General features: G+C 37.3%; 1 protein-coding gene across 1 annotated transcript; it reads right to left on the bottom strand.

Moving 5' to 3' along the window:
* Positions 1-17,459: 17,459 nt before the first annotated feature.
* LOC128056905 (phospholipid scramblase 1-like) lies at positions 17,460-58,425 on the bottom strand. The gene is made up of 7 exons (XM_052649734.1): positions 58,333-58,425; positions 56,766-56,808; positions 38,766-38,986; positions 29,869-30,030; positions 26,929-27,090; positions 26,626-26,627; positions 17,460-17,556 (listed from the first exon to the last, which is right to left on the bottom strand). Exons 1-7 carry the CDS (start codon positions 58,423-58,425, stop codon positions 17,460-17,462), a joined length of 780 nt encoding a protein of 259 aa, XP_052505694.1.
* Positions 58,426-72,089: the final 13,664 nt, after the last annotated feature.

Raw genomic sequence — 72,089 nt, 5'->3', positions numbered from 1 at the left:
TTCAGTACCATTTGACAAATCCACTGGTAATATTTTAGCTAACTACAGATGTACTTGTCAGCAGAATCATAAGGTTCTTTTTGCTCTTTGCTTCATTTGCTTTTCTTTTTCCTGGAATATGGCACTCACATTTTAAATACTAGGTTTTCTTGAAAGGTACAGTGCAATGGAAGACTTACTCTTTGTAGAGGAAGAAAATAAAATGTCTTGCATTAAGAAAAAGTTATACCTATTTCAGGAGTGATAGGATCAATGTTCAGATTCACTAATTAATGCCACATGAATGTCAACAAAAATTTAAAGAGGAAGTAAAAATAGTAGACCAATTCTTTCAGAATGTAAGAACAAATTCCAGCCCTCCCCCTTTTTTTTTTTTTCCTTTTTTACTTCAGAGTAGTGTTATACTGCAGCCAGCTAACAAGAACCTATTGTGAGCATCTACTTCTGAATCTGTGTTCAATGACATCACTTTGGTAGACTGAAATCAGCTGTAATGGGAGTATGTTCACCAACGTAAGCATCAATCACTATAAATCAAGGCCTTTTATTTCCCCTGGAAAACCAATGACAACATTTATCAGCATAGCATTGGGTCACATTAACCCTAGTTCCCAAACATAAGAAGAATATTGTAAGGGGAGAGAATTACAGACTAAAGTCACTCATGAACATAGATATAAATATCTTAACAGACTATCAATTAGTACTCACCAGCAAAAACAGATGAACTAAACATTATGATCAAGTGGGGTATGGAAATATGGTTGATATTTTAGGACTAGCTAAAGTTTAGCTAAATAGTTCAAAATCAATCAATTTTATTCACCAGCTTGTCAGAATAAGAAGAAAAACCATGTGACCTTATGACTAGATGCATAAAAATTAATTAAATGTAAGTTGGAAAAGCTATCGTTTTTCCAGTAGTCATGTACAGATGTGGGAGTTGAACCATAAAGAGGGTTGAGTGCTGAAGGATTGATGCTTTCGAACTGTGGTGCTGGAGAAAACTCTTGAGAGTCCCTTGGACTGCAAGGAGATCAAATAAGTCAATCCTAAAGGAAATCAACCCTGAATATTCATTGGAAGGTGTGATGCTGAAGCTGAAGCTCCAGTATTTTGGCCACTTGATGCATAGAGCCGACTCATTGAAAAACACCCTGATACTGAGAAGGAGTGAGGGCAGGAGGAGAAGGGAACAACAGAGGATGAGACGGTTGGATGGCATAACTGACTCGATGGACATGAGTTTGAGCAGACTCTGGGAGATAGTGAAGAACAGGAAAGCCTGGCATGCTGCAGTCCGTGGGGTCACAAAGAGTCGGATGTGACTGAGCAGCTGAACAACAATAACAAAGTTGGTAAAAATCTCAGCAATTTAGTCATATAATTAAGCTTACTTAGATTAAGAGTATCTATCAAAAACCTAGAGCTAAGGACATATATAAAAGTGAACTATCAAAAGATTTTCCCTTAAAAAGAGTTGGGAAAAAAGAAATCTCCTGCTAATATGTTTATTCACCATTATACTAGAGGTTTTATCAAGTTCAAAGAAAGCAAGAAAGAGAGAACAATCCATAAAATTGGAAAGTGTAAAATTGCACTTATTTTTATTTGCATATGATGATTGTGTGCACAAAAAAATCCAAAAGACTGCAAAGAAACTATGAGAACTAATAAGTGAATTAAGCAAAGTCATAGTATGCAAGTCAGTATAAACAAAATCAATTTATTCCCATAGACTAGAAACAAAAATTTAGAAATATAATAGATGCCATGTACATCAGCATAAAAACATCAAATATCAAGTTAAAAGTAATGAAAAATATGTCAGACCTCTACTCTGCTAACTACAAAACTTTGATGATAGAAATTAAAAACCTACATAAAAGAGAATGGTGCTATGTTCTCAGAGTGGATGTTTAATATTGTGAAAATGTCAGTTTTCAAAGATTGATCTGTGGATTCAATGGAATTCTGAATAAAAATCCCAGCAAGTGTGTTTGTTTGTTTTTATGAGAAAATGGATCAAGAGGAGTAGCCAGAGACTTCTAATATTTTTTTTTAGTGGTGTTTGGCTTTTTAAACTATTCACATGCTATTCATTAATAGAACAAGTTAAAAAATTCTCCGTGTACCTCTGACTTTCTTGCTGTTAGAAAGATCAGAAGAAAGCCTTGGATGCAAACTTCAAGAACATCAACACTTAAGGGGTGAGCACAGGGAAGCTCTAATAGAGACTGAGAATGAGTGGGAAGAACTGAAATCAATCCCAGAGAACAGCTTCTGTGGAAACCAGTGAACTAGAAATCAACCCCAGAGAACAGCTTCTGTGGAAACCAGTGAACTAGAAAAGTTCAAGAAGGAATTGTCAGCAACACCAAATGCCCTAGAAAAGTCAAATAAGATAAGGTTTGAAAGAGTCCCTTGGTCAAATAAGGAGGGTATGGTGGATATGGGAGAAAAATCACAGTGATCTGGGTGGTAAATAGGAAGTAGAGAAGTAAGGTAGAAAATAATCAAGCTTAGAACTCACGTGGTGGTCCAGTAGCTAAGAAGCTATGCTTCCAATGCAGGAGCCCTAGGTTTGATCCCTGATCAGGGAACTAGATCCCACATGCTGCAAATTAGAGTTTGCATGCCACAGCTAAAGATCCCACATGCTGCAACTAAGGCTTGGCACAATCAAATAAATAAAAAATATATTTTAAAAAGAAGAATCAAGCTTAGATACGAAAGAACAACAATAAAAATGTTAAAGCTAGAGGAAGCTGTGTGACTGAAGGAAATGTGGGGAAAAATAAGAGAATCATAAGCATGTTTAATACTAATAAAGATATTCTTGGGAGTGGTTCCCAAATGTCACTACACATGAGGATCACCTGGAGAGCTTTCAAAAATTACAGGGCCTCTGTGTATGTGGGGGCAAAAGGTATATGGAAAGATCTCTGTGCTGTGAACCTAAAACTGTTCTTAAAAATTCTACTAAAAGAAATCCAGTGCACAGGCTCTACCTTAGATGAATGAAATCAGTCTCTGGGGATGGGACAAAGCAGCAATAGTTTTTTTAAAGCTCCCAGGTGATTCTAATGTATAGAAAAATCTAGTACTTCTCACACTCTTGTGACGATTTAATTACCTTCATTTTGTTGAAACACAAATTGATGGGCCCCAACTCCAGAGTTTGTGATTAGGTAGGTCTAGGGTGGGGCTCATGAATTTGTCCTTTTAAAAAATTCTCAGATTATGTTTAATTCTGCTAACTCAAAAGAGCAACACTCCGCTGTAGGGAGAGAGGTTGGAGATGAAGAGAAAGGAGCTAATTGATTGGGGAAGGTGCTTTGGGAGGATGAAGGCATATAGAAACCAATGGTTTGGTTGCCTTTTTTTTTTTTTAATTAGTGAAGGATAGTTGCTTTACAGAATTTTGTTGTTCTCTGTCAAACCTCAGTATGAATCAGCCATAGGTATACATATATCCCCTTCCTTTTGAACCTCCCATCCATCTCCCTCACCTTCCCACCCCTCTAGCTTGATACAGAGCCCCTGAGTTTGAGTTTCCTGAGCCATATGGCAAATTCCCATTGGTGATCTATTTTACATATGGTAATGTAAGTTTCCATGTTACTCTTTCCATACATCTTACCCTTTCCTCCCCTCTTCCCATGTACATAAGTCTGTTCTCTATGTCTGTTTCTCCATTGCTGCTGCTGCTGCTGCTAAGTCACTTCAGTCCTGTCCGACTCTTTGTGACCCCACAGACGGCAGCCTACCAGGCTCCACCATCCCTGGGATTCTCCAGGCAAGAACACTGGAGTGCGTTGCCATTTCCTTCTCCAATGCATGAAAGTAAAAGGTGAAAGTGAAGTCGCTCAGTCGTGTCCGACTCTTAGCAACCCCATGGACTGCAGCCTACCAGGCTCCTCCATCCATAGGATTTTCCAGGCAAGAGTACTGGAGTGGGGTGCTATTGCCTTCTTCAGTTTCTCCATTGCTGTCCTGTAAATAGATTCTTCAGTACCATTTTTCTAGATTCCATATATGTGTGTTAGAATATATTCAACTTTCTCTTTCTGACTTACTTCACTCTGTATGATAGGTTCTAGGTTCATCCACCTCATTAGAACTTACTCAAAGGCGTTCCTTTTTATGGCTGAGTAATATTCCATTGTATATATGTACCACAGCTTCTTTATCCATTCATCTGTTGATGGACATCTGGTTGCCTTTTTGACAGGAAGGTATTTCCCCTTCTTTTGTGATAAGGAGGGGAAAAAAAAGAAAGTATGAATGTGAATTCAGATAAGTTGTTGGTAGATTAGTAAGAAGCTAAGGAAGCTCTGCTTTGATGACTTCAAGCATTTTAAGCTAGTATTGATGGTGTGGGGTGGTCACATGTATCTGACACATACATAGTCATGAAGAAATAATCTACAACAATTACTCATGTGGTGGCAAAATTAATTCCAGACAGCTGCATCTCCAGGCTGCATCAATGTCCCAAGACTTGTGTGCAGTTGTAACCATATTGATTCTAACATTTTTTTCCTCACATAAAAAACAAGAAAGCAGTACTGTTCTACCAGTGTTCATAATACGTACACAACAGCAAAGGTAACTCTTTTGCTTAGAGGTAGAAATTACCTTTAGACAGTCATTCAGTAGACATTTGGCTTATAAACTGTGGAATTCAAACTAAAACTAATCTAAACCAAAAATTTCTCTAGTCACCTAGTAGTTTGAGTACTGATAATTGCCCTGCAGACTTTGCATGTGGGATTGTTTCTGTAAAGCAATTGAAAATTTCATTTGCACCATATCAGATGTATTCACTTGCTGATAAATTGGGGAGCATATGTGAATCCGACATGTTCACATATTAAGTGACAAAAAAAATGAGGCACCCAAGGTTAATGGTACTTCTTGGAGTTTCACATTCAGAAAATAAAACACACATACCAACAAGAACACCCCTCAATTAGTGTAGCTAAGTTATTTTCAAGTGGCTCAGATGGTAAAGAATCTGCCTGCAGTGCAGGAGACCTGGGTTCAATTGCTGGCTTGGGTAGATCCCCTGGAGGAGGGCATGGCAACCTGCTGTAGTATTCTTGCCTGGAGAATCCTCATGGACAGAGGAGCCTGGAGGGGTACAGTCCACGGGGTCACAAAGAGTCGGACACGACTGAGCAACTAAGCACAGCACACAGCACCTGATAAAACTCAAATACTCTTCAGAGTATTAATTACAAAAATAACAACTTAACCCAAGTACCTGCTGGCTCACTAGCTCCCTATGAGGTTATTAGAAAGACTCTTCATGTGACCAAGTCATATTAGAGTCTAGAAGTACTTAATGTATTTTTAAAATTTGGTCTATCCCTATTATCTTGACATTGCATGCTGCTTGCTGTTTCTTGGGTCCTTGCTTCCACTTATCCATCTCCAATGTCATCTAAAGAAACCTCACCTGTACTATGACCTGTTGTAGGAATATCACTTTTCATAACAAGGACAGTGGGTCTAGGTGCTGTCAAAGCTTCTAATTTCAGAGAGCTAGGAGAGCCTCAAATCATCTAAAACAGTAGGGATAAACTTTGTCTCTAAAACAACTTCACTTGTGTCAAAATGCCTACATGGTCTCTTCTTTATCAGTTTTACTGGCTTCCAACACCAATGCCCAAATCACAGAGGATGAGACTGGAAAGAGATACATAGCTCATCCTTCATCTTCCTCTCCTGTTTTATTGCATTAAATATATTTGATAAGTTGTGAGCTGGAGACAAGTTTATTTATCCCATATAAATAGTTTAGAACTTTGTTCTGGAATGTAAGCTTCGAAATATTAGTGTTTTGTGCTTATCCTTTGGAGGCCTGATCAAAGCAAAAGCAGAAAATACTCAAATTTAGCAACTTCAAACTCCTTTGCCCTCTAAAAAGTGAGTTTATATCTGTATAAATGGAGACAAACAAACAAGATACTGGTGTGTGAATGAGGTCCAGTTTTCTTCGTATATTAATATTCCACTGTGGGTATGAGACTATCTGAATTATCAACATTCAATTGAATATGGCTATGGTAATATTAATATACACAAATCATTCAGTGTGTACCATACACTGTGCTAAAAATAATCAAATTTTAATGTTGCAAACAATGCTTTAAGTAGGTACTGTTACCACAGACACAGTTTAGAGGGGCTGAGTACCTGGCCCCAGTGGTGCCATACCCTGATTTTGTCAGAACTGGATGGAGAGTAAAAAAGTAGATGTAACTTTCAGGGCTTTTAGGCAGATAATTTTCATAGTAGGAACTGGGAATGAGACAGATAATTTGGACATTAAATTGCTCCACAAAATTTGGGCATGAAATATTTGTATTATTTTTTCTTGAAATCAGTTTGGTTCCAAGTCTCATCGCCAGTGTGGTAAGAGAGAGTGAGTCTTGTGTGTGTGTTGCTTTGTAATTAAAAGGTCATAAAAGACTGCTAAAAAATGTTATACACTATAGAAAATTGGGGAGAAGTTAACAGGCCAATGTCCTGTGGAAGGAAGGAGCAAGCCCTCACTCCCTCTGAATGTGCCAAAGAATGGGATTTTTTAAGTAAGTCTCCCAGGCCAGTGAAGTGAAGTGAAACTTGCTCAGTCATGTCTGACTCTTTGTGCCCCACGGAACTATACAGTCCATGGAATTCTCCAGGCCAGAATACTGGATTGGGTAGCCTTTCCCTTCTCTGATGGATTTTCCAAACCCAGGGATTGAACCCAGGTTTCTTGCATTGCAAGTGGATTCTTTACCAAATGAGCCACCAGGGAAGCTCCCAGGCCAAACACCCGGTAAACATTTTTGGGCATACATGTGGGTCCATTTACCTCTTACTGAAAAGGAGTAGGTGACTCAAGTCGAGCCCTCTCTCTGTAGCTGAGCCATTTTTGACTCCTTCAAATTTTCCATTTCATCTTTCTAGAATGATCCAAGTCATACCCATTTCAAGCATGAGCTTGTACAATCAAAACCTACTACTTCCTTCTGCAGACAGAAATCCTTAACTACAGGCATAGGATTTATTCAGAATCTGAAATGGCAATCTTTGTATAACAAGGGCTGCTCTATCCAAACCCTTTAAAAAGAAGAGTAAGAGTAGCCTTTGTGTGTAAATATTCAGTCCTTGTTTTATTATATTTCACTGAGTCTTTATCTCTTTTGTTCCCCTTAAGACAGTTGTCTGTGTAGTTCTCATGTAGAGAACATGTAGACATGTTCTTTGGATCTTATCTTTCATTGAAACCAACCATATCCAGAAATAATCATGAATGATTATCAGTCAGTTACACAGTAGAGAGAACTGAAGATAATCATTTATTAAGAACTATTTTGTAGCTGTGGAAAAACAGAGATAGAGAAAACACTTATGGACATGGTGGGGAGAAGAGAAGATGAGAGGTATGGACAGAGATGCATGGAAATTTACAATACCTTATAAAAAATAGATCAGTTCAGTTCAGTTCAGTTGCTCAGTTGTGTGCAACTCTTTGCGAGGCCATGGACTGCAGGACACCAAGCCTTGTTGTCCATCACCAACTCCTGGAGTTTACTCAAACTCAATGTCCATTGAGTTGGTGATACCATCCAACCATCTCATTCTCTGTCATCCCCTTCTCCTCCCGCCCTCAAATTTCCCAGCATCAGGGCCTTTACAAATGAGTCAGCTCTTCCCATCAGGTGGCTGAAGTATTGGAGTTTCAGCTTCAACATCAGTCCTTCCGATGAATATTCAGGGCTCATTTCCTTTAGGATGGACTGGTTGGATCTCCTTGCAGTCCAAGGGACTCTCAAGAGTCTTCTCCAACACCACAGCTCAAAACCATCAATTCGTTGGTGCACATCTTTCTTTATAGTCCAACTCTCACATCCATATATGTCTGTTGGAAAAACCATAGCCTTGACTAGACGAAACTTTGTTGACAAAGTAATGTCTCTGATTTTTAATATGCTATCTAGATTGGTCATAACTTTTCTTTCAAAGAGCAAGCATCTTTTAATTTCATGGCTGCAGTCACCATCTGCAATGATTTTGGAGCTCCTCAAAATAAAGTCTGTCACTGTTTCCATTGTTTCCCCACCTATTTGCCATGAAGTGATGGGACCAGATGCCATAATCTTCATTTTCTGAATGTTGAGCTTTAAGCCAACTTTTTCACTCTCCTCTTTCACTTTCATCAAGAGGCTCCTTAGTTGTTCTTCGTTTTCTGCCATAAGGGTGGTGTCATCTGCATATCTGAGGTTATTGATATTTCTCCTGGCAGTTTTAATTCCAGCTTGTGCTTCATCCAGCCCAGCGTTTCTCATGATGTACTCTGCATGTAAGTTAAATAAGCAGGGTGACAATATACAGCCTTGACGTACTCCTTTTCCTATTTGGAACCAGAAACTAACTGTTTCTTCCTGAACTGCCTACAGATTTCTCAAGAAGCAGGTCAGGTGGTTTGGTGTTCCCATCTCTTTCAGAATTTTCCTGAGTTTGTTGTGATCCACACAGTTAAAGGCTTTGGCATAGTCAATAAAGCAGAAATAGATGTTTTTCTGGAACTCTCTTGCTTTTTTGATGATCCAGAGGATGTTGGCAATATGATCTGTGGTTCCTCTGCCTTTTCTAAAACCAGCTTGAACATCTGGAAGTTCACGATTCACATACTCTTGAAGCCTGGCTTGGAGAATTTTGAGCATTATTTTACTAGTACATGAGATGAGTGCTATTGTGTGGTTAGTTTGAGCATTCTTTGGCATCATCTCTCTTTGGAACTGGAATGAAAGCTGACCTTTTCCAGTCCTGTGGCCACTGCTGAGTTTCCCAAATTTGCTGGCCTATTGAGTGCAGCACTTTCACAGCATCATCTTTTAGGATTTGAAATAGCTCAGCTGGAATTCCATCACCTCCACTAGCTTTGTTCGTAGTGATGCTTTCTAAGGCCCACTTGACTTCACATTCCAGGATGTCTAGTTCTAGGTGAGTGATCACACCATTGTGATTATCTGGGTCATGAAGATCTTTTTTGTACAGTTCTTCTGTGTATTCTTGCCAGGTTTTCATCTTATATTCTGCTTTTTATTAGGTCCATACCATTTCTGTCCTTTATTGAGCCGATCTTTGCATGAAATGTTCCCTTGGTATCTCTAATTTTCTTGAAGAGATCTCTAGTCTTTCCTATTCTATTGTTTTCCTCTATTTCTTTGCACTGATCACTGAGGAAGGCTTGCTTATATCTCCTTGCTATTATTTGGAACTCTGCATTCATATCTTTCCTTTTTTCCTTTGCTTTTCACTTCTCTTCTTTTCACAGCTATTTGTAAGGCCTTTTCAGACAGCAGTTTTGCTTTTTTGCATTTCTTTTGCTTGGGGGAAGGTCTTGATCCCTGCCTCCTGTACAATGTCATGAACCTCCATCCATAGTTCATTAGGCACTCATCAGATCTAGGCCCTTAAATCTATTTCTCACTTCCACTGTATAATCATAAGGGATTTGATTTAGGTCATACCTGAATGCTCTGGTGGTTTTCTCCACTTTCTTCAGTTTAAGTCTGAATTTGGCAATAAGGAGTTCATGATCTGAGCCACAGTCAGCTCCAGGTCTTGTTTTTGCTGACTGTATAGAGCTTCTCCATCTTTGGCTGCAAAGAATGTAATCAGTTGTATTTCAGTGTTGACCATCTGGTGATGTCCATGTGTAGAGCCTTCTCTTGTGTTGTTGGAAGAGGGTGTTTTCTGTGACCAGTGAGTTCTCTTCGCAAAACTGTATTAACCTTTGTCCTGCTTCATTCTGTACTCCAAGGCCAAATTTGCCTGTTACTCCAGGTGTTTCTTCCTACGTTTACATTCCAGTCCCCTATAACGAAAAGGACATCTTTTTTGGGTGTTAGTTCTAAGAGGTCTTGTAAGTCTTCATAGAACCATTAAACTTCATCTTCTTCAGCATTACTGGTTGGGGCATAGACTTGGATTACCATGATATTGAATGGTTTGCCTTTGAGACGAACAGTGATCATTCTGTCATTTTTGAGATTGCATCCAAGTACTGCATTTTTGGACTCTTTTGTTGACTATGATGGCTACTGCATTTCTTCGAAGGGATTCTTACCCACAGTAGTAGATATAATGGTCATCTGAGTTAAATTCACCCATTCCAGTCCATTTTAGTTTGCTGATTCCTAAAATGTCGATGTTCACTCTTGCCATCTCCTGTTTGACCACTTCCAATTTGCCTTGATCCATGGACCTAACATTCCAGGTTCCTATGCAATACTGCTCTTTACAGCATCAGACCTTGCTTCCATCACCAGTCACATCCACAGCTGGGTATTGTTTTTGCTGTGGCTCCATCTCTTCATTCTTTCTGGAGTTATTTCTCCACTGACCTCCAGTAGCATATTGGGCACCTACTGACCTGGGGCGTTCCTCTTTCAGTATCCTATCATTTTGCCTTTTCATACTGTTTATAGTTTTTCCAGTAGTCATGTATGGATGTGAGAGTTGGACTGTGAAGAAGGCTGAGCGCTGAAGAATTGATGCTTTTGAACTGTGGTGTTGGAGAAGACTCTTGAGAGTCCCTTGGACTGCAAGGAGATCCAACCAGTCCATTCTGAAGGAGATCAGCCCTGGGATTTCTTTGAAAGCTGAAACTCCAGTACTTTGGCCACCTCATGCGAAGAGTTGACTCATTGGAAAAGACTCTGATGCTGGGAGGGATTGGGGGCAGGAGGAGAAGGGGACGACAGAGGATGAGATGGCTGGATGGCATCACTGACTCGATGGACGTAAGTCTGAGTGAACTCCGGGAGTTGGTAATGGACAGGGAGGCCTGGCGTGCTGTGATTCATGGGGTCACAAAGAGTCGGACACAACTGTGTGACTGAACTGAACTGAACTGAACTGAACTGTTCATGGGGTTCTCAAGGCAAAAATACTGAAGTGGTTTGCCATTCCCTTCTCCAGTGGACCACATTCTGTCAGACCTCTCCACCATGACCCATCCGTCTTGGGAGGCCCTACATGGCATGGCTCATAGTTTCATTGATTTAGACAAGGCTGTGGTCCATGTGATTAGATTGGTTAGTTTTTTGTGATTGTGGTTTTCATTCTGTCTGCCCTGTGATGGAGAAGGATAAGAGGCTTATGGAAGCTTCCTGTTGGGAGAGACTGACTGAGAGGGCAACTGGGTCTTGTTCTGATGAATGGTGCCATGCTCAGTAAATCTTTAATCCAATTTTCTGTTGATGGGTGGAGCTGTGTTCCCTCCCTGTTTTTTACCTGGAGCCAAACTGTGGTGGAGGTAATGAGGATAATGGTGACCTACTTCAAAAGATCCCATGCATGTACTGGTACACTCAGTGCCTCAACCCTTCAACAGGCCAGCACCAACCCACACCTCCCTCCTAGACACTCACAGGCAAGTCTGGATCAGTCTCTTGAGGAATCATTGCTCCTTTCTTCTCAGTCCTTTAAAATAGAGAGCCAATGGTAATCTGCTGTGTGATTCAGGGAACTCAGACAGGGGCTCTGCATCAACCTAGAAGGGTGGGATGGGGAGGGAGATGAGAAGGAGGTTCAAGCGGGAGGGGATATATGTATACCTATTGCTGATTCATGTTGATGAATGGCAGAAAACAACAAAATTCTGTAAAACAATTATCCTTCATTAAAAAAATAATAAATTTTAAAAAGATCTGCAGGAGGATCAATGCTGGTACTGCAGGAGGCCCAGGTTCAGCCTCTGGGTCTGGAAGATACCCTGGAGGAGGGCAACCCACTCCAGTGTTCTTGCATGGAGAATCCCATGGACAGAGGAGACTAGTGGTTTACAGTCCCTGGGTTCACAAAGGGTTGGACATGACTGAAGTGAATGAGCAGGCACATGACTCACAGAGCAATTGACCTTATACCTAAGAATTATTCTGGGTCTCAAGGAGCCCTTTCTTTATAGTTTTCTCTCATAATACAAAAAAAAAAAAAAAAAGGTTAATAGGCTTGAATCCCATTATCATTTCACCAACTTTCAGGTAGATTTCTCCATATTATCATGGTGGAAATATGAATGTAAATGCCTAAATTGAAGATTGGTAAAGAGGTCAAGATTGCCAGTACAGAACCATTATTGAAGGACGTGAGTGTGTGGTACACCAGTTGACTAAATTCATCTTGAAAGTGAAGGCTACTGGACTGAGGTTTGGGCTAATAGGTTGGCACATGGACAGCAGCACTGACTCATTCCTGCAAAGAGATGCCTGTAAGAGTTTCTCTTTTGTGTGCCATGGGCCTCATCAAAGTATTTACAGATGATATGCACGTTCACCTGAAAAGTTTTCATCAAAACCTTTTTCTCATGCATGCACAAACATTAGATAAATTTGCATTATTCTTAGAGAATCTTTCTAATTTTTCTCTTGTCTGCTTCCACTATCCTGACTCTCAGAGGTACTTGCCTCTTTCACTTACTACTGAAACAGAGCAGGACCTTATAGTCCTTCCTCCCTCTGCCTGCAAATTCCTCAGCCTGCCTTTTGTCTGTAGAAAAGCTTTAGTCAAAGAATAAATTTAATCTAAGAAGTGAGAAAATCCAGAAACAAAGGAAAAGCAAACAGGATAAAATAATTATAGTTTGGTCATTAATCAAAGTCAAGGACCTTTAGTTCCTCTACAAAGACTAAATAATATTCTGAGCCATATGCTTTGAGCTGTCTTATAGAAACTAAAAACCCCACCTGACAGAAGAAGTTAACTGCAGGAGGACCAGACTGTCCTTGGCATAGGTGGCACAATTCCAAGACCTGGCCTCGGAAAAACTGGAAAAAAAAATGACCCTGGACCTGAATATTAACTGTACTTAAAACAATCAGGATGATGCTGGTCAGAGAATCACATGACCAATTTCAAGATGACTGTCAGAGCTGACTGCTGTTTCTGTCTGGAGTCCCTTCCTTTTCCCTATACACCCCAGAAACTCCCCATTTAAAAACTCTTGTCCTCAATTGTCAGTGGGGAGTGGGCCTTTGGACATGTGGACCCTCTCCAACAGTTGCTGGTATGCAAAATAAAGCAAACTTCCTTTTGACCAACCTTGCCTCTGGACTATTGGCTTTCAAGTGCTGAGCAGCCAGATCTGACTTTCCATTAACACTACCTGGGGAAAATTAGCCTGTGCACCCAAAGAAATTTATGAGCTTGAATCTTAGAAATATGCAGCATTTATGCATTGACTTCTTCAAGACGTACCCCTGAAACACAGGAGTAGAAGAAAAAACCTCAACTAACTTCCGATAAAGGGACACCGGAAATCATATTCACCTCAATGAACATACTGATGCTGAAGCTGAAGCTCCAATACTTTGGCCAGCTGATGTGAGGAGTTGATTCATTAGGAGAGATCCTGATGCTGGGAAAGATTGAAGGCAGGAGGAAAAGGGGATGACAGAGGACAAGATGGTTGGAGTGGGATCACTGATTCAATGGACATGAGTTTGAGCAAGCTCTGGGGGATGGTGAAGGACAGGGAATCCTGGCATGCTGCAGTCCATGGGGTCACAAAGAGTTGGGCATGACTGAGAGATTGAACAACAACAACACAATGAGCATGTATCTTTTCCAGTTAGTGTCAAGTCTGGTTTGACAACCAGGGTTTCAGAAAGTGTGATGCGGCAGGAGAATGAGAAACATGACACATGAGTTCAGTGAAAGGCGAGGATCAGGGGACCAAGACTGCTCCAAGGTGAAGGTGCCAAAACTGAATCCATGCCAGCTTTACTATACTCTCAGCCATGAAGGAAAGAATGTGCAGAGAGTTAAGCTATAACTCATGTGGCCTTCAGGGCCAAAGAACAAAGTGATCATTAACCATTAAGTAACCAAGAAACAGTAATCAATAACAAATTAGTAAGTAAGATTAATATTCTTATCTATAGATTTTCCTTCAGATATGTGAAACATGTGACTCTGAGACTCCAGCTGGGAAACAGTCTGGGGTCTGTTTTCCAACCCCAGGATCATATCTTGTTTTCAAGATTATGAACTGTTCCCTCTGGGCTTATTCCATGAGTCTCATGCCTTGAAGCATCCAATTTATCAATAATTATAAATTCCTTGCTGGGGCCTGCTTTTCTTTTATTCTTCCTGTCTCCCACAAGTTAGTGTTTTTTTTTTTTTTTTCTTCAATAGATATCCAGAAGTGGGAAAAGAAAAAGAAAACAAAAAACTATTTTTTAGGTAACACTGACTTAGTCGGTTTGGGCTGCTATAACAGAATGCCATAGACTGAGTGGCTTATAAACACCAGAAATTTATTTCTCACAGTTCTGAAATCTGGAAAGTCCAAGATCACGATGCTGGCAGATTAAGTGTCTAATGAGGATCCCCTTCCTGAACTATAGTCTTTTGCTAAACCTTCACATGGTGAATGGGCAGGGGAGCTCCCTGAGGGGGCCTTTTTTATATGGGCCTCAATCCCATTCATTGCAGGCTCCATTCTCATGAACTAATCACCTTCTAGAGGTCCCACCTCCAAATATTATCACATTGGCGATTAAATTTAAAAATATCAGTTGTGAGGGACAGAAACAGTCAATCTATGGCACACTCAAATCAAGAAAAATCACCCATTAAATAATGTGGTGAATTGTGAAAAAAACATTTTTACAGTGCCTCAAATCAAGGAATGGGATCTCTTTAAAAGTCCACTGAACATGGATTTAGACATGTGACTTGAGTTGGTCAATGGGACGTTTGCAAACTTGATGTAAACAGAGGCTTGAAAAGTGCTTATGCATAAGGTTGTGTCCTCTGGTTGCTTTCAGAACCCAGCTACATATAAAGAAACTAGACTCTTGTTATTAAATTCAGAGATAGAAGCCCGACCTGAAAAGAAGACTGAATGTAGCTTTTTCTAAATCTGATACATGGAAAGCCACAGAGTTTTTAAGAGAGTTATATTGACAGAGACTTAAAAGAGACTGAGACAGTTTAAAATTAAAAAACTTCTATCTCCATCTTTTTGTAAGTAGGAAAAGGGCTACAAAACTATTCAGTTAAAAACATAGCCATTTAATTTAGAGAAGGAAAATGTCTCAGAAGGCAGAGCCAAAATCCCCAAGGTCATAGCTACAGAGAACAGTGGACTAGAGAGCCACTGCCAGAGTGCAGAACATTCTCTGTTCCTAGAGTAAGGGGAGCTGGCAGCATATGTCCATCTGAGTTCTAAAATTGCTATTGATCAGTACCATTTGTTTACTGTAGTTATTTTCATCTTGGCTCACAGTCCATGGAGTCGGACATGACTGAACACAGCACAAAACACAGTGCTGTTGTTTGGTGGGTCTTTTTAGTTTTGAAGTCTCTGAATCAAGAGGAACTGCATCCAGGTATCCTTGCTTGCATTCACAAATGATGCACATCACATGATATTAGACTTGAGCCTGATGCTGTAAGTGAAAGATAATTTTGGAAGTTCTGGGAAGGTTGAGGATACTTTGCATGTGGGGAGAATGAAATAATTATAACCGGCGGGTGGACGGGGTAAAAGGGGAGAATAAAAAATGGTAGAAAGAGAGAATTAAAAAGCCACAGTATTTTTCAGCATTTCCCATAAAGAAGTAGAGTCTATTTTTCCACTTCTTGCATCTGGACTTGGCTATTTGACTTGCTTTGGCTAAGGGACATTAGAAAGTGAAAGTGAAGTCGCTCAGTCGTGTCCGACTCTTTGTGACCCCATGGACTGTAGCCTATCAGGCTCCTCCGTCCATGGGATTTTCCAGGCAAGAGTGCTGGAGTGGATTGCCATTTCCTTCTCCAGGGGATCTTCCCGACCCAGGAATCGAACCTGGGTCTCCCGCATTGCAGGCAGACGCTTTAGCACTTGAGCCATCAGGGAAGCCCTAAGGGACATTAGTAGGTATAATAGAAACAGAGGTTTGGGATGAGTGTGAACATTTGAGCTTGCTTTCCTGCTGCTTTTCTAATATAGTCATCATGTGTAAGTTTTGGCCAGCCTTCTAGATGATGAAAGCTATGTGGCCTGATGCCCCTACTAACTCAGGCAACAGCCAGACATATGAATGAGACCATCTGGGATGAGACAGTCCCCAGCCAATCTGTTAAGTGACTGCACATGCATGAATGATCCAGGACTTGATAAGGAGAATTATACAGCAGAATCCTCAGCTAAATACAATGATCTTTTTTTTTTTTCATTGAAGTATATTTTTGTTGTTTAGTCCCTAAGTCATGTCTGAATAGTTGATTCATAATGTTATGTTACCATCAGGTATAGAACAGATTGATTCAGTTATACATATATAAATCCCTGTGCTATAGAGTAAATCCATGTTGGTTGTCTATTTTATATAAAATGGCATATGTGTATATGGTAATCCCAAACTCCTAATTTATCCCTGTGTCCCTTTCCCCTTTGGTAACCATAAGTTTGTCTTCTGTGTCTACGGATCTATTTCTATTTTGTAAATAACTTCATTTGTATCATTTTCTACTTAGATTAGACTTGTAAGTGATATCATATGCCATTTGTCATTCCTCTATCTAGCTTACTTAGTATGTTTCTCTATGTTCATGTATATTGCTGCAAATGGCATTATTCCATTCTTTTTATGGCTGAATAGTATTCTATTGTATATATGTAGCACATCTTGTTTATCCATTCATCTGTAATTGGACATTTAGGTTGTTTCCATGTCTTGGCTATTGTAAACAGTGCTGCTTTAACATTGGGGTGCATGGATCTTTATGAATTCAGAGTATTCTCTAAATATGTGCCCAGGAGTGGCTTTGCAGGATCATATGGCAATGCTATTTTTAGTTTTTTAAGGAGCCTCCATACTGTTTGCTATAGTGGCTGCACTAATTTATATTCCCACTAACAATGTAAGAGGGTTCCCTTTTCTCCACACCCTCTCTATTTGTCATTTGATGATGGCCATTCTGACTCGTGTGAGATGATACAACATTGTAATTTTGACTTGCATTTCTCTATTAATTAATGATACTAAGCATTTTTTCATGTGTCTATTGGCCATCTGTATGTCTACTTTGGAGAAATGTCTCTTAAGTCTTATGCCCATTTTTTGACTGGGTTGTTTGTTATTTTTGTTATTGAGTTGTATGAGCTATTTGTATATTTTGGAAATTAAGTCCTTGTTGATAGTATCATTTGCAAAAAATTCTTCCAGCCTGTAGGTTGTCTTTTGTTTTGTTCATGGGTTTCCTTTACTGTACAAAAGCTTATAAGGTTGATTAGATTCCATTTGTTTATTTTTGCTTCCAATGATCATTTCTAAGTTCCTAAATTTTTGGTGTGGTTCAGTACGTAGAAAATTAAATGCTGTGTGTCCTATTATGTGGAAAAAAAATCATACAAATAATTTTAGTGAAATAAAACTTTATTATATATTCTAAGTAAAAGTTGTTTAATTTTGGTGAGGACTGGCAAAACTTAATGCCAGTAATATCTGGCATGATTTTTCAGGCTGACTCTTATGACCAGAGTTCAAAATACATGTAGTCCTAGAATGAAAATGAAACACAAATATGATTAAGCTGGTTTAATAGCAGTAACAGGCAACTTCTAAGGGATTAAGTATGATTATTTGACTACTCTTAATACACCAAAATAATAAATTTGAATATAATATTAATTTGTTTCCCTTAGAGAACAGCAACTAATGCACCTTACTTTATTTTCCTCTGTATTTTCTCATTCGTGTATACTCGATACAGAAAAATATAGAAATACCAAAAAGAAAATTTTATAATTTCAATTCTCCAAGATCTACCATTAATATTTTGATTTAAATTCCTTCCAGGTACATAATTAGTATTATAATATGCTTATATCCTACTTTTTTCATTAAATAATATACACTGAATATTCATGTCATTGAGCATTTGAGTTATTAACATTCTACTTCATAGATAGTTTATAATGTGATTAATAAATCTTATAACTTACATTTTAGATTTTAACATTTTTTATTTATTAGAGTGAATTTTGCAACATAGAGTATACATTTCTGTTTACTAGTGTACACAGAATTGTCTGTTGTTGTTTAGTCACTAAGTTGTGTCCAGCTCTTTTGTGACCCATGGACTATAGCCTGCTAGGCTTCTCTGTCCATGGAATTTCTGCAAGAATAATGGAGTGAGTTGCCATTTCCTTCTTCAGCAGATATTCCTAACCCAGGGATTGAACTTGCATCTCATGCAGCTTCTGCATTGTAGGTGGACTCTTTACCATTGTACCACCAGGGGAGCCCTACATAATTGTCTGCATGTCTTCATTTTTTGGAAGAAAGCAATACATATGAAAAAATATCAACATTATAATTTTTAATGGATATTTTCAGTTTGTCCCCCCAAAGTTGTATGTATAGCTCTTGAGTTTCTTATTCCTGTAACCTGATTGGGAGAAAAAAGTAAAAGAGATATTTCATTGTTGTTTATTCCTTTACTTGATAGGTTTTTGAAAATGTTTTCATATAGTTACTGGTTATCTGTATTCCCTTATTAATGCTGTATTAATTAGTTTTTAATATTATATATCCATTTCATTTGAGATTTGATTTTTTTCTCACTTAAGTAAAATTTTTTATTAATATAATGATATTATTTCTATGAATCATATATTTTAGCTACTTTATTATCTGCTGTTGAAAGTTTAATATTATGATTTGTCTTGAGGTACAGAAGTTTAAGATCTGGAGAAGGAAATGGCAACCTACTCCAGTATTCTTACCTGGAAAATTCCATGGACAAGGAGCCTGGTGGGCTATAGTCTATGGGTTGCAAAGAGCTGGACATGACTAAGCAATTGAGCACACGTGCACAGAAGTTAAGATATTCTAATTTAGCAGTCTTTTACTCTGTGACTTAATTCCTTTGAAAGTTCTTTTCTATCTAGAAAACATATGTGAATGCTATTTGTTCATTTATCTTTGATCAGTAATTCAGTACTTCTTTCCTTATGGTCCCTTGGGTTTGTTCTGTTCTTTTACTAACCTTTTATATAGATACTAGGTTCATTAATTTTTCACTTTTTTTCTCTTCTTCAAAAGTATTTATAGCTATATTGTTCTTTTTAACATTTTTAGTTGCATTCTAAAAATTTTAAAATATAATATTATTCAATTTAATGTACTTTAAAATGTTTATTGTGTTACTTTTTATCCCTGACTTATTTACATGTTTTCCTGTACAAAATATTTTAAAATGTGTATCTTCATCAATATCTAATTTACTGTTACTTGCTTAGACACTAAGATCCAAATTATACCCATTCTCTGAAACATGTTGAGACTTCCTTTTTATAAAAAATTGTTTGTTGAAAATATATTATCTATTTGCTTGATACAGAGTTCTACATACATTCTTTAAATCAAACTTCTTAATATTTTTGTTCAAATTTGAATAACTTTACTAAGGTTCTGTCTTCTATAATGAGTAAAAATTAAAAACTGTGAATTTTCCACTATGATGATGAGTTTCTCACTAACTATATAACATGTTTCTCTATATTTTGAGGTTTATATTAGGTACACAGAACCCTAGAATTTTTGTATCTTCTAAGTAAAACTTTTATCATTATGTAGTTACCCTCTGTCTGCCCCAATAGTGTTTTTTGTCCTAACATCTATTTTTTTTTTTCCTGATAGCGACCTTGCTTTATTAGCTTACATATGGTTAGCATTTTTCTGTTAACTTATCCCATTTTTTCTTTCTTTCAATTTTTTTGTCTTTATTTTAGGTCTGTCTCCTATATAGAGCCTCTGAATATTTTAAAACTCAAATCGAACCATATCTATTCTTTTACTTGCAATATTTGGCCATTTACATTTATTGTAGGTATTATAAGATATTGTGTGGTGGTGGTGGTTTAGTTGCTAAGTCGTGTCCAACTCTTGCGACCCCATGGATTGTATGTAGTCTGCCAGACTCCTCTATCCGTGGGATTCTCCAGGTAAGAATACTAGAGTGGGTTGCCATTTCCTTCTCCAGGGGATCTTCCCAACCCAAGAATTGAACCTGGGTCTCCTGCACTGCAGGCAGATTCTTTACTAACTGAGCTACAAGGGAAGCCCAAGATATTGTATAGAATATATTTAATTGACATATTGATATACCTGAATAGGTAGCTCTTTTCTACCATTTTAATTTCCTGTTTCTATTTGTCCCACTTTGTCTATGCTTTTTGCTTCTTGCTCTTTCCCCAAAATAGATTCTTTCACTCATTTGTTTACTTGCTTGTATTTTATTCCTATTTCTCCTCTCTGCTAGTTTGCAGTTTATAAAGTCCTTTCATTTTTTCAGTGGTTGTCCATGAAATTAACATGCATACTTAATTCACCTCCTGAACAATACAAAGACCTTATGACATTGTAATTCTAGTAATTTTCTCACAGCTTATTTACTTTTGTTGCCTATTATTTTAGTGTTGCTTTTTTTGATCTCACAAATTAGACATTTGCTACTGTTGTTTTTTATGAGACACAATTGACATAAAATACTGTATTAGTTTCAGATATACAACATAATGATTTGATATTGGTATACACTGCAAAATGATCACTGCAGTAAGTTCAGTTATGATCTACCACCGTATAAAGTTACAACATTTTTTCTTGTAAACAGAACTTTTAAAATGTTTTATATTAGCACTTTTCAAATATGCAATACAATATTATTAGAGTCATCATGTTATATATCATATCGACTTATTTATTTTATAAGTAGAAAGTTTTTACATCTTGATTCTTTCCCCTTATTTTGCCTGTTCTCCAATCTCTTCTATTAGCTTAATGTGGTTCAGTTTTGTTTGTTTTGTCTTTTAAATTCCACATACATGTGAAATCATGTGATATTTGTCTTTCTTGTTCTGACTTATTTCAGTGTTTTTTATGGCTAAATAGTAGTCTATCATAAGTGTACCACATCTTCCTTGTCCATTCATCTATTGATGGATATTTACATTTTACATTATATTTACATTATATTTTCCACAACTTGGCTACTTTAAATAATGCTGCAATGAGCATGAGGGTGCAAATATCTTTTCAAGGTAAAGTTTTTATTTTGTTAGGGTAAATACCCAGAAGTAGAATTTCTGAATCATATGGAAGTTATATTTTTAGTTTTTTGAGGTACCTGCATACTGTTTACCATAGTAGTTGTACCAGTTTACAGTCTCACCAATAGTGTACACAGATTCCTTTTTATCCAAGTGCTTGCCAACACTTGTTATTCTTGTCTTTTAGATAACAGTGATTCAAACAGATGTGAGCTGACATCTCATTAAAGTTTTAATTTACATTTCCCTGATGATTAGTGATGTTGAGCATCTTTTCATGTGTCTCTTGGCCATGTGCATGTCTTCTTTGGGAAAATGTCTATTCAGATTCTTTGCCCATTTAAAAATTATATTGTTAGTGTATTCTTTACTACTGAGTTGTATGAGTTCTAATTACATTTTGGATATTAACTTTTATTGGATATAAATTTGCAGACATCTTCTCTCATTCAGTAAGTTGCCTTTTCATTTTGTTGATGGTGTCCTTGCTGTTCAGAATCTTTTTAGTCTGATGTAGTTTCATGCGTTGCTTTTTAAATTTATTTTTAATTGGATGATAAGTGCTTTATAGTGTTGTGCTGGTGTCTGCTGTACAACACCATGAATCATCTATAAGTGTACATATATTCCCTGACTTTTGAGCTTCCCTCAAATATATACTATATATATATATATAAAAACAATACTTGTTTTTCTCTTTCTGACTTACTTCACTCCATTGAACAGGCTTTAGGTTCATCTACTTCACTTTAACTGACTCAAATTCATTTCTTTTTGTGGCTGAGTAATACTCCATTATATGTGTGTGTGTGTGTGTGTGTGTGTACAACTTCTTTATCCATGCATCTATCAATGGACATTCAGGTTGCTTCTTTGTCATAGCTATTGTAAATAGTGGTGCTATGAACATTGGGGTACATGTGTCTTTTTGAATTATGGTTTTCTCAGGCTAAATACCCAGTAGTGGGACTGCTGGGTCAACACTGCTTATTATTAGAGAATTGCAAGTCAAAACTACCATGGGGTATCATCTCACACCAGTCAAAATGGCCATCATAAAAAAATCTACAAATACAAATCTACATCAAAATACAAATGCTGGAGAGGATATGGAGAAAAGGGAAAACTCTTGCACTGTTGGTAGAAATGTAAATCGATAAAGCCACTATTCAAAACAGTATGGAGATTCCTTAAAAAACAAGAAATAAAGCCACATGTTTATTTTGCTTTTGTTGCCCTTGCCTTTGGAGTCAGATCCAAAAATTCCTCCTTTAGAACAATATCAAGGAGTTCATCACCTGTGTTTTCTTGTAGGATTTTTATGGTCTCTGGTCTTATATTTAATTCTTTAAAACATTTTAAGTTATTTTGGTGAATGGTATAAGACAGTAGTCTAATTTTATTTTTTTGCATGTGTCTATTCAGTTTTATTAACATTTATTGAAGAGCCAATACTTTCCCATTGTATATTCTTGGCTACTTTGTCATAAATCAATCATATGTGCATGCATTATTTCTGAAGTTACTATGCCTTTTCATTATCTATGTATCTGTTTTTATACAAATATCATACTAGTTTGATTACTATGACTTTTTAATATCATTTGAAATCAGGGAGCATGATGCCCACAGTGTTGTACTTCATTCTCAAGAGTGCTTTGACTTTCAGTATCTTTTGTGGTTCCCTATATATTTTAGGATTATTTGTTCTGTTTACTTTAGGAAATATGGACCAGTGAAAGAGGAGACTGAAAAAAACTTCAACATTCAGAAAATGAAGATCATGGCATCTGGTCCCATCACTTCATGGCAAATAGATGGGGAAACAATGGAAACAGTGACGGACTATTTTTTTGGGCTCCAAAATCACTGCAGATGGTGATTGCAGCCATGAAATTAAAAGATGTTTGCTCCTTGGAAGAAAAGCTATGACCAACCTAGACAGCATATTAAGTCCATATAGTGAAAGCTATGGGTTTTCCAGTAGTCATGTATGGATGTGAGAGTTGAACTAAAGAAAGCTGAGCACCAAAGAATTGATACTTTTGAACTGTGGTGTTGGAGGACTCCTGAGAGTCCCTTGGACTGCAAGGAGATCCAACCAGTTCATCCTAAAGGAAATGAACCCTGAATATTCATTGGAAGGACTGATGCTGAAGCTGGAACTCCAATACTTTGGCCACCTGATGCAAAGAGCTGACTCATTTGAAGAGACCCTGATGCTGGGAAAGATTGAAGGCAGGAGGAGAAGGGGACAACAGAGGATGAGATTGTTGGATGGCATCACTGACTTGGATGCACATTAATTTATGCAAACTCCGGAATTTGGTGATGTTCAGGGAAGCCTGGCATTACGCAGTCCATGGAGTTGCAAAGAGTTGGACATGACTGAGTGAATGAACTGAACTAATTCTTCCAATCCATGAACACGTAATATCTTTCCATTTATTTATTTGTCTTCTTCAGTTGTTCATCAGTGTCTTAGTTTTCAGTGTACGGGTCTTTCACTTTTTGGTAAATTTATTCCTAGTTATTTTATTCTTTTTGATTTCCTTGTAAATGAGATTCTTTTCTTAAGTTATCTTTCTGATAGTTCATTTCTAGTGTATAAAAACACAACAGGTTTTTGTGTATTGATTTTGTAACCTGCAACTTTAGTGAATTTATTTATTAGTTCTAATGGTTTTCTTTTTGCAGAGTATAAAAATGTACTGTGTTCATTCAGTCTTCTGAGTTTAGTGACCATTTCTATGGACCATTATTTTGAGCTCTTTATTAGGTAAGTTATTTATCTCCATTTCATTAAATTTTATTTTCTGATGTTTTATCTTGTTCTTTCATTTGGAGTGTATTTCTCTGTTTCTTCATTTTGCTTGACTCTGTGTTATGTTAGGCAAAGCAGCTACCTCTCCCAGTCTTGAAGGAATGGTCTTGTATAGGAGATGAACCTTATCATTTACCTAACCCTTGCTGTTAGTTATCTCTCAAACTTTTGTGATTATCTAAGCACCCAGATTTGTTGTTGATAGGTTCCAGTGGTTGAAATCAAGACTTTTCAGTGTTCAAAGGAGGAATCTGTCAGGACCTAGTTACAGGCTCACTGGATGCCATATCCTCAAGCAGCAGTTTTTAGGGTATGTAAATATATTCAGCTCTTTGGGAGTATAGTCATAAACCCTGCTGGACTCCAAACCAAGTAATTTCGGTGTATCCCTTGGTGACATTTGCAGATACTGGGGCTCTAGATGAATGTGTAACCTCCTTCTTAGTGAGTAATTTGAGCTGAAGCAAGACTGAGAGAACAAAAATAGAACCCCCCAGCCTATGTTCCCTGAGAACAACTTCATAGCCTCTAGATGTATGGTAAACTTGAAACCTGCCCCTCAAGCTGAGACTCCAGCCCAAGTAAAGAAGACTTTTTCATAGGAAGACTAGGGCTATGTTTTAGCCTCCTGTCTATGTCATGGTCTGGCACATGGTAGCCTGTGAAGAACTATCTCTCAGACTGTTTCAGTCACTTGGGGCCCAGAAGCCCAAGCACCCCTGGCCACCAGAGTCAGGTGATCAAGGGATATCCCCCTGTGTTGACTGTATATATCTGTTGGCTTTAGCAGGACTGCAGTTGAGCTTGGAACCAAGGCATGCCTGCTGGCTTTAACAAGGCTGCTGGCAGAGTATGACCACCAGCACTAGCACAGTAGCAAAACTGGCACCTACTAGTGCTGGCCCTTACAATGTAGAATGAGAACATAAGAGCATAAAATGCTAGCAACTTTATCTGGAAAGTCCCACAGGCCCTCTTCCCTCTAGAACATGCTTTAAGATTAGCTAGTGAACCCCCTTCACTAGCCAATATCATTTAGATGTTTTTCAAACTGCAGCTTATGTGCTGTCTTGGGGTGAGTCTGCATGTAAGCCCTTTAAGAGAGGAATCTCTGTTCCCTGCAGCACTTTGAATGCCCTGAACCTTGGCCATATTGGTTTCCAAGGCCAGATGTTTGGGGGCTCATTTCTCCAGTGCAGGTCCCAAGACTTGGAGTGCCTGAAGTAGGGCACCAACCCTTTGCTTCTAGGGATAAGCTCTGTATTTGTGAGAGCCCCCCCAATTGTGTGTCTCCACACCAGATGTGCATTTTTTTGGTGAGAACACATCTGTTTCTCCATCCTATATTGATCTTTTTATCCTTCATCATTGAAGAGTTGTTTAGCTAGTTTTCAGCATTTTTTTCAGAAGGAAATATTCCATGTACATGTGTGTGTGCTCAGTCACTTCAGTCATGTATGATTCCTTCATCTGCTTTACCTCTGACACTGGACAAATTCTTTACCTCTGAGCCACTGGAGAAGCCACAATTATTCCATATGTAGGAGTTAATTTGATGTTCCCATGGGAGGAGGTGAATTCAAGAGGTTCTTACACTGCTGTCTTGAACCTCTTCTGATATTTATTTGTAAAAACACATTTACATTCACAAATATAGTTAGCATTTTATTTGCTCGTATTATTGAACCTCAGATGATTATTCTCAGATTGTGTCCCTTCTTCCTGAATTCTTTCCTTTAGAAATGGTCTATGTGAATAAAAATGTACTTTAAAAAAAAAAAACTTATTTATTTTGCTCTTCTCCTTGAGATATTCTTGAAGAAAATTGAAATTGAGAGTTAAAATTGTTTTTTAAATCAGTACTTTGAAGATATTATTCTATTCTCTCTGGCTTCCACTCTTTCTATTAAGAAGGCAATTGTCAGTCTTGTTTGTAGTAGATTTTTCTTTTCTTTCTGGTTACTTATTTTTCTTTACTATTTTGCTACCTCACTGTGATTTATATGTGTTAATTTTTAATTATATTACTTAAGATATGTTGTCCTTTTTGCCTCACTGAATTCGTTTCTTCTGGAAATTTTTTTTAGCAGTTATTATTCCCTATCCTATCGTGAGACTCTTGACTTTCATATTTCCTTGTCTCTGTAGGTTATTATGAATAATTTCCTCAACTATATATCCCAGTTCACTAATTTTTTCCTCATCTACATTTGATCTGCTATCTAATCTGTTTATTTTTCTCTTTCTCCAAATTACTTAATACTGTATGACACATCCCTGCATACTTCTTCTGCCATTTCCTGTTATTTCATAATATTTGGAGAATGAAGACAGTTGCTATATTCATTTTCTCCTAAGACCCAATGAAATCAAGAATGACAAATTCTTTTAAAATATTTCTACATATCTATGGTCTCCAAATGAGCAATATTACCTTTTTCAATGAACTGTTTTAAAAAGTTCTTATTATAAAATTTTAAATTCTTGGTGTATGTATGTGGTCAGTCGCTCAGTTATGTCTGACTCTTTGCAACCCCATGGACCATAGACTATCAGACTCCTCAGTCCATGGGATTTCCCAGGCAAGAATATTGGAGTGGGTTGCTATTTCCTCCTCCAAAGGATCTTGCTGACCCAGAGACTGAACTCGAGTCTCCTGAGTCTCCTGCACTGGCAAATGGATTCTTACCACTGAAAAAATAACAGTAAATTACATTGAATGAAACATTGTATTCTTATTTTCAGTGAAGTATTCTTATTTTTCATTAGGGCAAAGGAATTCAACTCTAATGATCACATTTCCAGGACATTCTCGCTTTTATTTCCTTTGCAGTGTGAACACTCAATCCATGATGTAATTTGGGGACCTGGGACTAGACCAAAAGCACAGATTGCAATTGATCTAGGTGATTTGAGGAGAAATAATAGCAAAAGTATAGTGATAATCTCAGAAAATTAATATGCAGCTAAAATAGAATGAAAATAGACTCACAATGAGGAAACTTGCTCCAAGCATCAATGCTTTTATTCTGACATCAATATCAAATGGAAACTGGATCCCAAATGTATTGGTATTGGTGAAAAGTTCTCTCGTAAATCCAATCCACTGATTTGAAATCTTACCAATAATCATTTCTTCATCCAGGGACAATAACTAAAATTAAAAAAAATATTTTTAATCTTAGATTAAAACCCCTGAAATAAAAACAACAGGCATTCCTACATCAATTTTAGTAATTACATATGACCCATATGAGTTATAATATAATAATGATGTACCCTGAAATAAAAAGAATATTCAATAAGATCAGAAGATAGCCTCTAAAAACATGTACAGACAATGTCTACCTAAAGGAAAATTTTCAAATTGATTGTATACAAGTGATTTTATGTATATGTGTGTATATATACATATATTATATATATATGTATGTTTTATATATAATGCATTTATATAAAATTATATTAATATATATAATTTGCTTAAATTTGACTGGAGAATCCATTTAATTGTGAAAGAAAACCACTAGCTTTTCAACTCTTCTACACAGCTAACTCTTTCCTAAGAGATCCTAATTTTCTGAATCCCTCTGCAATTTCCTCATGCCCTTTTTTCCTTTACTCATTTAGACTCCCTAGAGTACAACTTCTCATACCAGCTAATATTATTTCTCAACATAAGAGATACTCATGTAAATATAAAACAATACATCCGTGATAAATTCCACTGCTTATTTTGTAATGAATGCCAGAAGGGAAAGGAAGTGTGATATGATGGAGTATAATAGGGAGATAATAGGCAGACTGAAAGAACTGGAGGGATGGTTTTAGAGAAAACCTCTTAGGCAAAGCATCATTTGAGCTGAGATTTGGAGGATTGGTAGGAATAGGGAAATTCCTAGTGACAGAGGAATAGGGAAAATGAGAGCCTCCTAGAGAGAGACAGCTATATGTTAAAAGGCTCTGATTTAGGAAGGAACATGGTTGGAGCAAAATGAGTAAAGGAGATAGTGGTAGAAAAATGAGTAAGAAAAGAGAGGTATGGAGGACTAGGTCTGCCTAGCCTTGTAAGTAATGCTAAGGAAATTGGGGAATAGAAATATGGAAGATTTTTACATGATTATGTCAAACATCCAGTTTTTCCAGAACTCTGAACACATCTTTCCCTATTACCCTCAGCAAAATAGCTTATCGTTTCCACTGAGGAGAAAATAGGAGCAACTGGACAGGAACTTACTAAACTTGCAGACACCAGCCTAGAAAGTTATTCTATCTGTACCAACACTCCCTGCTTCCTTTCTAGTGTGATGAATGGGCCATTTCTACGCCTGTTCAAGACCAGTTCCCTATATGCCTTAGGTTCCATACCAAGTAAGAGACAAAGTTCATCAAATATTCAGTTTATGTTGTTTCTCCACATTTTTCCTCCAATTTGGCTTGTTTGCTTTAAAATCAAAGCGTTCTAAGGAATCACCTTTCATAAATATACCTCCCTGTCCACTCTGTGCCCTGACCCACTCAGGAACAGGTTTATGGTAATACAGGGAGACAGGTCATATAGATGCAGAGTTAGTTTCTGTCTTATCTAAAGTTTGATATTTGTTTATAATAGACTTGCATTAATTTTGATGTTAAAAATATATTTAAATATCATTTATCTTAATTATCAGGTTTTTTGATACCCCTTGTAATTTTTTACCTGAGATAAACATCTTATTTGCCACACCCTAGTCCTGCTCTATAACCAGCTGCCCCTTTACATGTCTCCTCTTTTTCATAACCAAAAGTATTAAAAGATTTGCCCACATTTGTGCACAAGATGAGTTTCTCACAGAATCATTACCTCCCTTTCTTGTTCCTTACTCTTGGAGGTTACCTACAAGTGCCAACTATAAAATGGCTTTGTTTCAAATTTAGAAGGAATAGGAAGTATATCAAATACCTTAGAGAAAGTTCTTAAGACAGTGGAATAAAGTACAATTTACTGTACCATAATGTGAGATAAAACACTGGTATTATTAAAAAATGAGGCAAAGTAGCTTTACCTTCCAGAGTTTTAAGCACAGAACACCCTGTTCCACTGGTTTTCAACTTGAAATAGAAAAATAAGAGTCCTGTATGCTCATTTTATTAAAATTTCAAATAAAGCATTATTATTATAATTAATTTTTAAGTATGCCTTCTTTAATCAGTGCATGCAAGTGCCAATCAGAATTAGCATCACTAAACTGAATTGACATAATTCTAGAGGAGGAAAAAACTCAGGTAGTATTTTAACTAGGCTGTGTCCAAATTTCTGATTATACATTTCAGATATTAAAACAAGCAAAGTATCCTTGATAAAAGGCTGACAAGCAGTACATTTTTCAAATAGAATATCTTATCATACCAAGACAATATTCTCTGTTGATTAGGAATCTACAGATTTAAACAACTGTAGTGGGTTAGTTTTATTAACTATATTTAGTAGTTTACTTCCTAAATTATTATCTGAATGTTGGCCATTTTATGAGAAATAAATCAGTAAGCACATAAAACATTAACAAAATTATATCATAGCAATTTCAGAATTTTATAAAATTTAGCATTAATATATTAGTTATAATTAATGCTGGATTATGTCATTATCTATTGAAATAAAGGTAATTTTCTTTTTCCATATTTTCAAATATTAGATACAAAGCTTCTTGTTTGATAGTTAAACACTTAAAATATAGATTAAAAGATGCCTTATAAGCTTCACAAACTGTAGGGCTTAATTAAGCAAAGAAATTATGAATTAGAAATTCAATTTTAAAATTAAGCAAATAGGTATAGTAATAATTATAACATGTTTAATTTTGTTTTAATCACCTTAATTATCTGCATTGGAAAAGTATCAAATTATTAACTAATTTGAGCATGATATCCTAAAACACAATGAATTACTCACATTAAAATTTAGATCTTTGAGACAGCTAGAAACCACACATGGCCCTCTGATTTTCATTAAATTCTCCTTATTTTCATTTTTTATTTTAAACATTGGCAAAAACGGGTGATAGTATTGATAAACATATCCAATTATTTCTCCAGGAGGCGCCTCAACTTTTAGCTACAAAATATTAAAAAAACATATAGTATTAATCAAATTAGATATATTTGATTTGTAAATAAGACTATATTTACTTATATGCCACCTTTTACTTAAGTTTTTGTATATGTGAACAGAACTCTTGAGTTTTAGGCATGCCCTATATTTGGGGACTGATGCAGAAGTGAAAGGGCTTTCTAGGTGGTGGTATGGTAAAGAACCCGACTGCCAATGCAAGAGATGCAAGAGATGCAGGTTTAGCCTGGAGAATCCCATGGGCAGAGGAGCCTGATGAGCTACAGTCCATAGGGTTGCAAGGAGTTGGACACAACTGAAGCAACTTAGCCTACGTGCATGGAAGTGAAAAAGAAGAATTTGGATGTTGAAATCCCTGAATTGAGATCTGATGCTGCTGCTCACTAACCACATGAAATATGGACAGATCACTCACCTCTCTGAAATTAATTTTCCACTTGTAAAAGAGGGATGATAATAACAGTTGGTGCTTATGAGGGTCACTTTTTAAATTTTTATGCCTATTAGATATGTCTTAAAAGCACAAATCACACCAAAACTGTTTATTATACAATATGCCAAGAACTTTTGTACCTTTATGACAATACAAATATGACTTCATTGAAGTTCTTTATGCTCATTGTGATTTAAAATCCAGTTCATAAAAATCAATAGACTAGTTGAATAAATTATGGCATATCACCCATAAAATGGCTTATTATGCAACCATTTATGAGATTGAGGAAGTTCTATACATACCAATATAATCAAGTTAAAAAATTGTAAAAAATATCTACCGTGTTACAAACACACCTCAAACAGACACACACACATATATGTGAGTATATATAGATAGATAGATAAGCATAAGTACATTTCATGCAGAGATGGGCTCGATAAAGGAAAGAAATGGTATGGACCTAACAGAAGCAGAAGATATTAAGAAGAGGTGGCAAGAATACACAGAACTGTACAAAAAAGAGCTTCACAGCCAAGATAATCACGATGGTGTGATCACTCACCTAGAGCCAGACATCCTGGAATGTGGGCCGTAGAAAGCCTCACTACGAACAAAGCTAGTGGAGGTGATGGAATTCCAGTTGAGCTATTTCAAATCCTAAAAGATGATGCTGTGAAAGTGCTGCACTCAATAGGCCAGCAATTTTGGAAAACTCAGCAGTGGCCACAGGACTGGACAAGGTCAGTTTTCATTCCAATCCCAAAGAAAGGCAATGCCAAAGAATGCTCAAACATTCCTTCTACTGCACAATTGCACTCATCTCACATGCTAGTAAAGTAATGCTTAAAATTCTCCAAGCCAGGCTTCAGCAATACGTGAACCATGAATTTCCTGATGTTCAAGCTGGTTTTAGAAAAGGCAGAGGAACCAGAGATCAAATTGCCAACATCCACTGGATCATGGAAAAAGCAAGAGAGTTCCAGAAAAACATCTGTTTCTGCTTTATTGACTATGCCAAAGCCTTTGACTGTGTGGATCACAAGAAACTGTGGAAAATTCTGAAAGGGATGGGAATACCAGACCACCTGACCTGCCACTTGAGAAATCTGTATGCAGGTCAGGAAGCAACAGTTAGAACTGGACGTGAAACAACAGACTGGTCCCAAATAGGAAAAGGAGTCCATCAAGGCTGTATATTGTCACACTGTTTATTCAATTTCTATGCAGAGAACATCATGAGAAATGCTGGGCTTGAAGAAGCACAAACTAGAATCAAGATTGCTGGGAGAAATATCAATAACCTCAGATATGCAGATGACACCACCCTTATGGCAGAAAGTGAAGAGGAACTAAAAAGCCTCTTGATGAAAGTGAAAGAGGAGAGTGAAAAAGTTGGCTTAAAGCTCAACATTCAGAAAACGAAGATCATGGCATCTGGTCCCATCGCTCCATGGAAAACAGATGGGGAAACAGTGGAAACAGTGTCAGACTTTAGTTTTTTGGGCTCCAAAACCGCTGCAAATGGTGATTGCAGCCATGAAATTAAAAGACACTTACTCCTTCAAAGGAAAGTTATGACCAACCTAGATAGCATTTTCAAAAGCAGAGACATTACTTTGCCAACAAAGGTCCATCTAGTCAAGGCTATGGTTTTTCCAGTGGTCATGTATGGAAGTGAGAGTTGGACTGTGAAGAAAGCTGAGCGCCAAAGAATTGATGCTTTTGAACTGTGATGTTGGAGAAAACTCTTGAGTGTCCCTTGGACTGCAAGGAGATCCAACCAGCCCATTCTAAAGGAGATCAGCCCTGGGTTTTCATGGGAAGGACTGATGCTGAAGCTGAAATTCCAATACTTTGGCCACCTGATGCGAAGAATTGATTCACTGGAAAAGACTGATGCTGGGAGGGCTTGGGGGCAGGAGGAGAAGGGGACGACAGAGGATGAGATGGCTGGATGGCATCACTGACTCGATGGACATGAGTTTGAGTGAACTCTGGCAGTTGGTGATGGACAGGCAGGCCTGGCGAGCTGGGATTCATGGGGTCGCAAAGAGTCAGATGGACTGAGCAACTGAACTGAAGTGAACTGATGCATCTATTATACAAATGTTCATAGAATAATTCTTTAACTCATAATAGCAGCTGCTTCTGAAGAAGAATAAAGCAGACATGGGAACTAAAAGTTTGACAGACATTATTTTTCCTGAATATACTTCTGCTAACTTTATTTTTTTCTTTCTCCCACCTTCTCTTTCTTCTTTCCTCTTTAACTTCCTCCTTTTTATGTATACATATGTATTTATTATTCTATCAAAAAATAAGACCTTAAGTGAATAAGGTGGTAGTGGTGATATAGTTTATGAGTCTTCTCAAAATCCTCATAGAAAGGACACAGTAAGTATGACTGCTAAACCAAACAAAACCACTGTGAAATTCTTTATCAAAATAGATGGAAAAATTATAGCCTCACATCTCAAAATACAAGTAGATGTAGTAAAACAAGTGACAGCAGCAAGATAACTCCTGAGATCCAAGGAATCCAGATACCACTCACCAGTATCATCACAAAGAGAAACAGATCCCCCTCAGAAGATAAGTAGCCTGCAATTAAATAAATTTAAAAGAAAAGAAAATAGTATAAACAGAGGGAGAAGTACTTTACAAACATATGCGGATAACTGTTGTCATGGGAGGTGTTTCATTTGGCAAGAATCAATAAGGGAAAAAACAATCTCAAAGGACCAGTCTGAGAAACATAACTGAAAATGGGATGCAACAGCACAGCCCCTACTGCCTCCATTGTCAGTACAAGAAGATGATGGGGGGATCTACTGGGGCTGATGTCTAGACATAACTTTTTACAATGTCATCCATCCAAGATTCCCTTTCATAACAGAGAGTAGAATAAAAACTGCATAAGACAGGAAGATCTAGGTTAAAGAAAGAGAAGTTCAGGTAAAGGTGGAAAAGGTGTAAAGAGAAGGTAAATCTCAAAAAGAACCAAGAAACCATATTCCTAACATTACACAATCAAACAGAAGGGAAATTCCTAGAATTCTGCCCTCCTATTAGAATCTCTTAAAATGATTCTGAAGATAAAAACGACATGACTCAACATCTGGAAAAAGGGAATGGCACTGGTTGAGAGTTTCTTGATTTTTTTGTGGCTTTTTATTTGAGGTCTGGCCCCAGTACGTGCTGTACAAGGTTGTGAAGACTTTTTAATAAAAGTTCCTATTTTAAGGAGGTAGGAGAAATTGTGGAAGAAATAATAAAAGATTAGAGGAAAAAATCAAACAGGAAATGGACCAAAAAAGAGAAAACAAAACCAAAAGTAAAGTTCCTTAAACTAAACATGAAAAAAGAAAGAAAACACAAGTTACTGCTGTTTGAAATGAAAAGGGAGCTATTACTACATAATCTGCAAACTTAAAAGGAAAGTAAAGAATATATTAACAACTTTATGCCAATTAAAATTCAACAGCTTCTATAGACAAATCCTTTGAAAGAAACAAATTACAAAAATGGACTTAAGAAGAAAAAGAAAACCTGATTATCTATCTATCTATATATATAACAAGTTTTGAATATAAGTCTAAAATCCTTCACACACCCACTATTATAGACTGAAATAGCTTCACTAAAGACACCACCCTTACGGCAGAAAGTGAAGAGGAACTAAAAACCCTCTTGATGAAGTTGAAAGAGGAGAGTGAAAAAGTTGGCTTAAAGCTCAACATTCAGAAAATGAAGATCATGGCATTCGGTCCCATCACTTCATGGGAAATAGATGGGGAAACAGTGGAAACAGTGGCTGACTTTATTTTTCTGGGCTCCAAAATCACTGTGGATGGTGACTGCAGCCATGAAATTAAAAGATGCTTACTCTTTGGAAGGAAAGTTATGACCAATCTAGATAGCATATTTAAAAGCAGGGACATTACTTTGCCAACAAAGGTCCGTCTAGTCAAGGCTATAGTTTTTCCAGTGGCCATGTATGGATGTGAGAGTTGGACTGAGAAGAAAGCTGAGTGCCAAAGATTGATGCTTTTGAACGGTGGTGTTGGAGAAGACTCTTGAGGGTCCCTTGGACTGCAAGGAGATTCAACCAGGCCATCCTAAAGGAGATCAGTCCTCCGTGTTCATTGGAAGGACTGTTGTTGAAGCTGAAATTCCAATACTTTGGCCACCTGATGTGAAGAGCTGACTCATTGGAAAAGACCCTGATGCTGGGAAAGATTGAGGGCAGGAGGACAAGGGGGACGACAGAGGATGAGATGGTAGGATGGCATCACTGACTCAATGGACATGGGTTTGGGTGGTCTCCAGGAGTTTGTGATGGACAGAGGGGCCTGGCATGCTGCAGTTCATGGGGTTGCAAAGAGTCGGACACGACTGAGCAACTAAACTGAACTGAAAGAACATAATAAAATATTTAAATAAGATAATAATATAAATCCTACACAAGCTTTTTTAGAAAAAAATAAGGAATAGTTCCAACTTTCTTTATGAAACCAACATTATCCTGGTTCCGAAGCCACACAAAAACTTAAAGGAGTAATACAGGCATATATATCATATACATAAACACAAACTATTAGCAAAGTGAATCCAGAAATATATAAGAAGAATAACAAATGTGTACAAGTGCAATTTACCTCAAGAATGTCAAGTTGATTTAACATTTAAAAAGATCATTTGATGCAGTTTACATACTCACAGATTAAAAGAGAAAAGTCATAATCAAATGAGTAGATGTGGAAAAATATTTGACAAAATACAAAATTTATTTATGATATAAACTCAGAAAACTAGGAATAAATGAGAGGTTCCTCACCCTAAGAAAGTATATGAAACAAAGTTTTTTATATGTAAAAAAACTACAGAAGAATGTCATACTTAATGATAAAGATTAGATCTTAAAAATCAGTACAAAAGGCAAGACTATCCTTTCTTACTTATGTTCAATATTATAATAGTTTTCTCAACTAGAAAGTTGACAATAAATAAATGTGACATTTATACATATACACATATAAATAAAAAGCATACAGATAAGAAAAGCAGAAGTAAAACTTTTTTTTCTTATTATGTACTTGGAGAAAACCTTAAGGGATATATAAATTCCTGATAGAATTCATAAGTGAATTTTGGCTTGATCAATAATCAAGGCTCAATTGTTTTTCTATATGTGAGCAACACAAATGAAATATTTAATTTGAATATATTTTTAATTGTATCTTCCTTGTAGCTCAGCTGGTAAAGAATCTGCCTGCAGTGTGGGCGACCTGTGTTTGACCCCTGGGTTGGGAAGATCCCTTGGAGAAGGGAAAGGCTACCCACTCCAGTATTCTGTCCTGGAGAATTCCATGGACTTTATTGTCCATGGGCTCGCAAAGAGTCGGACACGACTGAGCGACTTTCACGTTCACTTAATTGTATCTAAAAATATGAAATACTTTCATTTAGTCCTAATAGGGTACTTATAAGACTATGTACTGAAAATAACTACCAGGAGTTATTAAAGAAGACCTAAATCTAAGGAGAAATATACCATAGTCATCAAGCAAAGATATTATATTAGTAAAAAATCACTTCCTGAACTTCCCTGCTGGCACGGTGGATAAGAATCTGCCTGCCAATGTAGGGGAGACTGGTTCAGTCTCTTGTCCAGGAAGATTCCATATGCTGTGGAACAACTAAGCCCATGTGCCACAACTACTGAGCCTGCATGCTGCAACTACTAAAACCCATGAGTCTAGAGCCTGTGCTATGCAACAAGAGAAGCCACTGCAATGAGATGCCCATGCACCACAACTAAAGAGTAGCCCTTGCTCTACACAACTAGAGAAAGCCCACACACAGCAACTAAGATCCAGCACAACCAAAAATTAAAATAAATAAATAAGTAAAATAAATCATGCTCAGTGTCTCAGTTTTGTCCAACTCTTTGCGACCCCATGGACTGTACCCCTCCAGGGTCCTCTGTCCACACAATGTTCCAGGCAAGAATACTGGAGTGGGTTGCAATTTCCTACTCCAGGGGATCTTCCTGACCCAGGGATTGAACCTGTGTTTCCTGTACCTCCTTCATTCTTTACCATTGAGCCCACCTGGGGAGCCAAATAAACCACTATTTCCCAAAATTAACAAATAGATTCAATGCCATCCAAATCATTATCTAGGCATGAAGTTTCAAGTAATATAAAATATTCTTTTGAAACTTATATGTGCAAAGTACTTAACAGAATCAAACAATTTTAAAAAAAGCAAACTAAAATTAGAACGCTCATACTGGCTAGTATTAAGACTTTAAAGCTAGGTACTCAGTACAATGTAGTATTGGCATAAGGGGACATATCTGTATACAGCTATATGTATAGATCAGTGTAAACCCTGGGAGTTAGTGAAGGACAAGGAAGCCTGGCATGCTGCAGTCCATGGGGTCACAAAGAATTGAACACAACTTAGTGACTAAACAATAACAACAACAACAGATCAGTGGAACAGTGGAAGAGAGCAGATTCCAGAAAAAGGTACACACATATATTGACAATTTATTTTCAAAGATATAAAAGACAATTCTATGGTAAGGGTAGTCTTTTTTCAAAACATAGTGTTCAAACAATTGGACATTAAATAATAAAAAAGAAATCTCAGCTGTTCCCTCACAGATACAAAAAATTAACTTCAAATGGAACTAGACTTAAATATATAATTTCTGGAAGAAATATAAGGAAGTCTTTGCTATTTTGTGATAGGCAAATTTTTTTTAGGTAATTTCTTAAAGGCATGGACCATAAAAGAATATATATGATAAATTAGATTTTATCAAAATTGAAACCCTCCTTTTTTCCAAGGGTGATAAAATGAAAAGCCAAGCCATAATCCTGGGTACAATATTGGCAATGCACTTATCTGAGAAAAGGCTTGTATTCACACTATCTAAAGAATGCTTATAACTCAGTAAGATGAATTGGCTTATTTTAGGAAGGGCAAAAGATTTAAACACTATATATTCAGTAGCTAATAAATACACACAGGGAAATGCAATATGGAGAATAGTATAGAAGATCCTTAGAAAACTGAAAACAGCTACCCTATGACCTTGCAGTTCCACTCCTGGGCATACATCTGGAGATAAACATTATCGAAAAGGATACATGCACCCCAGTGTTCATTGTAGCACTCTTTACAATAGCCAAGACATGGAAGCAACCTAAATGCCCATAAACAGAGGAATGGATAAAGAAGATGTGGTACATATATACAACTGAATATTGCTCAGCCATTAAAAAGAATGAAATAATGCCGTTTGCAGCAACATGGATGGTCCTGGAGACTGTCATATTGAGTGAAGTCAGACAGAGAAGGAGAAGTATCTTATGACACTCCTTATATGTGGAATCTAAAAAGAAATGATATAAATGAACTTACAAAACAGAAAGAGACTCACTTAGAAAATGACTTATGGTTGCAGGGGGAAGGGATAGTTAGCATTTTGGGAAGATCATGTACACACTGCTGCTGCTGCTGCTGCTAAGTCGCTTCAGTCGTGTCCAACTCTGTGCGACCCCATAGACAGCAGCCCACCAGGCTCCTCTGTCCCTGGGATTTTCCAGGCAAGAATACTGGAGTGGGTCGCCATTTCCTCCTCTAATGCATACATGCATGCTAAATCGCTTCAGTCATGTCCAACTCTGTGCAACCCTATGGACAGCAGCCCATCAGGCTCTTCTGAAATTCTCTAGGCAAGAATACTGGAGTGGGTTGCCATTTCCTTCTCCACATGTACACACTACACACTGCTATATTTTAAATGGGTAACCAACAAGGGCCTATTGCATAGCACATGAAATTCTACTCAATGTTATATGCCAGCCTAGATGGGAGAGAGGTTTAGGGGAGGATAGATACATGTATATAAATGGCTGAGTCCCTTCACTGTTTACCTTAAGCTACCACAAAATTGTTAACCAGCTATACCCCAATACAAAATAAGATGTTTAAAGTTTGGAAAAGTCACAATGATATTTTACAATAGAAAACTTCTAAAAATCTAAACTTCTTTTAACTTTCATTGCCGGAAAAATATTTACAGTGTTACACATGGGTCTTATTCTGAAAGTATGAGATATTATATAATTCTCGCTCTGACATATTTTATTCCAGATTATCCTTTGTCCCAATGTTTTAATTTTAATATACTTCCCAGTGTTGAGGCTTTTTTGAAGGAACTCAAATACATTTTAATCACATTGTAGAAATAATATTTACTGACCTTTTGTAGGCAGCAGTTACTCCAGCAACAGCTCCATCTTAGAGCTTTATGCAGAGTAATGACATCACATCCTACATTATCATAAATTGTCATGGTAAAAAGCCTTGAAGGTCCACAGAGGTGTCTGATGAAACAATTACTTTTCTCTTCTGCAAAGTATAGTCGTTGTCCTTGATTATTCATGACATCATATGTTTTATTAGTTTCAAAGGGACTGACCACTAAAGAATGAAATAAAATGGTGATTATGAATAATATGTATATGATCTGTATACACTGCATACCAAATTATGTTCAAATACAAATAAGTTGCATAATGTTGAGTAAGAAACCCCTTGGCTTTAAGGAATGTTCTTCACTACTTTCTTAGTTTCCCCATATAGAAAAATAAAAGAAATGGTAGCTGTTCTCTGGTTCCTTTTATGCTAAAATTCCATGCATAGCATTTCATTTTTGAAGTTCAGGGAAATTAACCTGTAACTATAGGCTTTGAGTTACTTTAAAAAAATTACTCCTCTCCAGTTTTCCTTCCTATAGGTCATGAAAATGACTTTATTAGTCTTCAATCTGGCTAATAGAAACCAAGCAAAAATATTTCACTTAAATTAGGGGAGACAGTGAGCACTCTCATATATCGTCCACATAAGATAATGAATTCACCTTTTTTTTTTTTGGAAGAAAATGGAAATATTATCTTTTGTCCTAATAATCTTACTCCCATGATCACACAAAAATTTCTAAAAATTTAAAAATCGCTCTCTGTACCAAATATTCACTGCTACACAACTTAGAAAAAATAAAATGGAAGCAAAGTAAATGTTTAACAACAAAAGGTAATATGTATTATCCCTTCTTGAGAATTATTGGGTATCTATTTAAAATGCTGGGTTTCACCATGGTAACTGCAAAACAATAATCTTTAATAGATATACACTCAGAAAAGAAAAAGAAACTCCAAACACAATACTAAAGATAGTCATCAAATCACAAGAGAACAAAAGAGAAAATGAAGAAAAAGATCTACAAATCCAAGACAATTGAAAGAATGTTGTTAGGAACATATTCATCAATGATTACCTTAAGTGTAAGTGGACTGAATGCTTCAACAAATAGACCTAGACTGGTTGAATGGATATAAAACCAGGAGGACTCATATATTTTCTACCTAAAAATGACTCCTTTCAGATGTAGAGACACATACAGATTGAAAGTGAGGGGATGGAAAAAGGTATTCCACAGAAATATAAATCAAAGGAATACTGAAATAGCAATCAATACTTATATCAGACAAAATAGACTTTAAACACTGTTAGAAGAGACAAAGAAGGATGATACATAATAATCAAGGGATCAATTAAAGAAGAAAATACTATAAATATGTATGCACCCAATGTAGAAGTACCTCAGTATATAAGGCAAATATTAACAGATATAAAAGGAGAAATGAACAGTTCAGTTCAGTTGCTCAGTTGTGTCCGACTCTTTGTGACCCCATGAATCGTAGCATGCCAGGCTTCCCTGTCCATCACCAACTCCTGGAGTTCACTCAGACTCATGTCCATCGAGTCAGTGATGCCATCCAGCCATCTCATCCTCTGTCGTCCCCTTCTCCTCCTGCACCCAATCCTTCCCAGCATAAGAGTCTTTTCCAATGAGTCAACTCTTCGCATGAGGTGGCCAAAGTACTGGAGTTTCAGCTTTAGCATCATTCCTTCCAAAGAAATCCCAGCGCTGATCTCCTTCAGAATGGACTGGTTGGATCTCCTTGCACTCCAAGGGACTCTCAAGAGTCCTCTCCAACACCACAGTTCAAAAGCATCAGTTCTTCGGCGCTCAGCCTTCTTCACAGTTCAACTCTCACATCCATACATGACCACTGGAAAAACCATAGCCTTGACTAGACGGACCTTAGTCGGCAAAGTAATGTCTCTGCTTTTGAATATGCTATCTAGGTTGGTCATAACTTTCCTTCCAAGGAGTAAGCGTCTTTTATTTTTTTTATTTATTTATTTATTTTTTTTGAAAATGATAAACCTTTTATTTTTTTTTATATATTTTTTTTCATTTTTTTTTTAAATTTTAAAATCTTTAATTCTTACATGTGTTCCCAAACATGAACCCCCCTCCCACCTCCCTCCCCATAACATCTCTGTGGGTCATCCCCATGCACCAGCCCCAAGCATGCTGTATCCTGCGTCAGACATAGACTAGCGATTCAATTCTTACATGATAGTATACATGATAGAATGCCATTCTCCCATATCATCCCACCCTCTCCCTCTCCCTCTGAGTCCAAAAGTCCGTTATAGACAGCTGCATCTTTTTTCCTGTCTTGCATACAGGGTCGTCATTGCCATCTTTCTAAATTCCATATATATGTGTTAGTATACTGTATTGGTGTTTTTCTTTCTGGCTTACTTCACTCTGTATAATCGGCTCCAGTTTCATCCATCTCATCAGAACTGATTCAAATGAATTCTTTTTAATGGCTGAGTAGTACTCCATTGTGTATATGTATCACAGCTTTCTTATCCATTCATCTGCTGATGGACATCTAGGTTGTTTCCATGTCCTGGCTATTATAAACAGTGCTGCGATGAACATTGGGGTACATGTGTCTCTTTCAGTTCTGGTTTCCTCGGTGTGTATGCCCAGCAGTGGGATTGCTGGGTCATAAGGGAGTTCTATTTGCAATTTTTTAAGGAATCTCCACACTGTTCTCCATAGTGGCTGTACTAGTTTGCATTCCCACCAACCGTGTAGGAGGGTTCCCTTTTCTCCACACCCTCTCCAGCATTTATTGCTTGCAGATTTTTGGATCCCAGCCATTCTGACTGGTGTGAAGTGATACCTCATTGTGGTTTTGATTTGCATTTTTCTGATAATGAGTGATGTTGAGCATCTTTTCATGTGTTTGTTAGCCATCCGTATGTCTTCTTTGGAGAAATGTCTATTTAGTTCTTTGGCCCATTTTTTGATTGGGTCGTTTATTTTTCTGGAATTGAGCTGCATAAGTTGCTTGTATATTTTTGAGATTAGTTGTTTGTCAGTTGCTTCATTTGCTATTATTTTCTCCTATTCAGAAGGCTGTCTTTTCACCTTGCTGATATTTTCCTTTGTTGTGCAGAAGCTTTTAATTTTAATTAGATCCCATTTGTTTATTTTTGCTTTTATTTCCAGAATTCTGGGAGGTGGATCATAGAGGATCCTGCTGTGATTTATGTCTGAGAGTGTTTTGCCTATGTTCTCCTCTAGGAGTTTTATAGTTTCTGGTCTTACATTTAGATCTTTAATCCATTTTGAGTTTATTTTTGTGTGCGGTGTTAGAAAGTGATCTAGTTTCATTTACAAGTGGTTGACCAGTTTTCCCAGCACCACTTGTTAAAGAGATTGTCTTTACTCCATTGTATATTCTTGCCTCCTTTGTCAAAGATAAGGTGTCCATATGTGTGTGGATTTATCTCTGGGCTTTCTATTTTGTTCCATTGATCTATATGTCTGTCTTTGTGCCAGTACCATACTGTTTTGATGACTGTGGCTTTGTAGTAGAGCCTGAAGTCAGGCAAGTTGATTCCTCCAGTTCCATTCTTCTTTCTCAAGATTGCTTTGGCAATTCGAGGTTTTTTGTATTTCCATACAAATCTTGAAATTATTTGTTCTAGTTCTGTGAAAAATATGGCTGGTAGCTTGATAGGGATTGCATTGAATTTGTAAATTGCTTTGAGTAGTATACTCATTTTCACTATATTGATTCTTCTGATCCATGAACATGGTATATTTCTCCATCTATTAGTGTCCTCTTTGATTTCTTTCATCAGTGTTTTATAGTTTTCTATATATAGGTCTTTAGTTTCTTTGGGTAGATATATTCCTAAGTATTTTATTCTTTTCGTTGCAATGGTGAATGGAATTGTTTCCTTAATTTCTTTTTCTACTTTCTCATTATTGGTGTATAGGAATGCAAGGGATTTCTGTGTGTTGATTTTATATCCTGCAACTTTACTATATTCATTGATGAGCTCTAGTAATTTTCTGGTGGAGTCTTTAGGGTTTTCCATGTAGAGGATCATGTCATCTGCAAACAGTGAGAGTTTTACTTCTTTTCCAATTTGGATTCCTTTTATTTCTTTTTCTGCTCTGATTGCTGTGGCGAAAACTTCCAGAACTATGTTGAATAGTAGCGGTGAAAGTGGACACCCTTGTCTTGTTCCTGACTTTAGGGGAAATGCTTTCAATTTTTCACCATTGAGGATAATGTTTGCTGTGGGTTTGTCATATATAGCTTTTATTATGTTGAGGTATGTTCCTTCTATTCCTGCTTTCTGGAGAGTTTTTATCATAAATGGATGTTGAGTTTTGTCAAAGGCCTTCTCTGCATCTATTGAGATAATCATATGGTTTTTATCTTTCAATTTGTTAATGTGGTGAATTACATTGATTGATTTGCGGATATTGAAGAATCCTTGCATCCCTGGGATAAAGCCCACTTGGTCATGGTGTATGATCTTTTAATGTGTTGTTGGATTCTGATTGCTAGAATTTTGTTGAGGATTTTTGCATCTATGTTCATCAGTGATATTGGCCTGTAGTTTTCTTTTTTTGTGACATCTTTGTCAGGTTTTGGTATTAGGGTGATGGTGGCCTTATAGAATGAGTTTGGAAGTTTACCTTCCTCTGCAATTTTCTGGAAGAGTTTGAGTAGGATAGGTGTTAGCTCTTCTCGAAATTTTTGGTAGAATTCAGCTGTGAAGCCGTCTGGACCTGGGCTTTTGTTTGCTGGAAGATTTCTGATTACAGTTTCAATTTCCGTGTTTGTGATGGGTCTGTTAAGATTTTCTATTTCTTCCTGGTTCAGTTTTGGAAAATTGTACTTTTCTAAGAATTTGTCCATTTCTTCCACGTTGTCCATTTTATTGGTATACAACTGCTGATAGTAGTCTCTTATGATCCTTTGTATTTCTGTGTTGTCTGTTGTGATCTCTCCATTTTCATTTCTAATTTTATTGATTTGATTTTTCTCTCTTTGCTTCTTGATGAGTCGGGCTAGTGGTTTGTCAATTTTATTTATCCTTTCAAAGAACCAGCTTTTGGCTTTGTTGATTTTTGCTATGGTCTCTTTTGTTTCTTTTGCATTTATTTCTGCCCTAATTTTTAAGATTTCTTTCCTTCTACTAACTCTGGGCTTCTCCAATTCTTCCTTTTCTAGTTGCTTTAGTTGTAGAGTTAGGTTATTTATTTGGCTTTTTTCTTGTTTCTTGAGGTATGCCTGTATTGCTATGAACTTTCCTCTTAGCACTGCTTTTATAGTGTCCCACAGGTTTTGGGTTGTTGTGTTTTCATTTTCATTAGTTTCTATGCATATTTTGATTTCTTTTTTGATTTCTTCTGTGATTTGTTGGTTATTCAGAAGTGTGTTGTTCAACCTCCATATGTTGGAATTTTTAGTAGTTTTTCTCCTGTAATTGAGATCTAATCTTAATGCATTATGGTCAGAAAAGATGCTTGGAATGATTTCGATTTTTTTGAATTTATCAAGTTTAGATTTATGGCCCAGGATGTGATCTATCCTGGAGAAGGTTCCATGAGCACTTGAAAAAAAGGTGAAATTCATTGTTTTGGGGTGAAATGTCCTATAGATATCAATTAGGTCTAATTGATCTAATGTATCATTTAAAGTTTGCGTTTCTTTGTTAATTTTCTGTTTAGTTGATCTGTCCATAGGTGTGAGTGGGGTATTAAAGTCTCCCACTATTATTGTGTTATTGTTGATTTCCCCTTTCATACTTGTTAGCATTTGTCTTACATATTGCGGTGCTCCTATGTTGGGTGCATATATATTTATGATTGTTATATCTTCTTCTTGGATTGATCCTTTGATGATTATGTAGTGGCCTTCTTTGTCTCTTTTCACAGCCTTTGTTTTAAAGTCTATTTTATCGGATATGAGTATTGCCACTCCTGCTTTCTTTTGGTCTCTGTTTGCGTGGTATATCTTTTTCCAGCCCTTCACTTTCAGTCTCTATGTGTCCCTTGTTTTGAGGTGGGTCTCTTGTAAGCAGCATATAGAGGGGTCTTGTTTTTGTATCCATTCGGCCAGTCTTTGCCTTTTGGTTGGGGCGTTCAACCCATTTACGTTTAAGGTAATTATTGATAAGTATGATCCCGTTATCATTTACTTTATTGTTTGGGGTTCGGGTTTATACACCCTTTTTGTGTTTCCTGTCTAGAGAATATCCTTTAGAATTTGTTGGAGAGCTGGTTTGGTGGTGCTGAATTCTCTCAGCTTTTGCTTGTCTGTAAAGCTTTTGATTTCTCCTTCATATTTGAATGAGATCCTTGCTGGGTACAGTAATCTGGGCTGTAGGTTATTTTCTTTCATCACTTTAAGTATGTCTTGCCACTCCCTCCTGGCCTTCAGCGTTTCTGTTGAAAGATCTGCAGTTATCCTTATGGGAATCCCCTTGTGTGTTATTTGTTGTTTTTCCCTTGCTGCTTTTAATATTTGTTCTTTGTGTTTGATCTTTGTTAATTGGATTAATATGTGTCTTGGGGTGTTTCGCCTTGGGTTTATCCTATTTGGGACTCTCTGTGTTTCTTGGACTTGGGTGATTATTTCCTTCCCCATTTTAGGGAAGTTTTCAACTATTATCTCCTCAAGGATTTTCTCATGATCTTTCTTTCTGTCTTCTTCTGGGACTCCTATAATTCGAATGTTGGAGCGTTTCATATTGTCCTGGAGGTCTCTGAGGTTGTCCTCATTTCTTTTAATTCGTTTTTCTTGTTTCCTCTCTGATTCATTTATTTCTACCATTCTATCTTCTATTTCACTAATCCTATCTTCTGCCTCCGTTATTCTACTATTTGTTGCCTCCAGAGTGTTTCTGATCTCATTTATTGCGTTATTCATTATATTTTGACTCTTTTTTATTTCTTCTAGGTCCTTGTTAAACCTTTCTTGCATCTTCTCAATCCTTGTCTCTAGACTATTTATCTGTGATTCTATTTTGATTTCAAGATTTTGGATCATTGTCACTATCAATATTCAGAATTCCTTCTCAGGTAGATTCCCTACTTCTTCCTCTTTTGTTTGGTTTGGTGGGCAACTCTCCTGTTCCTTTACCTGCTGAGTATTCCTCTGTCTCTTCATCTTGGTTATATTGCTGCGTTTGGGGTGGCCTTTTTATATTCTGGTAGTTTGTGGAGTTCTCTTTATTATGGAGCTTCCTCACTGTGGGTGGGGTTCTATCAGTGGCTTGTCAAGGTTTCCTGGTTAGGGAGGCTTGTGTTGGAGTTCTGGTGGGTGGAGCTGGGTTTCTTCTCTCTGGAGTGCAGTGGAGTGACCAGTAATGGGTTATGAGACGTCAAAGGTTTTGGAATAATTTTGAGCTGCCTGTATATTGAAGCTCAGGGGAGTGTTCCTGTGTTGCTGGAGAATTTGAATGGTATGTCTTGTTTTGGAACTTGTTGGCCCTTGGGTGGAGCTTGGTTTCAATGTAGGTATGAAGGCATTTGATGAGCTCCTATTGCTTAATGTTCCCTGAATTCAAGAGTTCTCTAATGTTTTCAGGCTTTGGGTTTAAGCCTCCTGCTTCTGGTTTTCAGTTTTATTTTTACAGTAGCCTCTAGACTTCTCCATCTATACAGCACCGATGATAAAACATCTAGGTTAAAGATGAAAAGTTTCTCCACATTGAGGGACACTCAGAGAGGTTCACTGAGTTACAAGGAGAAGAGAAGATGGAGGGGGTAGTAAGAGGTAACTGGAATGAGATGCAGTGAGATCAAAAGAGGAGAGAGCAAGCTAGCCAGTAGTCACTTCCTTATGTGTGCTCTATAGTCTGGACCGCTCAGAGGTATTTACGGAGTTATACGGGGAAGAGGAGAGGGAGGAAGTAGACAGAGGTGACCAGGAGGATAAGAGAGAGGAATGAGAAGGAGAGAGACAAATCCTGCCAGTAACCAGTTCCTTAGGTGTTCTCCACCGTCTGGAACACACAGAGATTCACAGAGTTGGATAGAGAAGAGATGGGGGAGAAAAGAGACAGAGGCCACCTGGTGGAGAAAAAGGAGAGTCCAAAGGAGGAGAGAGTGGTCAAGCCAGTAATCTCGCTCTCAGGTAAACTTGGGTAGTGAAGTTTGGGTTTTTAAATGTGCAAAATTGACAACAGAAACCTAAGAGCAAAGATTAAAAATCTAGAGTAGAGGTTGGATTTTAAAAAATACAATATTAAAGAAAAGAAGCAGAAGGAAAAAGGAAGAAAGAAAAAAAAAACAAGAATTATTAAATTAACAAACAAACAAAAAAACAAAACAAAAGAAAACAAAAACCAAAAAACCACCAACAACCATCCAAAGGCTATATATGGTGTTTGCCTTAAAAAAAAAAAAAAGGTCTTTTTTTTTTTTAAATAGTAATAGTAGGTTATAGAAATAAAAATTAGAGGAGAAATAGAAGACTTAACAATTTAAAAAAAAAAGTTAGAAAAAAAAAAAGAAGAAAAAAAAAAGGAATGATTTTAAAATTATTAAAAATATATCTGGCCCTTCTCTGATGTTTTGGGCCGTGTGGGATCACTTCCAAGGTGGTTCCCTCTGTTTAACTTCTTCTGTTTGCTGGTTTTTTAGGCTCACTAGTTCAGTCGCACTGTGGGGAGGGGGGATGCTGCAAACAAATAGCACTGTCGTGTGCACAGTGTCTCAGCCCCGCCTGACCTGTCCCTTCTGGCGGCGCACAAACTGCTCCGGCTCTACGATGCTCAGCCGGGAACCGTCTGGAGCCGGCCCAAGGCTGCGTGCACTTCCCCGGTCCAAGCCGCTCAGGTTCGGCGCTCAGGCCGCCCTCAGAGGCACAGATTCGGCTGGGACTGCGTTTTGTGCCCTTCCCAGGTCCGAGTAGCTCAGGAGTTTGGCGAGCGTGATCGCCGCGGCGTGTCACCTTTTCTGCCGCCGCTGCTCAGCTTTCTGGGTGGACCGCTGGCGTCCCCCATGAGGCAGATTGTGAGTGTCCAGCACCCCCAGAAGTCTTAGCAAAGAGGCCTGCTTGCAGTTAGGTAAGTAAAGTCTCTCCGGGTCTGCAATTGCCCCTTTCCAGTCCTTACGGCTCTGGCTGCCTGTCCCCGGCGGGGGATGGTCTGCAGCCGGCTTTTTCTGTTCCGTCCTTTGTTCTGTGCTCGGTCCTGGCGGTGTCTTATGTTCGAGCTTTCCGTGCGGTAGCTATCCCACAGTCTGGTTTGCTAGCGCAAGTTAGATCGTTCTGGTTGCGCGTGGGGCGTTCCTGCCCGATTCTTACAAAGCACTGCAGCCCGCGCCTCCTGCGCGTCCCTGCCCTGCCCCCACTTCCCAATGGCGGACGCAGGCGTCTGTGCTGCTTTTCCGCTGGGGGAGTTACTGTTGGGCTTGTAATCTCTTGGTTTTAATTATTTCTTTATTTTTCCTTCCTGTTATGTTGCCCTCTGTGTTTCCAAGACTCGCCACAGACTCGGCAGGGAGAGTGTTTCCTGGTGTTTGGAAACCTCTCTTCTTAAAATTCCCTTCCCGGGACGGGCTTCCCTTCCTGGGACGGGCTTCCCTTCCCGGGACGGAGCTCCCTCCCCACCTCCTTTGTCTCCTTTTTCGTCTTTTATATTTTTTCCTACCTGTTTTTGAAGACAATGGTCTGCTTTTCTGGTTGCCTGTTGACCTCTGCCAGCCTACAGAAGTTGTTTTGTGGAGTTTGCTCGGCGTTGAAATGTTCTTTTGAGGAATTTGTGAGGGAGAAAGTATCTTCCTGTCCTATTCCTCCGCCATCTTTATCCCGTCCTAGTAAGCGTCTTTTAATTTCATGGCTGCAATCACCATCTGCAGTGATTTTGGAGCCCCCCAAAATAAAGTCTGACTCTGTTTCCCCTGTTTCCCCATTTATTTCCCATGAAGTGATGGGACTGGATGCCATGATCTTCGTCTCTGAATGTTGAGCTTTAAGCCAACTTTTTCACTCTCCACTTTTACTTCCATCAAGAGGCTTTTTAGTTCCTCTTCACTTTCTGCCATAAAGGTGGTGTCATCTACATATCTGGAGTTATTGATATTTCTCCCGGCAATCTTGATTCCAGCTTGTGCTTCTTCCAGCCCAGCGTTTCTCATGATGTACTCTCTATAGAAGTTAAATAAGCACGGTGACAATATACAGCCTTGACGTACTCCTTTTCCTATTTGGAACCAGTCTGTTGTTCCATGTCCAGTTCTAATTGTTGCTTCCTGACCTGCATACAGATTTCTCAAGAGGCAGGTCAGGTGGTCTGGTATGAACAGTTACAACATAATAATTTGGGGAACTTTAGCATCCCACTTACATCAATGAACAGATCATCCAGACAGTAAAATCAGTAAAAAACAGAGGCTTTAAATGACACACTAGACCAAACAGATTTAACTGAGCATTCCAACATTCTGCTGCCAAAAGCAGCAGAATACACATTGTTTTCAAGTGCACATGGAACATTATCCAGGGTAAATCACAAGATGGGCCACGAAGCAAGGCTACATAAATTCAAGAAAATTGAAACCACATGAAGGCTCTTTTCTTTCCACAACAATATGAGGCTAGAAATCAACAACAAGGGTGGGGGGGGGGGGGAACACACACACGAAAAAGACAAACCCGTGGAGGCTAAATGATATGCTACTAATCATTCAGTGGATTAATGAAGAAATCAAAGAGGAAATTTAAAAAACACCTAGTGATAAATGAAAACACAACAATCCAAATCTATGGGATGCAACAAAAGTATTTCTGAGAGGCCAGTTTATAACTTTAAAATCTCACCTAAGGAAATGAGAAAAATCTCAAATAAACAACCTAACATTATGCCTAAAGCAACTAGAGAAAGAATAACAAAGAAAACCCAAAGTTAGTATAAGGAAAGGAATCAGAAATATAAAAGTAGAAATAGAAGAGATTGAAAAGCAACAGAAAAAAATCAATGAAACTAAAAGCTGTTTCTTAAAAAAGATAAAATTCGTAAGCCTTTAACCAGACTCATCCAAAAAAAAAAAAAAAATGGGCCCAAATCAATAAAATCAGAAATGAATAAGAAGTTACAGCCTAAACCACCGAAATACAAAGGATTAGAAAAGACTAGTATGAGTAACTATATGCCAATAAAATGGATACTCTAGGAGAAATGGAAGAAGTCTCAGAAAGATACAATCTCAGACTGAACCAAGAAGGAACAAAAAATATTGAATCAGTGATTTAAAAACACCCAACAAACAAAATTCAAGACCAGATGGCTTCACAAGGTGAATTCTACCAAACATTTAGAGAAGATTTAACTAATTCTGAAATTAATCCAAAAAAACTGCAGAGAAACGAACACTTTTGAAATCACTCTAAAAGGCCACAATCACCCTGATACCAAAGATATCGCACACACACAAAAAATTACAGGTATCACTGATAAATATAGATGCAAAATCATCAACAAAATACTAGCAAACTGATTCCAGCAATACATTAAGAGGATCATACACCATAATCATGTGTGTTTTACCCCAAGTTTGCAATGGTTTTTCAATATCTGCAGCTCATTAAATGTGATACACCACATTAATAAATTGAAAAATAAAACACACATGATCATCTCAATAGAGGCAGAAAATGCTTTTGATAAAATTAAATATCCATTTATTATAAAAAAATCTTCAGAAACTGGGCATAGAGGGAATATGAAAGTGAAAGTGTTAGTTGCTAAGTCATGTCCAACTCTTTGTGACTCTATAGACTGTAGCCTGCCAGGCTCCTCTGTTCATAGAATTCCCAGGGAAAGAATACTGGAGTGGGTAGATATTCCCTTCTCCAGGGATCTTCCTGATCCAGAGATCTAACCTGGGTATTGAGAGGGTAACAGGCAGGAAGGTCAGGGATCTCCAAATGGAGGAAAGAGCCTGCAAGTGTCAGGCATTTTTATCTCTCTTAAGCAACAGGAGGAAACAAGCTAGCAAGATTTTTCCCTTCTCCGTACAAATTTATTTATTTAAATTTAAATTTATTTATTTTAATTGGAGGCTAATTATGTTACAATATTGTACTGGTTTTGCCATACATCAACATGAATCTGCCACGTGTGTACACGTGTTCCCCATCCGGAACCCCCCTACTACCTCCCTCCCCATACCATCCCTCTGGGTCATCCCAGTGCACCAGGCCCTAAGCATCCTGTATCCTGCATCGAACCTGTACTGCCAATTAGTTTCTTATATGATATTACACATGTTTCAATGCCATTCTCAAATCATCCCACCCTCTCCCTCTCCCACAGAGTCCAAAAGACTGTTTTATACATCTGTGTCTCTTTTGCTGTCTCACATACAGGGTTATCATTACCATCTTTCTAAATTCCATATATATGCATTAGTATACTATATTGGTATTTTTCTTTTTGGCTTACTTCACTCTGTATAATATGCTCCAGTTTCATCCACCTCATTAGAACTGATTCAGATGTATTCTTTTTAATGGCTGTGTAATACTCCATTGTGTATATGTACCACAGCTTTCTTATCCATTCATCTGCTGATGGACATCTAGGTTGTATCCATGTCCTGGCTATTATAAACAGTGTTGCAATGAACATTGGGATACATGTGTCGCTTTCAGTTCTGGTTTCCTCGGTGTGTATGCCCAGCAGTGGAATTGCTGGGTCATAAGGCAGTTCTATTTGCAGTTTTTTAAGGAATCTCCACGCTGTTCTCCATAGTGGCTGTACTAGTCTGCATTCCCACCAACAGTGTAAGAGGGTTCCCTTTTCTCCACACCCTCTCCAGCATTTATAGTTTGTAGACTTTTGGATCGCAGCCATTCTGACTGGCATGAAATGGTACCTCATTGTGGTTTTGATTTGCATTTTTCTGATAGTGAGTGATGTTGAGCATCTTTTCATGTGTTTGTTAGCCATCCGTATGTCTTCTTTGGAGAAATGTCTGTTTAGTTCTTTGGCCCATTTTTTGATTGGGTCATTTATTTTTCTGGAGTTGAGATGCATGAGTTGCTTGTATATTTTTGAGATTAGTTGTTTGTCAGTTGCTTCATTTGCTATTATTTTCTCCCATTGTGAAGGCTGTCTTTTCACCTTGCTTATAATTTCCTTTGTTGTGCAGAAGCTTTTAAGTTTAATTAGGTCTCATTTGTTTATTTTTGCTTTTATTTCCAATATTCTGGGAGGTGGGTCATAGAGGATCCTGCTGTGATTTATGTCGGAGAGTGTTTTGCCTATGTTCTCCTCTAGGAGTTTTATAGTTTCTGATCTTATGTTTAGGTCCTTAACCCATTTTGAGTTTATATTTGTGTATGGTGTTAGAAAGTGTTCTAGTTTCATTCTTTTACAAGTGGTTGACCAGTTTTCCCAACACCACTTGTTAAAGAGATTGTCTTTACTCCATTGTATATTCTTGCCACTTTGTCAAAGATAAGGTATCCATATGTGTGTGGATTTATCTCTGGGCTTTCTAGTTTGTTCCATTGATCTATATTTCTGTCTTTGATGACTGGCTTTGTCATAGAGCCTAAAGTCAGGCAGGTTGATTCCTCCAGTTCCATTCTTCTTTCTCAAGATTGCTTTGGCTATTCGAGGTTTTTTGTATTTCCATACAAATTGTGAAATTATTTGTTCTAGTTCTGTGAAAAATACCGTTGGTAACTTGATAGGGATTGCACTGAATCTATAGATTGCTTTGGGTAGTATACTCGTTTTCACTATATTGATTCTTCTGATCCATGAACATGGTATATTTCTCCATCTATTAGAATTTTAAAAGGAGGTTTCTCTTAAAATACTGTGCTGCCATAACGACACCTGGTTTCACCTGAAGTTAACTATTCTCAAACCTAGAGATAACCAATGCATTTCTCTTCTGGAAATGTTTATCTTAAGCCATGCTAAGATACTATGCATTTACTCCAAACTCTGTCTTCAAGTTGGTTCCGCCTCTTGGCTCAGAACCTACTTGACAAACCAGCATGTTATACTCAGATATTGTTCCCCTAATCTATGTAAATGAAACTATTTGTATGGTGATCTGTCCTTCTTCAAGACTCAAGTTAATCATTTTATGGCCCAGGATAAACCATTTGGTGCCAAGATTATCCCAAAATGCATCTTATGGGTGAGGAGCCTGGTGCCATTCTGAGTTTTAAGACATTCTTTTCTTTCATTGCTAAGTCACTTCAGTCATGTCCGACTCTGTGTGACCCCATAGATGGCAGCCCGCCAGGCTCCCCTGTCCCTGGGATTCTCCAGACAAGAATGCTGGAGTGGTTGCCATTTCCTTCTCCAATGCATGAGAGGAAAAGTGAAAGTGGAGTGACTCAATCATGTCCAACTCTTCATGAACCCATGGACTTCAGCCTACCAGGCTCCTCCATCCATGGGATTTTCCAGGCAGAGTACTGGAGTGGGTTGCCATTGCCTTCTGTTTCTTTCATTAAGAGAATGCTAGTGACTATATAATATCCAGCTAAAGACTAGCAGAGGGGTATTTTTTCTGCCCCCTTCTGATGCCTATGTCAGAAGCTTTCTCTATCTCCTTTATACTTTAATAAACCTTTATTACACAAAAGCTCTGAGTGATCAAGCCTTGTCTCTGGCCCTGGATTGAATTCTTCTCCTTCAGGGGCCAAGAATCCCGGCATCTTTTTTTCATTCAACAACAACCTTTCAGTATCCTGCATTGCAGGCAGATTCTTTACTATATGAAGCACCAGGGATAAATGCCATATGTGACAAATCCACAGCTACCACCATATTCAGTGGTGAAGAGGTGAAAGCATTTCCTCTAAGATTAGGAACAAGACAAGAATGCACTATCATCACTTTCATTCAACATATTTATGAGGTCCTAGCCATGACAATCACAGAAGAAAAAGAAATAAAAGGAATCCAAACTGGAAAAAAAGAAGTAAAACTATCACTGTTTGCTGAAAACATGATGGGAAAACATAGGGAAAATTCTAAGCAAGGTACCAGAAAATTATTAGAGCTCACAATGAATCTGTTGAAGTTGCAGAATACAAAATTTATTTACAGACATCTTTTGCATTTCTATACACTAACAACAAAAGATCAGACAGAAAATTTAAGGAAATTATCCCATTTATTGTAGCATCAGAAAGAATAAAATACCTAGGCATATACCTACCTAAGAGACAAAAGACCTGTAGTCTGAAAACTAAGATGCTGATGAAGGAAATAAAGATGACACAAATGATGGAAATATATATGGTGGTTTTGTATTGGAAGAATCAGTATTGTTAAAATGGTTATACTATAAATTCAGTGCAATCCCTATCAAGTATCAATGGCATTTTTTTTTCCCCACAAAACTAGAACAAAAATAAAATCTCAAAATTTGTATGAAAACAAAAATTACCTCAGATAACTAAAACAATTTTGGGAAAGAAGAATGGAGTTGGAGGAATCAAACTCCCTGATTTCAAACTATATTGCAAAGCTATTGTATTCAAAGCAGTGTAGCACAAAAACAGACATATACATCAATGCAACAGGATGGAAAGCCCAGAAATAAACTGACAAAGTCAGTTAATCTGTAACAAAGAAGGTAAGAATATACAATGGAAAAAAAGTATTTTCAATAAATGATGTTGATAAAACTGAACAGCTATATGTAAAGGAATGAAATTAAAATATTCTCTAACACTGTATACAAAAATAAACTCAAAATAGATTAAAGACTTAAATGGAAGATTGGATACCATAAAACTCCTAGAGGAAAACATAGGCCAAACCCTCTTTGACATAAATTGTAGTAAGAATTTTTTGTATCTGCCTTCTTCACAGCTAAGGAAACCATAAGCAAAATGGAAAGACAACGTAAGGACTGGGAGAAAATATTTGCAAATGATGCTACTGACAAGGGATCAAATTTCCAAAATATATGAATGGCTTACACAGCTAAATGTCAAAAAGAACACAACTCAGTTGAAAAGGGGCTGAAGCAAGCATTCAAACGTCTATAAATGATAAATTCTGGAGAAGGTGTGGAAAAGAGAAACCCTCTCACATTATTGGTCAGGGTGTAAATTGGTACAGCCACTATGGAGAACATTATGTTGGTTCCTTACAAAGCTAAAAATAGTTCCTTACTATATGATCTTGCAGTCTCAGTCCTGAGCATATATCTGTAGAGAACTCAGCATCACTAATTATTAGAGAGATGTAAATCAAAACCACAATGAAGTATCATCTCACACTAGTCAGAGTAGCCATCATTAGAAAGTCTACAATGACAAATGGAGAGGGTGTGGAAAAAAAGGGAACCTTCCTAAATTGTTTGTGGAAATGTAAATTGGTAGAGCCACTTTAAGAGCTCCTTAAAAAACTAAAACTAGCACCAAATCATCCTGCGGTGCCACTCCTGGACATACGTTTGGAGAAAACTCTATTTGAAAAGATACATACACCTTGGTGTTCATAGCAGCACTATTTACAATAGCCACAACATGGAAGCAAACCTAAATGTATATCAGTAGATGATTGAATGAAGATGATGTGATGTATATATACAACAGAAATACTACTCAGCCATAAAATGCCATTTGCAGTAACATGGATAGACATAATCACATTAAGTGAAGTTATTCAGATAAACACAAATAATATATGATATCTCTTGATAGGATATCTGAATATGTGGAATCTAAAAAATGATACAAATGAACTTATTTACAAAACAAAACTAGATTCAAAGACATAGAAAATGAAATTATGGTTACCTAAATCGAAAGCAGGGCAGGGACGTGGGGAGAGATAAACTAGGAGTTTGGAATTAACACATTTATACTACTATACATATAACAGGAAAACAAGATCTTCCTGTATAGCACAGGGAACTATATTCAATATATTTTATTTCATGGACAATGAGTAAAAATGATTTCAAAAAGCCTCATCAAAGGAATATTTTTTAAAAGGCTTCAGAACAGCTTTATCAGTAGTTTTGCATAGATGGTTATCTTCTGCTTTTCTTAATTTAAAATGTTCTTTAGTGAATATATGTATAATGAATATATGTTGTTCTAATATACATTTAACATTTTGTTTTAATATCGACCTTTGAAACTTAGTTACAATATTTTCCCACTAACTGTTAAAAAGTGAACATAATTCATAAAAATGAACATAATTATGTCTTCATATTGTACCAACATATTTAGAATGTATTCATTTTTATTTAACATTCACAGATAGACTATAACTCAAAATTTATGAAAAAAAAACTTCTGGCTTCCTTTTAAATTTCATTTCCTTTTATGGTGAGAAATTACATATGCATGGCACAAATTCAAAAATGCAAAGAACATAACATTTAAAATAATTCTTCCTTCTAGGCTTATTGTATTCCTTCTCCTTTCTCCAATTTCATATGCATTATTCTAGAGAAATCTTAAACATATGCAAAGACTAAATGTATTTTATATACACACACACTCACAAACTACAATATGCACTACTTTCTAACTGCTTTTTATACTAGCAATGTATCTTGGTATTAAGTTGAGATAAAGGTAAACAGTTGCATTCTAAAGGACAGTTTAATTTCTCAGACTAAAGAGTGGATTGGACTCCCCATTACTTTACTTGCATCCTGTTTCTATTCAGAATTCCCGAAGAATCTGAAATCATTGCTTCTCTCAAATACCTATGTTAAAGGAATTCAGGACGGGTGAATGTTTTCAGGAAATGGACCTGCTCTTAGTAAGACTAATGCAGACTAGAATTTTCAGTTATAATCTGGAGCCAATATCTTTCTGCCTCTCTTCCCATGAGAAGACTATGATCATATTTATGTTTGCATCATCTCAAGATCTTCTATACAATCTCCGTATATTTCAAGGTTTAGTTTTCTTCAGACAAAAGAAGCACTTTAATTTATAGGGATTGATAGATCTACAGCAAAACAAATTACATATTTAAGAATTAATATATCAGTGCATTTGGTACATACCTTCCAGAAGATCAAAACGTTGACACACGAATAAGTGATTTATCTATACAGTAGAAAATAAACATATGTGGAATGGAGTAATCAAACTAAATTTAAAGCACATAACAATACTTATATACATTCATACTTACATTTAGGATATTTAAAGTAATTGATTCATTATCAAGAGTTCTCATTTTTTTATGTCAAATATCATACCTTTATATGAGTCTACGTGTGAAGTTTTAATATTTTTTTACCATAGAAAAAGGAAATGACAAAATATTATCAGATAATCTATAAAGTGTATTCTCTTTGCTCTATTGTTAATGTCTCAACATTATTGTTCACAAAAATTTTTAAATAATTTTATTAAATATATTTTTGAAATTCAGAGAGAAGTATCTGTATTGCAATTTAAAGTAAAAAGTTTATTTTAGTTTTTGCCCATATTAAAAAATGAAATTAGATTTTTATTAGTGTTTGCAATAAATTTACAATTAAGCACTGAAAATGTAAATAACCTTTTTAAGAAGGAACATGCATACTGTTTCACTTTTAAAGAGTTAAAAAATAAGATGTAGCCAGTAATTAGTAATGTGAAATGCCAAAGTTTATTATTTAGAGATAGCCCTACAGGAAATTAAATCAGAATTGATGTCACAAAGATAATTATTCTCTATCATTAAATTTTGTGGAGAATAGATATTTTTTCTAATATTAGTGTTCATGTTTTACATTTGTAAACCAGGCTTCTACTATCTAAGCATTAGATGAACTGAAGAGTCCTTAAGTAATTTTTACTTACATTCCCCAAATCCAGGTTCCTGTTTTAAAAAGTAGTAGTAGTTTGTTGCTCAGTCGTGTTTGACTCTTTGCGACCCCATGGACTGTAGCCTACCAGGCTCCTCCCTCCATGGGATTCTCCAGGCAAGAGTACTGGAGTGGGTTGCCTTGTAAATAAGTTTCCCAGATGATAAATTTATAAAAAAACAATGTTTTACCATAGTTGGGCCTTAAGAGACATTGTCTGAACTATTAGGGTCTGCTTATAAGCAGATTCTTTTGAGTAACTATATAGTCAGCATACAGTTCTTGGTTCTACATCCGCAGATTCAGGTAACCTCTGACCAGGCCCTGTTTATGATCCACAGTTGGTTGTATCTGTGGACACCAAACCACATATTCAGCAGGTGGGCTCTGGGACTTGAGAACCCTGTGGTTTTGGTATCTGCCAGGCTGGTCCTGAAACCAATTCCCCATAGATGCCGAGGGATGTGCTCAGTCACAGTCATGTCCAACTCTTTGCAACCCCATGAACTGTAGGCTGCCAGGACCTTCTGTCCATGGGATTTTCCAGGCAGGAATACTGGAGTGGGTTGCCATTTCTTTCTCCAAAGAAATGACTGTATTTAAATTATGTTTACTGCCTCAATCAGAAACTAAAATTAAATAAAATGTAAAATTTTTGAAGTTACAAGTGTAGCATTTTAATCTATAGTAAAAATATTTTCCAGTAACAAATAATATTTTGAAACTAACTTCATATTATTTTCCATCAACTAAATTAAGAAACACATTATTGTACCTGAGTCAAATATTCTAATCCAGGTGGACAGTTGGCTGTTGACCCTGGGGTTTGCATCCAATGTGTCCTGGGTTGTATATTACAAAAAGCCATAATCGAGATTATATAAATACTCAAGACTGTGACAGATTGGAAAGATTTCTCCTTTTGTCTTCAAAATCTAACATTACAGAAACATTAACATGGTTAGAGACAGGAATCAACCTCAATTCAGGTTTAGTTTTTCTTCATTTAATGGTGAGCATTAAATTAAATGGTGAACATCATCCATATTTTTTTAAAGTGTTCTCAATTGAAATATTTATGGTTTTATTTACGGAGTCTATCTCTCAAGAAAAAAAAAAAAGGAACCTCAGGACTACAAGAAGTCCCCAGTTAATATAAGAGTAATAAACTGAGTGTAAATTGTTATACACATTCCTGTGTGGCCTTGATCTATTTAAATAAAATTAAATCTTTAGGCTCAGAATCATTTGACAGTGACTGGATAAACATTTCCCCTCCACTGTTGAGGGATATGTTATGGTGGACATGAAAACATTTTATCCTGCATAAAGACCAGATAAACTATTTAAAAATGAGGTTTGGGGTGCTAACTGTAGTGCCATGTCCTAACAAACAGAACAAATATATATGGAGTCAAAATTTTCTAATTGGCATTTATTAAATTCTCATTATTCTCTGTATTTTCTTCAGCTTGCATCAGGATTAATTCTATGAAATAAATTTACAAACCCATGCTTCCAGCTCAAAGTTTTAAAAAATGATTCTAATAGTGATGATAAACACATTAAAAGTATTGAACAATTTACTTACTTTGTTTGGGAGCAAATATATGTTTTACTCTCAGGTATTGATATGTTAAAAAATAAACAAGACATCACAAAATTAATGTAAGACATGACTATCAGTTGTAGTGAGAGAAAGAGGTAATTTAGAAAAATATTTATTACTGAAAACAAAAGTGAGTTTTAAATAATAGGTTGCAGTCTAAAGAATCAGGCTATGAAATGAGAGTTGACGTAAAGAGAAGTGAAGAAAGGATCCTAGGAAAAGAGGAAAATGCAAATTGAAGAGCTATGTTCTTTTTTCTTCTTTTTTTTAAGTTTAATTGGGTCACCTAGTAGCTATATGTTTAAATTTGGAGGTGTCTAGACGCTTACTCCTTGGAAGAAAAGTTATGACCAACCTAGATAGCATATTCAAAAGCAGAGACATTACTTTGCCGACTAAGGTCCATCTAGTCAAGGCTATGGTTTTTCCAGTAGTCATGTATGGATGTGAGAGTTGGACTGTGAATAAGGCTGAGTGCCAAAGAATTGATGCTTTTGAACTGTGGTGTTGGAGAAGACTCTTGAGAGTCCCTTGGAGTGCAAGGAGATCCAACCAGTCCATTCTGAAGGAGATCAGCCCTGGGATTTCTTTGGAAGGAATGATGCTAAAGCTGAAACTCCAGTACTTTGGCCACCTCGTGTGAAGAGTTGACTCATTGGAAAAGACTCTGATGCTGGGAGGGATTGGGGGCAGGAGGAAAAGGGGACGACAGAGGATGAGATGGCTGGATGGCATCACTGACTCGATGGACGTGAGTCTGAGTGAACTCCGGGAGTTGGTGATGGACAGGGAGGCCTGGTGTGCTGCAATTCATGGGGTCGCAAAGAGTCGGACACGACTGAGTGGCTGAACTGAACTGAACTGAACTGAACTAATGTTCATGAGCAACCTTTCATGTGTTATTGGCCACTTGTATATCTTCTTTGAAGAACTCTCTTCAAATTCTTGTGCATTTTTTCCTTATGTTATTGAATACTTGCATTTTTATTGTTGAACTGTGACAGTTTTAAAATCCCATTATAAAACATAAGGTTTGCAAATATTTTCTCCCATTTTGTAGGTTGTCTTTAACTTTCTTGATGATGTCCACTAAGCACAAAACTTTATAATTTTGATGTAGTACAAAATTTTTGTCATTTGCTTGTACTATAGCTGTCATATTTAAGAGATCACTTTCTAATCCAAAATCAGAATGATTTATTCCTCTGGTTTTTCTAATAGTGTTTTAGCTCTTACATTTGGATCTTTCATCCCTTGAGTTAAATTTTGTGTATACTGTGAGGTAGAAGTCCAACTTTTTCTTGTACATAGGAATATCTAGTGGTTCCAGCACTATTTGTTGAAGATGTTTTCCTCTATTGTTTTGGCATCCTTGTTAAAAATCAATTGGCCATCAACATGAGGGTGTTTTTCTGGACTCTCATTCTGTTCCACTGATACATATGCCCACCTTAAGTCAGTTACAGTGTCTTAATTACTTTAGTTTGTAGTAAGTTTAGACATGTAGAAGAATGAGTCCTTCAACTTTGTTCCTTCTCCAGATTGCTCTGTGTATTATGGATCCCTTGAGTTTCCACATACATTTTAGGGTAATTTTGTCAGTATCTACAAAAAAGCTACCTGTGATTCTGAGATTCATAGAATCCGTTGATTGTATTAGGGAGTATTGTCATTCTAACAATATCAATACTTCCTATCAATAAACATTAGATGTATTTCCACTCATTTAGATCTTTTTCATTTCTTTCAATAATATTTTCTGATTTTCAGAACTTTGTACGTCTTTAAAACAACTATTCCTAAGTATCCTATTTTTTGATGCTATTGTAAATAAAATTATTTTCTTATTTTTAGTATGGTTCACTGCAGTTTTATGCACCTAAAATTGATTTGATTCAATTATGTTAAGTAATGCAGCTTTACTGAACTTATTTCTAATTTTGCTTTAGTGGAGCCCTTTGGATTTTCTGTTAGTACCGTCTACAAATTGAAAAAGTTTTACTTCTTTCTTTCCAATTTACATGTTTTTTATTTCATTTTCTTTCTTACTTGATCAGACTAGAACCTCTAGCATGGTGCTGAGTAGAAGTGGAAGGAATATCTGTGCTTTGTTACTGAATTTATAGGGAAAACAGGCTTTATTTAATATGATGTTATTTGTGGGTTTTGCTTTTCTTTGTTTTGGTTTTGGCAGATGTTATTTACCAGGTTGAGGAATTTTCCCTGTATTCCTAGTTCTTTTATTTTTTTTATCTCACAAATGGGTGTTTAACTTTTTTTTTTCAAGTGCTTTTGTGTGTCTGTTGAGATGATTATCTCCTTTTGTGTTTTATTCTATTTGTATGGTATGATGTATTAACTGATTTCAGTTTCAAATCAACCTTGCATTTCTGAAATAAAGCTTGCTTATTCTTGTTATGTAATTCTTTTTCTATCTTGCTGGGTTTGGTTTGCTTATACTTTCTTGGGAATTTTTGTGTTAAATTATTAAAAAATCTTTTTGATGTGTAGCTTTCTTTTCCTATAATGTCTTTGTCTGATTTTACCATCAAAGTAATACTGGTCTCAATAATAATTTGAAAAGAGTATCTCTTGTTGTATGTTTTGAGGAGTTTATGGGAAATTTGTATTAATTCTTCTTTAAATGTTTGGTAGAGCTAACCAAGTAAGTCATCTGGGCCTGGACTTTCTTTGTGTACACCCTCAACACTTTACTTGGAAATCTCCTCAGCTAAATATCCAATTTCATTGGTTACAAATTCTTCTTTTCACATAACTCCAGGACAAAATTCAGCTAAGCATTCTGTCACTCTATTATGAGAACACCCATTACTCAGGTTTCCAATAACGTATTTTTGTCATTTATTCCTGTCCCCTCACCAGCAGTGTTTTAATGTATGTATTTCTACCAACAGTCTGGTTGTGATAGTATAGATATTCTCTAAAGTATGTTGTCCTCACTTCCTTCTGAGGAGTATGATGCTCCTCACTTCCTTCTGAGCCCTCAACATCAGCATCTTAATAACTGCATTTCTATTACCTAGGTGCTAAACTACCCAGGACTAGATTTGATAGATAGAGTGCCTGATGAACTATGGACGGAGGTTTGTGACATTGTACAGGAGACAGGGATAAAAACCATTCCCATGGAAAAGAAATGAAAAAAAAAAAAAGCAAAATGGCTGTCTGAGGAGGCCTTACAAATAGCTGTGAAAAGAAGGGAAAAGAAAAGGAGAAAAGGAAAGATATAAGCATCTGAATGCAGAGTTCCAAAGAATAGCAAGGAGAGATAAGAAAGCCTTGCTCAGCAATCAATGCAGAGAAACAGAGGAAAACAACAGAATGGGAAAGACTAGAGATCTCTTCAAGAAAATTAGAGATACCAAGGGAACATTTCATCCAAAGATGGGCTCAATAAAGGAAAGAAATGGTATGGTTTTAACAGAAGCAGAAGATATTACGAAGAGGTAGCAAGAATACACAGAAGAACTGTACAAAAAAGATCTTCATGACCAAGATAATCACGATGGTGCGATCACTCACCTAGAGCCAGATATCCTGGAATGTGAAGTCAAGTGGGCCTTAGAAAGCATCACTATGAACAAAGCTAGTGGAGGTGATGGAATTCCAGTGGCGCTCTTTCAAATCCTGAAAGATGATGATGTGAAAGTGCTGCACTCAATATGCCAGCAATTTTGGAAAACTCAACAGTGGCCACAGGACTGGAAAAGGTCAGTTTTCATTCCAATCCCAAAGAAAGGCAATGCCAAAGAATGCTCAAACTACCACACAATTGCACTCATCTCACATGCTAGTAAAGTAATGCTTAAAATTCTCCAAGCCACGCTTCAGCAGTACGTGAACCGTGAACTTCCAGATGTTCCAGCTGGTTTTAGAAAAGGCAGAGGAACCAGAGATCAAATTGCCAACATCCGCTGGATCATTGGAGAAGCAAGAGAGTTCCAGAAAAGCATCTGTTTCTGCTTTATTGACTATGCCAAAGCCTTTGACTGTGTGGATCACAAGAAACTGTGGAAAATTCTGAAAGGGATGGGAATACCAGACCACCTGACCTGCCTCTTGAGAAATCTGTATGCAGGTCAGGAAGCAACAGGTAGAACTGGACATGGAACAACAGACTGGTTCCAAATAGGAAAAGGAGTACGTCAAGGCTGTATATTGTCACCCTGCTTATTTAACTTCTAGGCATAGTACATCATGAGAAACGCTGGGCTGGAAGAAGCACAAGCTGGAATCAAGATTGTCGGGAGAAATATCAATAACCTCAGATATGCAGATGACACCACCCTTATGGCAGAAAGTGAAGAGGAACTAAAAAGCCTCTTGATGCAAGTGAAAGAGGAGAGTGAAAAAGTTGGCTTAAAGCTCAAGATTCAGAAAACGAAGATCATGGCATCTCCCATCACGTCATGGGAAATAGATGGGGAAACAGTAGAAACAGTGTCAGACTTTATTTTCTTGGGCTCCAAAATCACTGCAGATGGTGACTGCAGCCAAGAAATTAAAAGACGCTTACTCCTTGGAAGAAAAGTTATGACCAACCTAGATAGCATATTCAAAAGCAGAGACATTCCTTTGCCAACAAAGGTCCGTCTAGTCAAGGCTATGGTTTTTCCAGTGGTCATGTATGGCTGTGAGAGTTGGACTGTGAAGAAGGCTGAGTGCCAAAGAATGGATGCTTTTGAACTGTGGTGTTGGAGAAGACTCTTGAGAGTCCCTTGGACTGCAAGGAGATCCAACCAGTCCATTCTGAAGGAGATCAGCCCTGGGATTTCTTTGGAAGGAATGATGCTAAAGCTGAAACTCCAGTACTTTGGCCACCTCATGTGAAGAGTTGACTCATTGGAAAAGACTCTGATGCTGTGAGGAATTGGGTGCAGGAGGAGAAGGGGACGACAGAGGATGAGATTGCTGGATGGCATCTCTGACTCCATGGATGTGAGTCTGAGTGAACTCCGGGAGTTGGTGATGGACAGGGAGGCCTGGGGTGCTGCGATTCATGGGGTCACAAAGAGTTGGATATGACTGAGTGACTGAATTGAACTGAAAGTACCCAGGCTATGAACAGTGGGGTGAATGCATCTTTTCTAATTAGACTTTTCGTCCTTTCTGGATCAATGCCCAAAAGTGAGATTTCTGACTCATACATTAACTCTATTTTTAGTCTATAAGGAACCACCATATGTTTCCCACAATGGCTGCACCAATTTACATTCCCACCAATAGAGTTGGAGGGTTCACTTTTCTTCACCTTCTCTTCCAGTATTTATAGCATTATTTTCTTTATCCATGAGTCTTCCAGTGAATACTCAGGTTGTTTCCATATCTTGTATATTGTTAATAATACTGCAGTGAAAATGATGCAATAAAATGTTTTGCAAGATGGGTCATGAAACGTGTCTTAGCAAGTTTAAGATTTTAATCATATCATGGATCTTTTCCAAACACAATGGTATGAAAGTGGAAACTGATATCAGGAAAAGAACTGAAAAATTCACAAGTATATGAAGGTTAAACATGCTCCTGAACACTCAATGGGTCAAAGAAATAATAAGAAAAATAAAAATATCTTAAAATATATTAAAATGGAAATACAGCATAGACAAACTTATGGGAAGCTACATAAAAGCAATAAAAGTAGTAAAAAAAAAGTATCCATATTTGAAATGATGAAGCAAAACTATCTGTTTATAGATGACATAATCTTACACATAGTAAAGCCTACAAACTACTCTAAATATTTATAAATAGTAAGTGGATTTAGTAAAGTTGCAGGATACAAAGGTGATATACAGAAATCAGTTACATTTATATACACTAACAGCAAACTCTCTGGAAGAGATATTAAAAAAGTAATCCCATTTATACTAATAAAGTATTTAGGAATAAATTTGACACAGGAAATGAAAGGCCTGAACCGTTAAAACTATAGAAGTGATGAAACAAGTTGAAGAAAACACAAATAAATGGAAAAATAATCCATGTTCACAAAGTGGAAGAATCAGTAGTGTTAAAATGTCCACACCACTCAAAGCAATCTACAGATTCAATACAATCTTAACAAAAATTCCTATGGCATTTCTCAGAAAAGTGGAAAGAACAATCCTAAAATTTTCATGGAACTACAAAAGACACTGAATAGCCAAATCAGTCTTGAGATAGAACAACAAATTTGGAGGCATCAGGCTTCTTGATTTTAAACTATATTAAAAGCCATAATAATTTAAAAAGCATGGCATTGGCATATAAGCAGGGAAGAGTGCCAATCTCACTCAATGTAAAATGACAGCCTCATCAATAATGTTAGGAAAGCTATATATCCATCTGCAAAAGAATAAAACTGAGTGCTTATACACAACTCACAAAAATTAACTCAAAATGAATCAAAGATTTAAATGTAAGACCTGAAATTATAAAACTTTTAGAAGAAAAAAAATAGAAGAATATATTCTTGATACCTTGGAGACATGTACTACATACAGACTTATCTAACTCAATGAAACTAAGCCATGCCGTGCAGGGCCACCCAAGATGGATGGGTCATGGTGAGGAGTTCTGACAAAATGTGGTCCACTGGAGAAGGGAATGGCAAATGACTTCAGTATTTTTACCTTGAGAACCCCATAAAAAATATGAAAAGGCAAAAAAATAGGACACTGAGAGATGAAGTCTGCTGGTTGGTAGGTGCCCAATATGCTACAGGAGATCAGTGGAGAAATAACTCCAGAAAGAATGAAGGGATGGAGCCAAAGCAAAAACAACATCCAATTGTAGATGTGACTGGGATAGAAGCAAGGTCCGATACTGCAAAGAGCAATATTGCATAGGAACCTGGAATGTTAGGTCCATGAATTAAGGCAAATTGGAAGTGGTCAAACAGGAGATGGCAAGAGTGAACGTCGACACTCTAGGAATCAGAGAAATGAAATGGACTGGAATGGGTGAATTTAACTCAGATGACCATTACATGTACTACTGTGAATCCCTTTGAAGAAATGGAGTAGCCATCATAGTCAACAAAAGAATCTGAATTGCAGTAGTTGGATGCAATCTCAAAAATGACAGAATGATCTCTGTTCATGTCCAAGGCAAACCATTCAATATCACAGCAATCCAAGTCTAGGCCCTGACCAGTAATGCAGAAGAGCTGAAGCTGAACAGTTCTATGAAGACCTACAAGACCTTTTAGAACTAACACCCAAAAAAGATGTCCTTTTCATTATAGGGAACTGGAATGCAAAAGTAGGAAGTTAAGAAACATCTGGAGTAACAGGCAAATTTGATCTTGGAGTACAGAATGAAGCAGGGCAAAGGCTAAAAGAATTTTGCCAAGAGAACGCACTGGTCATAGACAACACCCTCTTCCAATAACACAAGAGAAGACACTACACATGGACATCACCAGATGTTCAACACTGAAATCAGATTGATTATATTCTTTGCAGCCAAAGATGGAGACCCTCTATACAGTCAGCAAAAACAAGACCAGGAGCTGACTGTGGCTCAGATCATGAACTCCTTATTGCCAATTTCAGACTTAAATTGAATAAAGTGGGGAAAACCAGTAAACCATTCAGGTATGACCTAAATCAAATCCCTTATGATATTACACTGGAAGTGAGAAATAGACTTAATGGACGAGATCTCTTAGAGTGCCTGATGAATTATGAACAGAGGTTCATGACATTGAACAGGAGATAGGGAGCAACACATTCCCAAGCAAAGAACTGCAGAAAAGCAAAATGGCTGTCTGAGGAGGCCTTACAAATAGCTGTGAAAAGAAGAGAACTGAAAAGCAAAGGAGGAAAGGAGCGATATACCCATTTGAATGCAGAGTTCCAAAGAATAGCAAGGAGAGATAAGAAAGCCATCCTCACTGATCAATGCAAAGAAATGGAGGAAAACAATAGAATGGGAAAGACTAGAGATCTCTTCAAGAAAATTAGAGATACCAAGGGAACATTTCATGCAAAGATGGGCTCATTGAAGGACAGAAATCGTATGGGCCTAAGAGAAGCAGAAGATATTAAGAAGAGGTGGCAAGAATACACAGAACTGTACAAAAAAGATCTTCACCTCCCAGATAATCATGATGGTGTGATTACTCACCTAGAGCCAGACATCCTGGAATGTGAAGTCAAGTGGGCCTTAGAAAGCATCACTACGAACAAAGCTAATGGAGTTGGTGAAATTCTAGGTTAAAATCTTTCAAATCCTGGAAGATGATGCTGTGAAAGTGCTGCACTCAATATTCCAGCAAATTTGGAAAACTCAGCAGTTGCCATGGGACCGGAAAAAGTCAGTTTTCATTCCAATCCCAAAGAAAAGCAATGCCAAAAAATGCTCAAACTGCACAATTACACTCATCTCACATGCTAGCAAAGTAATGCTCAAAATTCTCCAAGCTAGGCTTCAGCAATACGTGAATTGTGAACTTCCAGATGTTGAAGCTGATTTTAGAAAAGGCAGAGGAACCAGAGATCAAATTGCCAACATCCACTGGATCATGGAAAAAGCAAGAGAGTTCCAGAAAAACATCTATTTCTGCTTTATTGACTATGCCAAAGCCTTTGCTGTGTGGATCACAATAAACTGTGGAAAATTCTGAGAGAGATGGGAATACCAGACCACCTGACCTGCCTCTTGGGAAACCTATATGCAGGTCAGGAAGCAACAGTTAGAATTGGACATGGAACAACAAACCAACAACATGGTTCCAAATAGGAAAAGGAGTACGTCAAGGCTTTATATTGTCACCCTGCTTAGTTCACTTATATGCAGAGTACAGCATTAGAAATGCCTGGCTGGATGAAGCACAAGTTGGAATCAAGATTGCCGGGAGAAATATCAATAACCTCAGATATGCAGATGACACCACCCTTATGGCAAAAAGCGAAGAGGAACTAAAAAGCCTCTTGGTGAAAGTGAAAGTGGAGAGTGAAAACGTTGGCTTAAAGCTCAACATTCAGAAAACTAAGATCATGGCATCTGGTCCCATCACATTATGGGAAATAGATGGGGAAACAATGGAAACAGTGTCAGACTTTATTTTGGGGGGCTCCAAAATCACTGCAGATGGTGATTGCAGCCACAAAATTAAAAGACGCTTACTCCTTGGAAGGAAAGTTATGACTAACCTAGATAGTGTATGAAAAAGCAGAGACATTATTTTGCCAACACGGGTCCGTCTAATCATGGCTATGGTTTTTCCAGTAGTCATGTATGGATGTGAGAGTTGGACTGCAAAGAAAGCTGAGCACTGAAGAACTGATTTTTTTGAATTGTGGTATTGGAGAAGAATCTTGAGTCCCTTGAACTGCTAGGAGACCCAACCAATCAATCTTAAAGGAGATAAGTCCTGAGTGTTCATTGGAAGGACTGATGTTGAAGGTGATACTGCAATACTTTCACCACCTGATGCGAAGAGTTGACTTATTGGAAAAGACCCTGATTCTGGGAAGGATTGAGGGCAGGCAGAGAAGGGGCCCACAGAGGATGAGATGGTTGGATGGCCTGACTGACTCAATGGACACGAGTTTGGGTAAACTCCGAAAGTTGTTGATGGACAGAGAGGCCTTGCGTGCTGCAGTCCATTGGGTCACAAAGAGTCGGGCACAACTGAGTGACTAAAGTGAGTGAAGTGTAGAGATATCAAGATATCTAGGCAGTGATTTTTTGGGTAAGTTATAACAGAAAAGGCAACAAATACTAAAATAAACAAGTGGGACTAAATTAAAGAGATTCTTCATAAGAAAGGAAATGATAATGGAAAAGGCATCAAACAAATTAGCAGCAAATATTTATAAACAATGTATCTGATAATGAACTAATGTGCAAAATATATACAGAACTCATACAATTGAACAGAAAAAAGCAAATAATCCAATTTTAAAATGAACAAAGAACTTGAATAGACATGTTACTTAAAGACACATACAAATGGTCAACAGGTATATGAAAAGGTGCTCATTATCTCTAATCATCAGGGAAATGCACATTAAACCCAGAGTGAGATAGCACCTTACATCTGTTAGGATGGCTCTTATTAAGAAGATAAGAGATAAAAAATTGTGGTAAGGATATGGAGAAAAGGGAAAACTTACACTGTTGCTAGTAATGTAACTTAGTATAGCCTTATGAAAAACTGGCACCTCCTCAAAAAATTAAAAAAATTGAACTATCATATTCAATGGTAGTTCTAATCCTGGATATATATTTGAAGCAATTGAAATCAGTATCTCAAAGAGATCTACATACCCACATTCACTGCAGCATTATTCACAATAGCCAACATATTTGAACAGCATAAGTATTCATCAATGAATAAATGAATAGAAAGATGTGAGATATCTATATAGATATTTTTATCCTATGGAATGGAATATTATTCATCCATGAGAAAGAAGGAAATTCTGCCATTTGTAACAACATGAATGTGTCTTAAAAAAAATTTTTTTTCCCATTGAAGGTTAATTGCTTTACACTATTGTGTTGGTTTCTGCCATACATCAGCATGAATCAGCCATAGGCATACATATGTCCCCTCACTCTTGAACCTCCCTCCCACCTCCCATCCCATCCCACCCCTCTGGGTAATCACAGAGCACTGATTTTGAGCTCTGTGCATCATACAGCAAATTCCCATTGGCTATTTTACATACGGTAATGTATATGCATCCACTCTCTCCTTATGACTATGATATAATAGAGGTAGTAACTAATGCTACTATGGTAATCATATTGCAACATATACATATCAAACCAATACATTATACATTTCAAACATACAAAATGTTACATGTTAATTATATCTCAATAAATAATTTTTAAAAATGAAAGAAAATAAGTGTAGGTATCTCTTTGATAGGGCTTCCCTGATGGCTCATTGGGTAAAGAATCTGCCTGCAATGCAGATACACAGGAGAAGCGAGTTCAATACCTGGATCATAAAGATGCCTGGAGAAGGAGTTGGCAGCCCACCCTGGTATTCTTGCCTGGGAAACCCCATGAACAGAGGAGACTGGAGGGCTACAGTCCAAAGGGTCCCAAGTAGTCAGACACGACTAAGCCTGCAGACATGGCCATATCTCTTTGATATAATGATTTAATTTCCTTCACATATATACCTGGAAGTTCAGCTCTGTTTTTTGTTTGTTTTTTTTTGTGATTTTTCTCTGATAAACTCCTTTTGTTCATGTACTGTTTTGCTAATATCATTAGTCTTTTGGTTTTTTTGTGTGTTTCACTGAGCTTCTTTAAAGGAACTGTCTTGAATCTTTATTGGGCAAATCATAGACCTCCATTTTGGAGGATTTGGTTACTACAAAATTACTGCATTCTTTTGGTGATTTCATGTTTCCTTGATTTTCGTGTTCCTTGAAGTTTTACATTGCTCTTTGTACCTGAAGCATCAGTCAACTCCTTCAGTCTTTACTGATCTTTTTCTGGAGAGAAATATTTTTGACAGTCCTATTAGGGATTCTAAGGCTTGTTCAGACCTTTTTACAAATATGCCTGCTCTATGTGGGGAGGGAGATTAATTCTTAAGATTTTATGCCTTCTCTTTATCCTGCAAAGCCAACCAGGTACCAACAGTCTCTTGTTTGCTTTCCCTAGGATGGTGCTGAATGCCAGAGTTTGTGTGATTTCTTTTCTCAAATCTTGCATTGTAAGGCTTCCTTTCTCTGCCTACTCCCTAGCCATCTGCAAATGGGGGCAGGCACAGTATCTGGCTACAGGGTAGGGATGTGAGCAGGTGAGGCACATGAAGTATTGGGAGTACCTGTGGGCCAGATGAGTGGGGTCTTTAGGTGAGGTGTCCTCAGGGGCTAGCAGGTGGGCTTTCTGATAGAATCTGTGATGAAGTTAGTAGGATCCATGTCCTTGTGTTGTCCTCCAAGAGCCCTAGTAAAGTTAACCTAGCTGCGCCCTCATTGTTCTACACAACTCAGCATTCTGAATAGGTTGCTCTCTCAGCTTCCTGCACATCCGGGGAATCTAGGTACTCACTCTGATGACAGACTTTGCTTGGTGCGAAAAATCATAGCCAAGAATGGCTCCCTTGGTACTGAGCTTTGCCACCTTGGGAACAGGTGATGTGGGTAAAGTAAATCCTTCCTCTTACCCTCTTTAATGTGCCCAATCTCTGATATCTCTTGCCCCAATGGTGTGTTAGAATATCTCTGCTTAACTGCTTATGCAAGGTATTCTCATTCATGGGTGACTATCAAAATCAGGCAAAACGATAAAATGCTGAAAGAGGAACTCCCCAGGTCGGTAGGTGACCAATATGCTACTGGAAATGAGTGGAGAAATAACTCCAGAAAGAATGAAGGGGTGGAGCAAAAGCGAAAACAATACCCAGTTGTGGATGTGACTGGTGATAAAAGCAAGGTCCAATGTTTTAAAGAGCAATATTGCATAGGAACCTGGAATGTTAGGTCCATGAATCAAGGCAAATTGGAAGTAGTCAAACAGGAGATGGCAAGAGTGACATCGGCATTCTAGGAATCAATAAACTAAAATGGACTGGAATGGGTGAATTTAACTCAGATGACCATTACATTTAACTACTGTGGGCAGGAATCCCTTAGGAGAAATGGAGTAGCCATCATGGTCAACAAAGGAGTCTGAAATGCACTACTTGGATGCAGTCTCAAAAACTACAGAATGATCTCTGTTCGTTTCTAAGGCAAACCATTCAATATCAGAGTAATCCAAATCTATGCCCCAACAAGTAACTCTGAAGAAGCTGAAGTTGAACAGTTCTATGAAAACCTCCAAGACCTTTTAGAACTAACAGGCAAAAAAGATGTCCATTTCATTACAGGGGACTGGAATGCAAAAGTAGGAAGTCAAGAAACACCTGGGGTAACAGGCAAATTTGGCCTTGGAATACATAA

Source organism: Budorcas taxicolor, chromosome 1 (assembly GCF_023091745.1).
Source record: "Budorcas taxicolor isolate Tak-1 chromosome 1, Takin1.1, whole genome shotgun sequence".
Taxonomy (NCBI): Eukaryota; Metazoa; Chordata; class Mammalia; order Artiodactyla; family Bovidae; genus Budorcas; species Budorcas taxicolor.
The sequence above is the reverse complement of the archived record's forward strand: the minus strand, read 5'-3'. Positions and strand labels throughout refer to the sequence as shown.

What these genes read in the sequence shown, in the direction of transcription:
- LOC128056905 (XM_052649734.1), bottom strand. Translation starts at nt 58,425, where the DNA reads ATGGCTTTTTGTAATATACAACCCAGGACACATTGGATGCAAACCCCA. An exon ending in ACGTTTTGATCTTCTGGAAG is followed by an intron (nt 38,987 to 56,765) that starts GTATGTACCAAA and finishes TTCATTCTTTAG; the next exon opens with TGGTCAGTCCCTTTGAAACT. An exon ending in TCAAAGATCTAAATTTTAAT is followed by an intron (nt 27,091 to 29,868) that starts GTGAGTAATTCA and finishes TTTTAATTTTAG; the next exon opens with TTATTGTCCCTGGATGAAGA.